The sequence below is a fragment of the Tachysurus vachellii genome, chromosome 21, assembly GCF_030014155.1.
Source record: "Tachysurus vachellii isolate PV-2020 chromosome 21, HZAU_Pvac_v1, whole genome shotgun sequence".
Lineage (NCBI taxonomy): Eukaryota > Metazoa > Chordata > Actinopteri > Siluriformes > Bagridae > Tachysurus > Tachysurus vachellii.
The window spans coordinates 11,083,602-11,155,690 of NC_083480.1; the positions used below are offsets into that span (position 1 = coordinate 11,083,602).

At 38.6% G+C, this 72,089-nt stretch overlaps 1 protein-coding gene across 2 annotated transcripts; it reads left to right on the top strand.

Moving 5' to 3' along the window:
• The first annotated feature begins 901 nt into the window (after positions 1-901).
• LOC132837543 (cytoplasmic dynein 1 intermediate chain 1) lies at positions 902-51,806 on the top strand. Of its 2 annotated transcripts, XM_060857263.1 has the most exons (17): positions 902-1,111; positions 4,226-4,339; positions 4,487-4,601; positions 5,983-6,070; positions 10,371-10,430; positions 11,424-11,539; positions 24,032-24,124; positions 26,080-26,242; positions 26,603-26,702; positions 28,649-28,774; positions 39,351-39,497; positions 39,997-40,110; positions 41,287-41,420; positions 42,132-42,276; positions 46,876-47,016; positions 48,431-48,556; positions 50,847-51,806. In XM_060857263.1, exons 2-17 carry the CDS (start codon positions 4,232-4,234, stop codon positions 50,955-50,957), a joined length of 1,887 nt encoding a protein of 628 aa, XP_060713246.1. In that variant the 5' UTR covers positions 902-1,111; positions 4,226-4,231; the 3' UTR covers positions 50,958-51,806. The 2 variants fall into 2 exon arrangements, with proteins under 2 accessions (XP_060713246.1, XP_060713247.1); XM_060857264.1 differs by lacking the exon at positions 10,371-10,430.
• Positions 51,807-72,089: the final 20,283 nt, after the last annotated feature.

The window sequence follows — 72,089 nt, forward strand, 5'->3', positions numbered from 1 at the left end:
ATGTAAACCAGTGTGTCTCATATGTAAACCAGTGTGTCTCATATGTAAACCAGTGTGTCTCATATGTAAACCAGTGTGTCTCATATGTTCAGAAACAGTGGCACTTATTAAAAGTGGCAATGTGAAACGCCATTATGAGACAAAACATAAAGGTTTTGAACAAACATATCCACTCAAATCTGAAGACAGTGTCCCTGAGACAGCTTTCCCAGGTCTGAGGAAAGTAGCCCTATACATCCTGACCATGTTTGGCTCTACATACAACTGGGAGGCAGCTTTCTCTACAATGAACATAATCAAAACTAAATATTCCAGGGTCACTAATGAGCACCTCCACATGTGTATGAGAACGGCCCTGACTCCATTCAAACCCAGGTGTAAAATCCTGGCAAGCCAAGCTAGAGCTCAGTTATCTCACTGAGATATAAAGGGGAAAGTTAAGCACTTTATTTAAACACACACAATTTTCACATTTTATTTATTTTTTCTTATTTTGAAATGTAGCCCTACTTTTATTAATTTAATGAGAAAACATTATACATATCTACAATCATACATATGTTCAGTTCTATGTTACCTGACAATAAATATTTAGTTTTTGAATTGTACTGAATCTATTTGATTTGACAGTCAGGTATTGATTGCTTGCAGATGTTGATACAACTACTAGGCTACTTAAATATATATCAGACTAACTAGTTTGACATTATGATCTTCCGGACCTTTGCTTCAAGAAATTTTCTCTTACTGGACCTCTTTAAATTTTAGTCGAATACCTCTGACCTAGAGTATAGCAGGTGTTTAAGAGCACGATTTGGCAACACTGCTGTGAAAATCCCCCAGACCTCCACTAGGGGGCGGTGTGAACGCATTTCCCAGCTGATATTATAGGAGAGGTGGTGCTGCTTCTTCCTGCCTCTGAAACACAGAAACGAGATGCTTTATGTGAATAAAAAAGCCTGAATTTAAATGCTAATTATGGTCGAATATAATGTAGCCGTTATGCATTTGTAACAAATTATTATCAGCTCCAGTATGTTTTGTTTTGATTTGATGCAGGATTGAAAGCCAACAGTGATACAGCATCTTCCCAGAGCACAGCATCCATCAGGTGAGATGTGATATTCTGTTCAATTCTGTTCCTCAGCGTTATTATACATCTCAAACAAGCACCAATTAAGTATTAATTAAAACCGTATTTAAATGATAGGCGAGCTTTTTATTTATATTCTGGATTATATTCCTGCATCTACATGTCCTTGTGTTTGACTATGGGATATGACGTCATATCTACTGTTAGCAGTTAGCATCTAGGCTAAAATCACATTATGCTGTTACTCAGTGTCATAAAATAATATTGATATTACATCTGTTTATGACTATTCTGCCTTAACACCCATTTACAAGGCTAATTGTAAGATGTAATATAGCTTTTACTGGAGAAGAAAACATGGGATCATTTTCCTCCCAATCAGATTGTTAGACTATTAATTAATATTAGTTCATGTTACTAAAATGTCAGCATTCAGACTTGTGTTTATAGTATTTTTTTAGACTGGATTTTAACTGTGTTTTTAAAGAGTTTTAAAAAAAAACTCTTATGTTGCTACATTCAGCAATGATATGATACATAAAATGTAATTAGTTTTTAGTCAGTATCTTGTAAACATTCTCACTGCTTCTTTAATTTAGTGCTTGAAACTAATGTGACTTCATTTTATTTGGCTCACAGACCAGATTTGCTGTGTCATGATTTAAGTATTACCAATCAACTGAAATGATCATATGGATAGATAGATAGAACTTCAGTGCATAGTAAAGGGACACAGCAATGAAATGCAGTTTGGCATGTTCCAGAAGTGTAAAGAGTAGTAATTGTGCAAATAGAAAAGTGCAGATAAATATGTAGCATGTACAGCATGTAATATATATATATATATGTATATATATATATATATATATATATATATATATATATATATATATATATATATAAACATATGTACAGCATGTAATATATATAGGTATATATGTAGCATATATATATATATATATATATATATATATATATATATATATATATATATATATATATATATATATATATAGGTATATATATAGGTATATATATAGGTATATATGTAGCATATATATATATATATATATATATATATATATATATATATATATAGGTATATATATAGGTATATATGTAGCATATGTACAGCATGTAAGTGTAACAGCATGTAACAGAAGTGTAAAGAGTAGCAATTGTGCAAATAGACAAGTGCAGATAAATATGTAGCATGTACAGCATGTAATATATATATATATATATATATATATATATATATATATATATATATATATATATATATATATATATATATATAGGTATATATATAGGTATATATGTAAACATATGTACAGCATGTAAAATATATGTATATATATATATAAATGTAAACATACGTACAGCATGAAATATATTTATATATTTGATATATGTACAGCATGTAATACATATACTGTAGATATATATGTAAACAATAAAAATACAATAAGTAATATGTACATTGTATGTATAATTGTACAGAAGTTATATACAGTATAAAAATCATAATAATTATTAAGGATAAATAATTATGTTGCTAAATTCATCAATGATATGATACATAAAATATAATGAGTTTTTTCCAAGTCAGTATCTTGTACACATTCCCCCTGCTTCTATTAATTTAGTGCTTGAAACTAATGTGACTTAATTTTATTTGGCTCACAGACCAGATTTGCTGTGACATGTTTCATATCTAAAGTATTTGCTGTGTCATGATTTAAGTATCAGGAACACTAGACATGATAATGATACAGTAAATAAAGGAAACTTACTGAAAGATTAGCACTTCAGAAAGAAGGATAAATTATTACTCAAGCTCGCTTTTTTTTACCGATTCCTCTTTTTCTCTGTCTTTTTGAATGTCATCAACAGAAATAGGTAAGAACCACCGAATGTGAGTTTAAATGTGTGTCCTGTAGTTCCTACAGTAGTTAGTGCTGTCATTTGTAATTGTCCATTTTTTAAATGACTCCTTTTTTACTTTTCTTTTTTAGATTTACTTAATGAACATTTCCAAGAAAACAAGTTATTTATTATTCAACAGTTCACAAAGAAAGTATATTAAATTATTTGATTAATTTAAGCACAGGCAGATTAACTTGAAAACAGAACTATATCGAAAAATTCTAGGAAGACGATGAGTTTATAGAAACGTATACAGACGGCAAAAGGTTGCTGTCAGTTTGACAAGATGTACAAACACCATTCATTTTAAAGCTACTCAGTTATTAAGTTAGTATCCTGGTCAGGGTTGGAGACGAGATGGGAAACAACCGGGTTGTTAAACCAGTTAATCTCAGGGTAAGATAAAAGACTCACTGACTGAGCTAGTGTGAACTGTAAATCATAAATATCTAGTGTGTTACAAGTACCTAACTAGAGTGATTGAAATTTTTTGCCTGATTAGATTACATAAAATCACAAAGTCTAACATTGTTCATAAAATTGAAGGGGGTACAAAGTTCTATCCCAACATCTGAACCTTTTTGGGGTTCGAAGCATTATCAAATTTCCTGCTCTGTTTCAAGCTGTTTGTTCCTTCCTGTACAGTGGCATGACTGAAAGAGTAAACCCAATAGTTTAGAACATGGGTTTCTACAGTTACTTCCTATGATTCATTGTAAAGTTAGATACCAGCCACCATATCACACAGAATATGACAGTGATGTGATATATGATATGTGTACTAACATAATCTGCTGAAGAGATTAAGAATTGTTTTACAGCAAGAATGAAGGAAATATAAGAAGTGGGTTATTGTGTCTGTGCCTAAACACTAAATGCCCTAAACATGGATGTGTCCCTGTTTCAATGAAATGGATAAATCACAGACAAACCCTACTTAGTCCATGTCTAGATTTAACCTCTTTTTAGGCTGTTGGAAGTCTTGAGTTTGTGTATTATGTTCAAATATCAACAAAAGTTGAAATGGAGCAAAGCTATATCAGTACTAGATCAGTTTTGTTCTTTAGCCAATATTTATATCTCTTTAGCTAGCTGAATGTTTTTGAGATTGCATACCCCTTACAAACAGGTCTTATTTGACAGTTTATTCACATGAGAAGCATCATCAGCTCATCTCTTCTGTATTTTCTGTTAACGTTTCAGACCAAAATGGCTGACAAGAGTGACCTAAAGGCTGAGCTGGAGCGCAAGAAGCAGCGTCTGGCTCAAATCAGGGAGGAGAAAAAAAGAAAAGAGGAAGAGAAAAAGAAAAAAGAGGTAAGGACCCAGGATATTTGTTTAAATAATATAAGTTACTGAATAATATACTTGAATATTTGAATAATAAACTGGATTTAAAGGGATAATGTAGGATGTGACAGAGATTTTTATGGCGTGTGTGAATCTGTATGTGTTCCTTCACAGTCAGAAACACAGCAGAAGATTGAAGCTGCTCCTGAGGACTCAGATTTGGACCGTAAACGCAGAGAGACTGAGGCACTGCTCCAGAGTATTGGAATCTCCCCTGAGCCACCGTTAGGTAGGTTAATCACCCCGATTCAATCACTCAGTATCTCACTTCACAGAAAAGTCAAAGTTTTACACACACAACCATCCATCCACCGATCCATACAATCATCCCAGGGACGTCAAGTCTCATCCGCAAAGGACCAGTGTGGCTGTTTCAGTAGACTCAGGTGGCCCTTTATCTATCCCGCTTTAGTGACCACTTTATTTGGTCAGGATTGCCCTTCTGAAGAAGTTTAATGATTTTATTTTAAAGGAACGTGTAGATATTGTGAGCTGGAACAGAAACTTATTTTCTGAGAACTGTTTTAGAATTGTATTAATGTTTTAAGCTATTTATCTGAAGCGTGATCATAGGTAATTCTAAAAAAGTATTTTACATATAAGTGGCTTACTTCTTTAATTTACTTTACTTTAGGATTCAGGTTCAGTGTCCAGATGTTTTCTGTATCGACTTGTTCTGATTTAATTCCATTTGTACTTCTCTCAGTCTCTGGGAATGTCCTTAGCAAATATTGTCTGGGTTTTTGTGGGTTTGGGGCTTTGAGATGTTCGTGATGTCTTTTCTTTTTGCATTACATACAAGCCTATACACTGGCACAGTACAAATATAGCCATGCAGTTGAAGTAAAAGCTTAGCCTTGGAAAGGGTTTTATGGTTTTCAGCCTTGAGCTGGATTCACTTTCATTTGGACTTGAACTTGACTTTGCCTTTGCCTTTGACCTGACCTCTTTAAGCTTTTGTCTTGACTTGATCTCATTCATCCAGGACTTGTCTTATGCTTGAATATAGTTGTGTTGACTTACAGCCATAGTTCACATGCATATTTGTAATTGTAATATCAATGGGACAGAAATTATACTCCACTTGTGGAATCACTTGTATGAAAGTTTTCACTATCTGAGAGGTTCCAGACAAGACTTTTGATAAAGCTAAAAATAAATAAATATTTTGCTCAATTTAATTAATGCAGATCCATTTTATGTTGTGACTCATCGCATTTTCTTCAATTTGTTTGAACATATTCTTAGATATATTATCTTAGTTATATTCTAAGAATTACTATTCTGGCAGTACACATAAATATAACCACAGCTCATTTTGTCCACATTGTACAGCTTGAATGTACAGTATATTGATTTATTTGGGAAATTATGTGATTAGAATTTGCTTTAGATGTTAATTTGTGCATAGATTAGTTAATGCAGCTCTGGAGCCACCTAGTGGAGAGATGTGCTAATAACCAGAGACTGGCATTGTTGCCTTGCTATGCCAACATCTCTATATGTATTCATTGTATGTTATTTATATCTCTGGTTGTGACATTATCAACAAACGATGATGTCTTATGATATATATGCTGTTAAATGTTAATTAACCTTATGTGTTTTAGTCCCGGCACAAATGTCTCCATCAAAATCGATGAGCACTCCGAGTGAGACAGGAAGTCAGGACTCTGTGGAAGGGACAACTGTGGGAAGGTACGTCTCTCCCTTACGTCTTTATCAACTTAAATATCCATATCACTAATTAACTCTTTTATCTTAAACCTCTTCATCTGCACAACCATCATTATTTGCTTCTTTACTAATGTTATGTTCTTATCTTTTTCATATTACAACACCACAGTACAGAATAGTGTTTATTTTACTCAGCACTGATTTGTGGGATTGAGATTCAGGTATCAGCCTGTATATCAAACAGAGACACGTAAAACCAGTCAGCTATCATGTTGAATTGTCATCACTACCAGTTCAATCAGAGCACCTTAACCTAAATGAAGGAAGCTTACTGAAAGATTAGCACTTCAGAAAGAAGGATAAATTATTATTCAAGCTCGCACCTTTTTTAACCGATTCCTCTGTTTCTCTGTCTTTTTGAATGGCATCAACAGATATAGGTAAGAACCAGTGTATGTGAGTTTAAATGTGTGTCCTGTAGTTCCTAGTTTTGTTGCTGTCATTTGTAATTGTCCATTTTTGAAATGACGTTTTTGGTAGTCACAAAAATGTACTCTTTCTTTAAATACTCTTTCTATTTTTTTAGATTTACTTTAATGAACATTTGCAAGATTTATTATTCAGCAGTTCACAAAGAAAGTATATTAATTTCTTTGAATATTTAATGCATAGGCAGATTAACTTGAAAACAGAACTATTTCTGAAAATTTCAGGAAGGTGATTATAGAGTTTATAGAAACGTATGCAGACGGCTAAATGTTAGACAGGATGCAGAGACATTACCTTTAAATCTACTTATGATAATTGTACATATTTTGATATAGTTAGATATAGAGTCTCTACTGTACGACCCTCTAAACACACATCTATTTTTTTTTTCTCAGAGCAAAGCCTGGAGTTACAGGCTCAATTTAGTATAATCATACACCTATATGTATATATAAATTACTACCATTAAAATCTGAATTTTTATGATTTATTTTGAAAGTGTTCTGCACAGGGCAACAGTCTCGGACCTTGACTTTAGAAATTCCTTTTGTGTAATTAGATCGGAGCTTTTTTGTGCAGATGTTGTAAGCCGTATTTATTTTTATCACTTTTGCATTATTGAGTCAGTATGAAAACATTATTTTTCCAACAGAAAACACAATGTTACAGAAAAACATTTGTATATCAATGAAGAAAGACAGATATTTTTTCAAACATCACTTTTCAGGTAGATACAAAAAATAAATCATTTGGATTTGCTAGTGAATTCGTATGTATGTTAAATGTTCATTCGTTCATTTGAATGTATGTGTTCATGACGTACTGCTACTCGACCTGTATAAAGTGGATTAGAGCAGTCAGTTCATCAACAGACATGTTTTTGGAGGTAAGAGTAACTGGAAGAATTTAGAGGAACCCCACATTCAGTACACACAAACAGTAGCCTGAGTTGAGGATCAAGCTGGCAAGCCTGAAGCTTTTAGATGGCTTCATATTCTGCATATGGTTACTTAAAAATGGAATTGAAAACTTTACATAGCAATCTGAATCACTTTAATTTCATTCCACTTGGTATACAATGTCAAAATAAAGAAAACACATTACATTCAAATGTAAACCGGATAAATCGAATAGGATTAAATATCGTTCCGTATAATCACACACGAGGCAGAAAGTCACTTGTTTCATTCATGATATCTGGAGTTTCCTTTGGTTAAGTGAATGAGTGTTGATAAACGAGCAGAGAGGATCCGTAAGAATTCGTAAGAAAAAGAAGAAGAGTCATTAGAAAATCTTCTCTATAACAGTGTGATGTTGAAGGACATTTTAGAGTTTGGTTTGGTTTTCTCAGTTCACTGAAGTGTCTCCTGTAGTTGTATGGTAAAGTGAGGACTCGAGGGTGAACTGCTTGAACTGTATTCAGCAGACAGGCCTGTAATTAAGCCTGCGTGACACATGATGGCTGTGCTCAGCTCTGTCACTGCTCTCTGTAGGGATCCGGGTTGTGCTCAGCATCGCTACGCTGCTCTGGTGGATGGGGAGCTTAAACCCATCTTTAGAGTATTTTGTACTTCTCTAGAGACCGAAACATTGCAATCCGTGGCATTATATGCAATGAAGTGATATGTGGAGTTGAAGCACTAGGCTTTTGTTTAAAACCAAATCAAGACAAGATCATAAACAGGCTGGGGTCAATCGATCGGGTGATCAGAACAATGCAGGGCAATCAAACTGACAAACATGGACCAAAGATAGAGGCAAAACTGGTAAAGTTATTTCTACAATGTTCTGAAATACACAGGAGTGAAGCAAAACCTCACTAATGAGCTGGTTGTATGGAGAGATTTTGTACAGTTAGAATAAAACAGGTGAAAGCCAGTAATCAGGTGACAGAGAATCAAACAACACAGAGACTCGCACATATAAGAATTTCTCATTCTCATTCTCTCTTAGGTCAGGTGACGTTAAAATACGTGTTAATATATAAAACACCAGTCCAGAGATGAGAATAAAGTGATTTAGTGTAAGGATGTGTTTTTGTCATCAAAATTGCTCACCGTATCAGAGAGAAAATACAGAGCAGCAGTTTGTTTCCCCAAGGTGACATATGCCTGCTGTAGACTGCCTCAAGCCTTGACTTCAGCGATTCCTCTTGCATGGATAGACTGGAGCCATTTAAAATAACGTGAATGACAATCCAGTGTCATCCCATAGTGCGTATGTTTGACACCTCCTTTTGACTGGGTGTGTTGGAGTGAAGGAATAATCAGTGTGCTCATGACTTGTGCTGAAGGTTACTTCAAAGTTTCGAAGGTCAGCACTCCCCTTTCACAACTTGTCCCTGTACAGGCTTTGATTAATACTGCTCTCAAGGACACACAAGAAGATGCTACTTAATCACAGAAAGAGTAACCGAAATGGATACAAGATGCATTATTTTGCCTTTGGTCATAACAGAAATGCATTTTGTCAGTTGAGTTTTATTTGTGTAGTGCTTTAACAAATAGACAAAGCAGCTTTACAGAAATCTTGGTTTAGATTTAGAAGTCTAATGAGCAAGCCAGAGGCGACAGTGGTAAGGAAAAACTGAGACAAGAAACCTTAAGAGGAAACAGACTGAAAAGGGAACCAATCATCCTCTGGCAGCCAGCACGCTAGACGTGTGGCAGGATCTGGTGCAGAATAGCAAATGCTAAATCTAGGTATCCTTCAGAATCCAGACTGGTGTTTTCTGCCTTCTAAAATTGTACCTTTAACTAAAATTCTCCTCTGTGTTAGTGAAAGCTGCTTGTAGCTACAACATCAGCTACTGTAGTATCCAGCATCCTAGATAGCATGGTATCTTTCTGACTAGTGGAAAAAATAGAATAAATTGAAGTGTTTGCTGATGATGTGAAATCTTTAAAAGACTTACTAAACATACAAAAGACGAGAAAGAGTTCAGTTGTTTAAAACCTGTTGCATTTCTAGCTGTGCAAAAGCTTATATATATATATATATATATATATATGTACGTGTGTGTGTACAGTATATATATGTATATATATATATATATACATATATATATGTGTATGTGTGTGTATATATATATATATATATATATAAATATATACACGTATGTGTATATATGTGTTTATATATATATATATATATATATATATATATATATATATATATATATATATATATATATATATATATATATATAATCTATCAACTATCATTTTGTTTTTTCCCCGTTTTACTTCATTGTTTTAAATACTTAATCACATTGTCATACCACACCAGTGTACTGTCCAGATGCCTGTATAACAACAGTCTGTTTATCTTTTCTTTCACGTTGCAATCCTTTTCCATGTAATATCTCTGCTGTCTCTCATTCATGTGTGTAAACTGTACCGTACAGAAACACCTCTCTACACACTAATGGGGATTTTTTTTTATGTAATTCCCCTTTTCTGTGATTTGACTGATTCTGTTTTGGAGTACCTTTTCTGTCAGAAATCTCAAAACTTAAATCCATAGTCAGTTTTATCCTGACCGTTTACAATGGTGTGCTCAGGTTAGACCTAGTGAGGCTGTGGTGCGGTAAAATACTAACCTGAAATTACAAATATTTAAAATTTTAAAATGATATTTAAAATAATACATTCTTGTGGATTTACTTTAGATTACTCTTCACAGGAGAATAGCTCCATATTCCACAGTTTTCTGGACTTGCATGTGGTGTGACAGTGTGCTTAGTGTGACAGTGTGTATTAGTAGTGAGGCTAATCATGCATGTTCTCTCCTTCTTTGGTCCCTGTGTGGCGCCCCCTGCTGCTCGCTCCAGGACCCTGCAGTGGGACACTGACCCCTCTGTTCTCCAGCTGCAGGCTGATTCTGAGCTCGGGTATTTCCTTCCTCCTCTTTCTTTTTGCTGTTCCTGTTCCTTAATTATTTTTTCCCTTTGACTCTCTTTGTGTCTCTTTCAACGCTCAATACAGTGACTCTCAATCTTTTCCTGTCTGGCCTTTTATTTACCTTCCTTTGTCCTTCCCTTACTCGGCCCTCCCACTCTCAATCTCCTTCTTTTTAAGTTTGTTGGGTTTAAATGCTCTCAGCTGGTTATTCTCCAGCTGTTTGCCAGGGGCTGTGTATGACATTGATTGATTCACCCTCACCAGTACAGGTGCACACAGCTTTTTCTTTGTGTTTATAAATTACCCGTGTTAAATCTCCAAGCTGAAATGCTACCGATGTTTTATTAATATAGACATTTAAGTTATGTCTTTATATTTAGCAGGGATGCATCAATATCATTTAATGAGTACATCAGCATGGCATGCGTAGTGGCTATGAAAAGCACATGCTCTTAATTCTGTTATTTTTACTTGCCCGGTGTTGTGTTTAGACATCGATCTCACCAGCATTGTTTACTGACACGTGCCGTTAGCAATTAAATGTTCAAGTCGAGCAATGCGTAGTCTCTGTTCCATGCGCTCATTTTTATTGTGCATGCTTGCTAAAACTGCGCCTCATCCCTTTTATAACTGATGCAGTTTAGTAAGAGCTTCTTATTGCAGTTCACTCTGTGAAATCTGCTTTGATTTCTATTTTTAAACATGAAATATGTCCAGATTACTGTAATTTCACGTCGTCTATTCATTAGGCTACAACGTACACCATACTGTATAATAAGAAATAATATCACATCACAACAAGTATCAGCTGTTGGTGTCATGTTTTTTTTTTTTTAAATGAATGAAATGATCACAGTCAGATGGACATAGACACCAATATCAGTGGTGATGCATCCCTAATATTTAGTTTTCAGTAAACATAAGATATATATTTAACAGCAAATGTATTTTATGTGTGTGGGTGTGTTTTTGTGTATTCCCAGGCGCAGGCTGCACAGATTGGGGGCGTCCAAGATAATCCAGGTGGATTTTTTACCCAAAGAGGTGGTTTCCTACTCAAAAGAGACACAGACTCCTGTAGCAGCACATCAGTCAGAAGGTACTCACTGAAATTTTGCAAATCTGCTGGTTGCAACATGCACCACTATTACAGTATTATTGTTCATAGCAGTCCACCAGCCTGTGAATTATTAGCGGTTTTATTTTGACATCAACTGCTATTATGGTCAGAAAAATTCACTATGGACTGTTTCACCCTGCCACTTGTTTTTAAGCTACTGTATATCAGTAACCATTTGATTCCTTTTGGTACACATGAAACATATTTTTATGTTAAAACAATCTTGTGTGGCCCTTTAAAAAAAAAAAAGAAAAGGAATAACGAAAGAAAAAGAAAAGTGTCTGCCCAGGGAAGTGCTTTGATTTTCATAACTGTCAGATGCGCTGTCATTTCGGCTGTCTGGTTTCATCGGGGAGCTCGAACCTGGGCGGATTAAGATTCATTTGACCAGCAGTGGCCTCCATTTCCTGAGAGGAAAGCCAGTGGAATGGCTCTTTGAAAAGAGATGCCTGCCCATCAGTGGCTCTGCCTGGAATACCGAACAGTAAGGGCATTGAGACAGCCGTTAAGTGGATGCAGACTGGGGTAATTTAAGATGTCTTCTATCATCAGAACATCACCTGAAATTGTGCCTGCCTCTCAGGGGAGGGTCGCTGGTTTACTTCCACATCTTGCAGAGATCATCTTGTGTACTGTATATCAGTTAAGGTGCTCAGGAATTTCAAGGCTGTTGTATTATAAGTATATAAGCACTCAATATAGTGTGTAGCGTATATATGAACTGTCTTATCAAATCCCTTTTTTTTTTTTTTTTTTTTTGCTTAATTCTAAATTATGGACTTTGAATCTTATTAGTTTCGAAGTGGTTCCTACTTTCTTCATTTAAACACATAATACAGAAGCTAGGATTTGGAAATTCATTTCAAGTACTCTACACTAATATACTCCTACTTTGTTCTTAACATACTCTTCAGTTATACATCTGAAGCCAACCATATTTCAAGCATTATATTTCAATTATATTTTCAAATTTACGATCCTGTTATAACGAGGCACACATACGACTCAACTAATTTGATTGCATCCCCCAGACTCGGGAGCCAGGCTGGGTATAAAACACAGATGGTTTAAAAAAAAAAAAAAAGGGCTTAAACATCTCCATATGGATGGTACCCCTTAACAAGCTTTGGGTGATTTTTTTTTTTTCCTTTTTTTGCATTCCATTGTTGGTAGATATAATGCAAAGGCATGTAGGTTTACACACCCTCACACTTTGCTGTCCCATTCCTACTATGCTGTAATGTGTTAATCAGTAAGCAAAGCACGCTAAACAGAAGTTTTGCCAAAACTAGTGCTGTCTTTCCCTCCTTCCCGTTTAGACTAATCTCTTTCCTTTTCTCCCATCATGCATCCATTTTGCACTGGTTTCCCCACCATCTTCTCATGGCTTCTTGATCCTTGTGTTGGCAACAGCTGCTTGCCATGTGATTGGAGACTTCCTGTCATTATAATTGATGTGTTTTTATTCTTTCCACTTCCTTAAAGCCTGATCAGAATTAAAATTGCTGGTGGAATTTCCTGTCAAGGCGAGCCATTTATTCAGCAAGTGCAACTACTGACAAGCCTTTGATTGGCCACTGCCATTACCGACGCTCACGATCAGCGCAGTTTGTTTGTTTTTACCTCCTCCAAAGCTGTATCTGCTTTGGTCTGGATGCAGTATCGGCTGCTGAGTCGAGTCTGCCACCTGGCGAGAGCTACATGACTGTCAGCAGGTGACCCTGCCACTGAAAAAAGGAGAGGAAAGAGAGAATGGAGAGAGAGAGAGTGAGAGAAAGAGAGTGAGAGAGAGGTTGATGTATTAATTCACCACCTGCTTGCACTCTGTTTGTTCAGGCCATTCGGAACGGTTCTTTCACTCGTTTTTGATAATAAGCAGATCCTGAGTGTGTCCGTCTGCAGCAGCTCCTCGTTTTCCGGCAAATTCCACTGAAAGCCAGGTGCTAAAATACCCTGGGTTGTTGAAGGCTCTCACATTTATTAATTACAACAATACCTACAGTGACAGTTGTGCAAAGCAGAGTTCATGTTCAGCTTACCAAGCTAATCTGTACATATTTGTAGATTTCCCAAGGGCCGTGTTGGGGATTAGCCAAGATATATGCTGTTGAAATGATGATTTCTACATAGCTTTTGGTTCTCAGCAAACTGTTACTGTAACTCATGGGAGATGCTTCATATTCTCGGAGATCTAAAGTTGCATTTTTACTCTGAATAGATTCTGTGGTTAAGTTGTAAAGGTCCGATGTCCAGAATTCACACACAGTTTTGTTAGTTACAGACCACATCACAGCTCAACATACCATAGCTCCAACGTGCCAAATTGTTAGCACGTGTAAGCGTTACTTGATTGGTTAGGAATTTGGTAGGGTTGTTTTGATGGACACTTGTTGTTATTTCTCGTTGAGGTTGTTAATTTTCATCAAATAATGTACCGGTATTGACAGAGTTTAGCGGTGGATAATAGTTTGCTTGGACGGGGATTGAGAAGTTCAGGCCATGTCTAGGTGTATCAGTACAGTTTATTACTGATGGTGTCCTAATTGTTCAGTAGTCTGCACCAGACTGACAGTTGTTCATTTATCAGATTTTAAATGACTCACACCCTGTTTTAATACCCTGTCCATGTCAATAAGGATGCATCTAACTACGAAAATTTCAGCTGGGTGCAAAAAAATTGGATTGCATCATTATCGATATACCTGCATTATATTAAGAAAACGTACATGTTGGAGTCACGTTATGCTATCTGATAAATCACTCTTTATATTCACTCTCAAATTATGCATATGTAACATAATGGTTTCCCTTTTAGACCAGGTTCAAACCATTGTAGAAAACTGAACAAAAAACAAATGTTTCTAGAAAATGACACTGACCTTAAACTGCACTTTATAATGAGAATGTTGTCAATTTCAGTACTTTTTCCTCTAATAAAATACACATGCATACTGTAACCTACACAGGTAAATTCACCTGTACAAAAACCAACCAAATGTCTATTAAAGTCCAACGTTAAGCCAAATCAAGATACACAAGATACAACATGTTAAAACATTAACTAGACCTCTACACTTCTAAACAAATACAATGCCATAAAACTGCTTCGTAGAGCGTACTATTGATCTAATGCAATAATGTTTTATTTCTCCTCCATGGTTACTGTAATGAATACGAGTAGTGTGAGCTGTGACTAGACCCTGTTGGTTGGTTGCGCACAGATAAGTCTCTGTAGTTTGCATTGTCTGCAGTCACTGGCTATATAAACATGGCTTCAGCACTTACTGGAATATGATTATTATGTAGATCAGGATTATCACTGCTGAAGATGTTAGCATAGCTAATCCAGTAGCATCTAAAAATCCGTTTTGTCCTCTGCTGAATTTGTGTAATGTTGCAAACTGTCTCACGTTAAAGAAAATCAGTCTGTAAATGAAGTGAGTCTCACAGCGAATTAGCAACACGAATAAGGGTTGCATTTCTTTTGGAACGGCTAATAAATTATTATTTTTTTTTTAAGAAAAAGCTGCGGTTTTCTTTAAGAATTTCCACATGGGGTTTCTCAAGTCATGTTATTCAGAGTTAAATGACCATATCGCCAAAGCAAGGTCCAGTCTAGTGGACCTTAGCATTGTGGGCAACCAGAATGCTGACAAGGCATTACCAGACTCTCTGTCTGATTTCCATCAGATATCAGCGATAGGTATCAGTTATTCTGCTGTAAAAATGTCTCAGAAAAGAAACTCTTTCAGCTGAGCAAGGATGTGTCGAGGCTCACTAAATCTGGCAGCGGGTCACGGCGGAAAGTGGGCCGCTCCAGCTAGCTCTGGGTTTCCGAAATGAGTCCGAGAAAACCCCTCAATGAGCCGTGCTGGAAACATGGCCGAGGAGCTGCTGTTCTGCGTGCAGGGGAATGACTGTTGTGATATCGGAGCTGTAATTGCTGTTAGTGAACCGCAAACGACTCTTGGTCATAGTCTTACAGTTTTTGCATTTCCCCACCCTGGAATTCAGCACAAATAAGGCTAAGGGTTCACACGGTCACGGAAGCCATTTCTTTCTTTTTTAATCTGTGTGTGTGTGTGTGTGTGTGTGTGTGTGTGTGTGTGTTGTAAGGCATATTTCTGGATCATTAGTTGTAAGGCCTCCATTGGGACTATGTATAATTCACAGACAATTTTTTTTTAGCTTTTTTCCCTCGTACTTCTGTTTTAACTGGTGGTGGGCCTTAATGTTTCTTAATGACCAGCAAACTGAGTTTGAACTAGTTAGTCTGTAAAGCATTATGGAACGTTGACCGAGGGCACGTCATGCCTCATAATGAAGTAGTTAAGAAATAAAATAGCAAACTATCAAATGCAACTGGCCACATGTTCTATTTTTTATTCATTTTTTTTGTTAGAAAAGCAAAAATTATATAAATGGTTAATGATGAGATTGAAGCTGTTTTTTAACCTCCATAAGCATGTAATATCTGGAGATCAAAGTCAGTAGTCATTACCTCCAGAAAAAGCATCCACAAATTCAAGACCACTTTTATCACTTTTTGTTTCAGCTCCAACTTTGCTGACTCCAGGTGTTACAGGATGATCATGCGCTTGCTCTTCTGTGTGGCTGTCATGTAGGTTCTCTGTGGCCAGCAGCAGCATATTGACCCTGGCTCTTGGTTTTCTGGGAGCGCAGCTGAGCCATGCACCCGGGTCACATATGGAAGTGTTTGGTGCTGCCGTGTTGTTTCAGCTCTCTCATGCGAGAGAAAAGCTTTGGGTGTCAGCGTTCACAAAACTAAAGGTTAGCGCCAAAATCCCCCCCCTCTCATGCCCACAGCCTGTCTCTCCTCCCAAAGCTCTGTCTGAGGGTGCAGGACGAGTCACATTGAATTTAGATGCTGCTACATTTACACTCTTTTTGATCCATATTGTCAGAATTAATAGGTGACATCAGAGCCTGCAGTTAGCTCTATACTCCGCAGTGTATCCAGTTCGAGTGTGAATTTCATTCACGGCTCCGGTTTCATTGCAAAAAAGAAGCCCCGAATGGTTTGGATTGAAACCGGATGCCAGTCAAATCCAAGAGAAAAAAAAATTATATCAGGCAAAATGATGTGTTTCACAGTCAGTGAAGCATGCCAAGTGGGACCCAGATGCAATTTTTCTCTCATACCACCAAATATAATAAGATACATGAAACTGTTCTCTGAAAAAGCGGCTGCTGTTCACGAGCAACTGTAATAATTTTTGCCATCTGATGTGTGTTGGAAATGGAACGGAATCTGTTTTCATTCCTGAGAATTGTTGCCCTTTTTCCATGTTCTGAATTGAACTTTCAAGTTTCCACAGTCTTGTGGAGTCTCCCAAGGTTTGATGTCGAGTTTAAGGCAGGCAAAAAGCAGGCCGCTGCTCTTCTTTGATTTAACGTCACTTGTAATGTATTCCTGTAAAGCAATATAAGATCTCCAAGCAGTCTGATTTTAATGCACGAGTCAAATATTTCGAGCATTTCTCTGAAAACTTCTTGTCCTTCAACAGAAGGAAAATTGTTCTGGATAGAGTAACACCAGATCCAGACTGACCTTACACATGGAATGCACAAATCTGTAAAATATACACTTCCCCACACGACCATCAGAGAGCACTCTTAGCACACGAGACTTTCACTTTAGGTTCCTAAGCCAGGATTAAGAACTGTGAGTGAATAATGTACCAAAGAGATTTCTTTGCATTTTATTCATAAATTCTGAAATCTAAATACTTTGTCACCCCTGTCACCCCTGACCTGTATGAAGCGTAAGACCTTAAGAGTTGATAAATGAAAACGAACAGTGTTTATTTTCACACTGGACCAGGCACGGATCATATATGTGATAAATTTCTCTTCATTTTAGTCATAATCAACACACACGTCCTGCCAGACACATTTTGTATGCCATACTGTTTGATATATCATCACTTCATCCATTTACCAAAACCCTTAACGAAACCGTCCTTTCTTATGTGACCTGGTGAAAAGTGAGTTTAGCTCATTGCCCTGGTTGAGTGGCTCATTTTGACAGGCCAGTGTTTGGAAAGTTTGAAGTCATGAGGTTTAATCATGCTCTGCGGCCGGCCTGTGCATGGCGTGGCATGATGGCTCTCTTAAAGATGTGGTTCTGGGAGCACGCCAGCTTCACTGGCACCACGGTTGCAGGCCGCAGAATCGATGCAGCTTAAAGCTTTGGTAGTTCAAAGTAAAAAAGTCTCGCAATAGGAGAAGCTTAGTGTGGAGCTCAGTGTTTGTGTTTACTGTCATGGTGATGTATTTAGCACATTCATTTTTAAAAGAAATTCCTTTCTCATTCTTTATTTGTCTCTGATTTATTTAAAAAAAATCTCCCTGATCCTTAAATAAATGGTTTGGGTTGGTTGAGGTTATTTTTAAAATCCAAGCTATCGCTCTAAACCCAGACAGTTTCAGTAGTATTTGTTTTACATTTGATTTTGTGGTTTTAGTTTCTGAAACAACTGTACTGAGAGGTTTAGATATGGTCATTATAATTAGGATATATGATATACTTATAGGAAATTTAAAATTTTGTCATAATTACCTGCACAGAAAGGTTTTTTTTTTAATTGTATTTTTTTTCTGTATATTTTTAAGCCCCCGTCCGTGATGAGATTTCTTTTGAGTCAGCAATACAAAGAAATATTTTAAGTTTAATATCGGTGGAATTTGCCAGACAACAGTAAACGCAACGCTGTAGTTATTTAATCTGACGGTGGGCGTTTTGAAAAAAATATCACATTACTTGACATTTCTACGATACAAATATGACAATTTTTGATTTGCTACTGAAGGATCAGCGATGCATTTAAACAACCATGAAAATGTCATTATACTTATTATATATTGTGTCCACGATGATTTGAAGCCACTGCTTTTTTTAAAAAAAAAATTGTACTGAACCCTAAATAATTACAGTATTTCTTTTTCTCTGTTTCATCATAGTTTCTCATTATTATTCAACAAAAAATTGTATTGTGACGTAATTTACGCTGCAATTGATATTGTCATTTTGCCCAGTCCTGCTGTGTAGCTTTATGACACTGAGCTGAGATTTCACTTTTAGAAGTGATAGAAGTGCATATTTTATACTAAATGTCATAATGTCATGCCAGTTTACTATGAAGACTACTAGATAATCTTTAGAAATAAAATTCTTTTTTTTTTGTATTCAATCAAATATGTCAAAATATATATTAATGAATAATGTTTATTTATTTATTTATTTTCCAAATCAAGAGTTAAAGAATTCATATTGTTTACCCTTGCAATCGTTCAGAAATATTGAAAGAATGAGACCTTTCATGTGCTGATTGTAATTCATATAATCTTAAACTTGCTTATTCGGATCATTTCTTGTGCCCCCACCCCCAAAATCAGACAAGGCCTGAAAAATCCCTCAATCTGGAGCATTTCCTGCAAGCGTTAGTGGAGGTTCGGAGTTATTATCTGTGTTCAAAGTGACTCGTTTGTTTATCTCTGTTGCTCTGAATATTTCCAGACCCCAGAGCACTGAGTCGGAGGGAGAGGCAGATTTGTGCCAGCAGATAAAGGTTTGATAGCGCTGCTATAAACGGCAGAGCGAGTTTGATCTGAGACGTTTGTCATGGTGACAAATGAAAATGAGGATACAGAATGGCACTGAGAGGCCGAGCCCAAAATCTGCGCTTTCCAGTAAACAGTTTAGTTTTCCACGAAGCTGAACTTCTCCGGTAGTTTTCAAAAGAGCACATATGAACGAGAATGATTTATGATAACGGTCCATGGACGTATAGAGTACTTAAAAAAAATAAATCAGCTTTTTGTCATTGTTTTTTTTTTAATCTTTGTTAATTATTTTGAATCTTTAATTGGTTGAAGATACAACATATGACTGTAAAATATAATCAGTGCATGAAACTACATGGTCCTGTGTTTACTGCAAGCCATAAAACAGTTTAGAACTCAATTTATTTGTTAATTAAATCTCTTAATTAATTGTATTGTGCACTTTTAATCTGTAAAACCGTATAGAGACGTAAACTAAAGTTTAATATGTGCTTTTACATTATGCAGCATTGCAGCATGTCAGCCTCAGCAGTTTGGTAGAAATGATATTTCCCTTCCTCACAATTTATGTATACCTCATGTACGAATGCTGTGAAAGGCGAATAATCATATTTACACCATATCATTAGGTACATTTTGAGGTTATGCCTAAGTGTCTTTTTAAAGTAAACTGATTTATAGCTATTATAGATTATTCAGAAGCCACAGTACACGTAATAGGGAGAGTAGATTTGAATGTAGGAGTTATAGGAATGACAAATGTCTAGAAACAGCACTGATTAGAGTTGATGGGTTTAAGAATTTTATGATTTACATATTTTATGTTTTAAGTTAGAAGGTTGTCTGAAGTAACTACTAGTCCCAGTATGATGGTGTAGATGGTGGCTATGAGTATGTGTATGGAGATGAGAGGGGGCACTGGGCATGTTTAACCCACGAGTACACAGCTGCAGGAGGCCTGAGGGGGAAGAGTGGCTGGGAGTCAATTAAAGGCTTGCCTTCTTTCTCTGAGCTCAGCGTATCTATTCCTTACTCTATAGTTCGTGTTTGATGAGCACCCAGAGAGAGGAAGCATGCTTTCCCCCCACAGCTTGACTTCAGCAAGTCTGACAATCTCACATGGAGTCTTACTTGAAGTGTGAGGAGAAGAGAGGGATCTTTTGTTGTCTAGATGTGGATGAGTCATGGTACAGAAACTGCAGTACAGCCATCAGCATGCTTAGTAGGAAGTGTTGAGGTATTGTTTAGAAACGAGAATAAATATAAACTCTGGACGCTGTCGTTTGTCCATTTATGTTCGACGTTATCGTGCTTGGGCCGTATTGGTGAAACACGGCTCAAATATTGTCCTGAGCATTCAGAGACTGCAAATTTAATATATTATTGTGAAGTGGCTCATAAAGTGGTGCCAGTGCAGGTGATAATGAGCTTTTCTAGGAGTGTTTAGAAGCTTTAATCTGTTTTTGTGACTTTGCTGTGCGGCAATACAGTGTTTATGTCATGCTTGGGGTGGCGTGCCAGTGCCACATTAGAGACTTCTTTCATGTCCACATAGCTGCCGCCTCCTCTTCTGCTCTCTGCTCTCTGCCTCTTTTGTGGTCTGCAGGCTGCTTGACACCCAACTTCTGAGGCACAAATTATGTCTGTGTGTCTGTATTGGCTCACTACGGAGAAGATATGCAGTGTATGGTGGATCGCCAGAACCAGGGTCTTCCCCCTCTTTTGCCATCTCTCACACCCCCACATGGAAATACCCCTTGTGCTCTTTCAATTTCATTTTTCTCTGTATTGAGGAGAAGGCCTAGTGAGGAACACCAGCCACCCCCTTCTTGGCACTGCACATTAGAAGGAAAACTCCCTGCTTGTCAGATGAGGGGGAATTTTTTTGATTGTGTAATGAGCTCCATATCCCAAATGGGAGGCCTGGAGTTGCACAGCTTGGCCCAATAAAAGGCTGGATGAAAAGCCGGGTAGCATCCTCCTGCCGTTTAATGGATGGGATCCCATCCTGCGTGTGTATTTTTTTCACTAGCTGTGCCGCTTTGCACCCTACCTTTCGCCCTTTTTCAAAAGTGCTTCATGTCAACATCCATCTATCAGCAACAGGACAGGCACTGGCCCTTATGCTGGATGCTCTCCAATTCACACAGACTTTAATATTCAAGTCGAATATTTTCACCTCAGGCATGTTTCCCGTTTCACCTTTGCTTTAATGGGAAATTTGAAGGGCAATATCTTTTGATATTTTAGTAACTGTTTAAAAAAAGTTCCTTTACATCATTGCTGAAACTTTTAAAATTGCCAGCGTTATGATCTTTCATTCCTGTGGTGATTATATATGCTCACCTCTCTATAATGACTCTGTATTTACACCTTGGTTGATTATATATAGACAAAGCCAGCGATCAGCCGGGTACTGTCAGACTGATAGCCATCATCATGTCTGGCTGAATGATACATAGGCAAGCTGATCTACTGGTTTAAGATCTTCATCCTCTGAGAACACTGTGACCCAGTGTGGTTTTGAATTGACACTAGCAGCATGAGAAAGCTGAAGGAAGATTGAACAGCTATGAGATGCGGAGGATGTCATTACCCTGCCACGTAGGCCCAGAGTTTCATCAAACTGGCAGGCAGGGAGGATAGAGCTTAATACGCTGCCCCACAGAGCTGGCTGGTATTACACGGCAGGTGGAAGGGAAAGTATCTCGTGACTGAAGATTACATGCCCACTGGATAGACTTAGAGCGACTGTGTTAAAGCTGCCCCTTCTCAGGTCTTGTATCTCAGAGTTTTCATTAATATCTGACACCCTGAGGTAAGTAGTTCAATATTGTTTCAAATGGTGGGGTAGAGATTAACTCCTTTTAAATCAAACTGTTACCGTGTTATGGTTTATTTCACTTTTATAACGTCTCAGCCTTTTCTCATATTATGATCTTTACTCCTATGAATGTCACACAAGCATTCATTTTTGATGTTCTGCAGTTGCTGATTTTTACAACAGGGTCATAAAAATGCATGTCTGTAGCTTAGAGAGCAAACCACAAGGACTTATGGCATGTCTCTATCACGTTGTTTGTGAACCTATGGCCTCTCAGCTGCAATCATGAATCAAGCCTAGCTTATGTTGTCCCAGTCTCTGTGGTCAGTGATTGTTCTTAGCCTGACCACTTCATGTTGTCCAGCCTCTCAGATTTCTCTTGTTTCCCCTGCCCTGTACCACGTTATCCTCCCCCAAATCCTGGTCAAATCAGGTCACGTTCATCCCAGATTTCTTACTGTTCCACAGTGGTACCTCAGATTCTGGTCAAATATCCTCCCTGTTTTCATTTGTACATTATTTCTGTCTGGGCTTGAAGGAATATTCCGAAAGTCCTAGAATGGAGAGAGTGAGTCGTGCTGCTTATGCAAAGAGCATCACCTCTGAGCTCAGAAGAGTACAAGAGAAAAACAGATGGAGAAGGGATCCGGTGGAGGAGTGTGGTGTAGTGTGGTATGGTCTGGATTGCTTGGCTGGCTGCCCGTCTGGGACTGAGGACTTCTCGCTTCCCCGCTGGTCTCTGGCTCAGAGGTCTGGTCACATTCAGCAGCTAAACCGCATTTGTCTCAGGCCCAAATTGCACTCACATCACTGATCCGCATTCACCAGAAGGCTCTTGGGAAGAAACTCAGCACTGATATGGGCTTATTAAACCTCACAGTCAAGATTTCAGTTCACGAAAGCCGCCCTGGGAGAAGCCACAGGAGTTTTATGTTTCAGATTATTCACCACCATGTAGATTGCATCCCTGCTGTTAGGGTATCAGGGAATACTTCAGTCTGATAAAGATGAACACAGCAAAAATATTATTGAGGAAGATAAAACTACACATGTTTAAGCACACCAAGTATATTATAATAGCAGATATTACCCAGTAGTGTTGGAGGACAAATACTTGTAGTCCTGACACTCAGTTGTCAAGCAAGCCCTGAGGCACTGCGTTCTGTCTCAGCGGGTGTGAACACAAACATGCTGGTGTTGAGTGCGTGAGCCGTGCCACGTCTGGTGCGATGGGATCACTTCCTCCTCAGAACTGGGGGCCTACTGTCAGCATGACCCATGCTTGTTAACCTCTGCCACACAGGGTCAACAAGAAAACAATCCCATAGAGCCCTGTGTGTGTGTTAGAATGTGCCTGTGAGGGCACGCTCTTTTTCACAGGTGTCCAGTGGGTGTTAAGCATCTTGGAGCCCATTTGGCATGTGTGGCCGTGGGTCAAAGGGGTGGGGAGGGTTAGGAACACATGCCCAGCATGGTGGGTTGAGCAGAGGGTGGGGCACAGAGGCAGGTGCCTATGGGAGATGAGCACTATGCTGCTTCTTTGACTGGGGTGATTGGGTTAATCGTGGGGTGAGTCGTCATGGCCCCGAGGCACAGTGCAGCTGAGGGGGGTCAGGAGAGAGCACAGAGGAGGCACGCCACTCAACAGTCTTGTTTCCGGGTTGGAGATCTGTACTTCTCCTCCCAGCAGACATCTTGATTTACTCACACACACATGTATGGCACACATGGTTATCAGAACTGATGACTTTTCTTTTATCTCACTATTTATCTTTGGCTCAAATTTGTGAAAATGCAGCTGTGCAAATCCTCATGAAATCCTTTACAAATAAGGCATGATCGGTCCAAAACAAGTTGAGACTGTGATTATAATTAGAGGTCATGATTTGTGTGCTGTTACATTAGTGAAGAGTCTGGCCTGTTCTGTTTGCAAGCTTGTACAGCAGATCTGTAAGCTATTAGTGTGAATGCAGCCAGGGCTTGGGGTTCAAGATGGGTCATTGAAGGGGTGGGGGGGTGAGGTTTTGGCAGATGACAGATTTTTCTTTGTCTCTATACAGAGGATGAAGAGGAGGATGAAGATAATACAGAGCCCAAATCAGGCCTGGAGTCAGACCAGAAGGAGGATGAGGAGAATAAGGATGCAAAAGAAGGTAAAACAGGGTTGTATATGTATGTGTGGAGGGTACAAACTTTTGGTAAAAATGTTCTTTCTTCATGGAAAGTTGAACTAACAATTCCTTTGTCATTCAAGTGATTCAAGTCATGAGAAGGGTTGCTAGGCAACCTGAAATATTTGATATAGAGCAGCTAGGTAACTGGGGTCTGTTTTACTAGCTAACCATTAAATCTGTTTGATTTAAAGGTAAAGGTGGTATTAGAGAGACAAAATTGTTAAATTACCGAGAAAGAATTTTTATATTACTAAAATGACACTGCTAAACATATTTCCATAACATGAACAACGTTCAGAAGACAGAAGTGGTGTGATGAACTTCTGAAGTGGTAAATAGCACAAGTACAGTATATCCCATTTATATGGAATCTTCTTGTAAACAAAGTGAACATGAAGTTAGTTTTTATACTGAACAGCATATATTCAGTAAGCATCCTTTATACACATGAGATTTTTGCATGACTGTTTTTCAGATACACTTTTGTCATCCTATTAAGAAAAAAAAAAAGAATTCATTCATACTTGCTATTAGGATCAGAAACTCTTTAACTCCATTAAACAAGTGTATTTTAAGGAGACATTTGGCATTTATTTATAATCTCTAATGTTTAAGCGCTTTACTCTGTAACCTAACCTGATTTTTTTTGTCTTACTTGGTTTAGAACTTACTTGTTTTCTGGCATCTTCAACATTAAATGTAACTATAAATTGATAATAAGTGTGATGGGCTGGACTTCATTGAACAAAATAATTTAATTCAGATGCAAAACTTTTAATTTTTTGTAACAAAAGAGGTGAACTTGATGTAAAAGCAGAGATTAATAATTGTACTAATTTCTATTTAACAAAGTTTTATCTTGATGGTATCCTTGGACCCTGACCTGTTTCTTCTTGACTGAGGATACGTTTCCCATAGAGACAAGGCACTTTTATAAGCTGCTCTGGATAAAGGTGTTTGCCAAATGTAGTGAATGTACATGTAAGATTAACCTTTAGTGAATTTTAGTCCAATGCCCTGTCACTGACATGCCACTGGTAATAGAGACCAATAGAAACATAAAGTAGGTGAATTAAAAGATATTAATAACATTTTCATATAAATAACACGCTGCTGAGCTGGATGTTCGTTTCATCTACATCACACCAATTTTAGCGGAGTGTCTCACAAGTTAGGAATCTCTCAGTCACCAAACAGGCTCATTGGAGCATTGCGTGGTTATTCGCGTGTGACCCCTGCCGCCATATCAGATACCAATCTCTATGGCCAGGGGTCCCGCTTATCAGCTCACAGCATTGTGGGTCAAGCTCGATTCAAAATTAATGTCACTTGACCCCGGCAAGTGGACTTCAAAGGCTGCATAGAGTGCATTCTTTGTACGTGTGTATTGAGTAAATAAGTGTAGCAGGCTAAGGAGAGGCCTTGTCGGGGCTGTGCTGCGAGAGCGCATGGATGCTTTGACTCCACTGGGACTTTGATCAGGCCTTCGTCTTCCTTATGAGTAGTCAAAAAAAGAGGGCCATGAGAATCAAGTGGACCGAGATCAAAGTGAAGGGCCTCTAATGGTCTGGGAGAAAATGGAGGAACCCAATAACATCAAAAAAAAAATAAGGACGAAATAAGTGACCACATAGTCATTACAGAGAAATGGACTTGGGGATTTTGGGTGTGCGTTGATATATTTATTTCTTTATTCACTTATTTGTGTATACTTATTTACTTTCTTTGTAGTTTTCGATTTAGCACGATATCGTTGTTACTACTGTTATCTGTTATGGTGTCTGCAAATAAGAGTTATTTGCTATCCAGCTTTTGTCTCTTTTGCTAATCTCATTTCTTTTTAGTTTGATATATTTTTTGCTATTTTTCTGTGTGTGTGTATATATATATATATTCAGTAAGTGTGTGTGTGTGTGTGTGTGCCTGTGCTTTAGGCCACCCGCGGGAGCTGACGGAGGAGGAGAAGCAGCAGGTCCTGCACTCTGAGGAGTTTGTGATCTTCTTTGACCGCAGTATTCGTGTGATGGAGCGAGCTCTTGCTGAAGATTCCAACATCTTTTTTGATTACAGTGGCCGAGACCTCGAGGATAAAGAAGGGTAAAGAAAGGCGTGCATGTGCATATGTGTGTTCACAAGCGTGCGTGTGTGTATCCGATGACTCATAAGTTTGGACCCTTGCACTGCTCTTCTGCATTCTTCAAAGTAATGCTCTCATTCATGCACAGCCTCTTGTTCACATTGGATCATTATTTCAAACATGAACTCTTAAGATGTTTCTGCAGATAGCACAGTAAATTGCACAGTGAGCTTCAGGAGTACGTCTGATAGCAGGTCATTATGTGGTATAGAACTGTAGATTTTGAAATTAGTGGATTTTTCTAGTGGCATGTGTAGATCTTTACTATTCCAGTGAATTGGTTATGTGTCTATCATTCTCTCTATCTCTCTCTGTCTCAGGGACCTGCAGGGAGGGTCAATTCTGTCCTTTAATCGTCTGTTCTATGATGAGCACTGGTCTAAGCACCGGGTCATCACCTGTCTGGACTGGTCTCCTCAGGTAGACACCTCAGCCTCTGACCTCTCATACCTGTCAGCACTTCTTCATTTCATCCCACAGGGGAATCTTCCCTCTCACATCTGCACATCTACACACTCCTGCTTTCTTTTTATTTTGTGATTACTCTTCTGTACCTTTTTTCTTACATCTCAATGCCTTTAAGGAATACTCCAGTCTGTCTACCTGACCTCCACTCACTGCATCTGTACTGTCTATCTGATTACTAAAGACAACGTGTTTGAAGTGTTTCTCTGTGCAGACAAAAACCTATTACAAGTCTAAGAGCAGTTACTTCATTTTGTTAAACACTGAACAATGAGGTCTCCAACTAGCAGGCTTTCAGCTGAGGACCTAGCGAAGTATTTTAGTGGACCGGAACACGAAAAAATACTGTAGCTGAGCATTCAGTGTATAAAACAAACCAGGCAAACTGCAAAACATGAACCAGCATGGCTTCTGTTGTGGTTTATTCAATAACATGCATTTATGTAAATTATTGAGCTGAAGGCTGCTCTTCAGACCAGAGACTAGCTCTGTGGCTGGAGATACTAGCTCAGAAAGAGTAGCTGTTTCACAGATTTTCATCGATTTTTCATTTCTTTTACTTGTCTGATAAACAAAGTGAACACATCTCTCTCAACTGATGAGACTAATGTTTAAGATGAATGATCAGAACAATGTGTTTATTCCCCGCTTAAAGGAACAAAATCCATGAGTCAGAAGTGGTAACACGAAGCACAGTTGTGGAAAAAAAAACATTAATCACGCACATCAGATTTACTTTGTGTCTTGAACTCATGTAGCCAAGAACTAATCACGAAACCTGACTACTGTTTGTAAATGTGTAAGAAAGAAATTTTATAAAAACTAGACCTTAACAAATTTTAGTTGACTTGCACTGGTTTGTGACATAAACAGTTTCTTTATACATTTATCCATCTTTTCCACACTGGAGCGGGTCATTAAAAAGCTATTACAGTTGCTTATGCACTTCTGTGTGTACTTTAAGCTGACCATGCTAGTCACCATGAAAAAGTAGTTCCTTAACTAAAATTGTAAAGAGTTATAAATTGTAAAGAGCCTAATTGCTTAAACCCCTGGCTTATTCTATTCAGAAGAATAGCAGATTGTTTATGAGTAAGAGTAATTACACTGAAACTAATAAGGTATGAGATTAGAAGAGCAAAGAGTTTGATAAATAGACGTCTGAATGTGACGACAGGTTTCAGGTATTTAAGGGATATGGGAACTGTACAAATATCCTTAAGTGAAGACGTTATAATGGTAAAAAAAAACAAAACAAAACATTCAATTTGCTTAAATGTTTGTTGATGTCTCAGCAAGTTCCCTTGTAAAGTTCCCTGGATTAAACAGGTTGTCTGTTCTTTTCTCAATATATGAAAATGTGTCAACATGATTGTCTGTGGTAATTGCACATTTGTGTGACAGTCTGGGAAAAAAACGTTCTGTGGTGAAATTCTGGCAAACAGTCAGATGAAAAATTGGGTTTTGTTCAAAATTGTTTTTTCTATCTGTGACATTTTGACACCCCAGCTTTAAGAAAGCATAAATATATTTCACCAAAACCCAAATGGAAATGTTTTTATTTACTTTTTAATCATGCCTAAGCTTTCATCCTGCAAAGGTCATGTCGGTGAGGAGAATGCTCGAACTATGCTCATGGTTCAGACACAAAAGATAAACATATTTCTGAACAGGAAAGTGTATAGGTATAAATGTAAGGCATATACTGTACAGTATGTATCTATATATGGTAGATACATTATATACAGTAAAACATTCCACCATGTGAAGGGTTTAACAATTTGTCAAGGCATGTATAATATATATGAATATAATATTTCTCTCTCTCTCTCTCTCTCTCTCTCTCTCTCTCTCTCTCTCACTCTCTCTCTCACTCTCTCTCTCCCTCTCTCCACCTCCAGTACCCAGAGCTGCTTGTGGCTTCTTATAACAACAACGAGGATGCTCCTCATGAGCCAGATGGTGTGGCTTTAGTGTGGAATATGAAATTCAAAAAGACCACGCCTGAGTACATCTACCACTGCCAGGTGAACACAACTCCCACATTACAAGTGTATGCAATTCTGTTAAACTCTGGAATACTAAATAAGAATAGCCAGAAATGTACCAAGAAAGAAAGAAAGACACAGCATGTCCACCTTTGGTGTATAAAACTGCCTCCAAATATTTAAACAGTTTTAATTAAAAAAAAAAATCACAAGGGGGCAAAAGTTTTGCACTCGACTGTACAATGGCTGTTTAATGCCTATGGAATGCGGCTCTTTAAATTACAGCATGAATGAGGGAAATACAAAGGAAAGTGATGTTTAATGGCTCGCATTGCTTGGAGAGGAGCCGATGAGCAGAACGCGACGTGCCGGAAAATGTCCAATTCATTCGGAACAAAAAAAAGCACTAAAATCTGTGTGTGAAAAGCACGGGGTAGGTTTTGACGCTAATTATAAAAAAAACCAGATGAAGTGCGAGAGACGACCGAATAAGCAAGTCTACAAGGCGGCAGCCTGGTGCGAGGCTCTCCACACTCCTACAAGAGCCAGATATTATAGGGATATTTCTGTATAAAAAGATGTGGCCTACCACTTCCTAATCCTGCCAGCCACATATGTTTGCCCACCCACATGGACTGCCTTCACATGTGCCGCACCGTTTCCTACGCCCTGTGTGTCTAACACACACATCACACACGTGTAAACACACAGAGTACTACACACTCCTGTAAGCACCCGCGGAACGTTTTTAGCCATCATAAATATGCCTCGTTTCATTTTCAGGCTGGGATTTTAATACGTTGCAGCAGTAGTTTTCACATGTTATCACATCACTGCATTATTTCATGAGCAGGATTTTTGCTGTAATTAATTGCAACCCGTTTTGAAAAATGCGTATGGTTTTCTAAATGGCTTTACTGTTACATTATCTGAGTTGGCATTTTATGGTTGAGAAGCAGACTTTTTTTAATCAAAACCAGTGTTCTTTTTGAATTACGGTTTCTGCCTGTACTGATCACACCAGAGGAAGTTTCAGTGTGGTGAGCATGGCTCAGTGAGCGTTTGAGTGATGATGCTCATAAAGGTTTGATCTGTACATCTCCGTGGTCACTAACTGGTGTGTCTGCACCTCTCTTTCATTCTGACCGCTCACTATGATGGCAGAAATGACGGGAGCAGGCGAGGAAAGAATGGGGGAGAAAGGAAACTAAACGCAGTTTCACCTCTGTTACTGTGGCCTGGGCTTTCGCCAGAAGTCTTCTGTGTGGAGACAGAAATAAAGAAGCGTGGGGGAGAGAAGAGAAAGGGGGGTTGAGGTTGCAGAACGAGAGATGATTTCAATTTCCAGTCGCTCGGCACGAGGCAGCAGCGTTCTGCTGTTTGGCTGCGGATGAAACGGCTCTGGGTGATCTGCACAAACATCGCTTTCCTCCGTGGCCTAGACTCTTCACCAGAGGCGTTTGGTGCTCGTTAGGAAGGAATCAGATGGAGCTTAATGTGTGAGCATGTTCTGCTGTTAAACCCACCAAAACCACACTATTCCTCCCCTGCTCCCTGAGAAGCAGCCTGAAAAAGCCTCATCCTCAACCTCTCTTCAATCCATTTCACCTCCGCCTGTCATGGCTTCCTTGCTTTTGACGAGCCTCAATGCAAGTAGCCAAAAACCTTGAGTAAAAATACTACTGTTTAAAAAAATGCAGATATGTATTTTTGTGATCATGGCACAACCACAAAAAATAAAGCATAACATTATGGCATTATGTGTTCTTGATATTTTTTGTGACCATCTCTGCAGGTGGTAGTGAAGCCTGACAAACAGAGGCACAGTTATAAAAATAGGCAGCATTTGTATAAATATTCTCAAGTCCATTGTCAGCTAGTGAGTGCAGTGTGAATTTCATTATGAGATACAATTTAATTGCATGCCAAACATAATATCAGGCTAATATCAGATCTAAGTGATACATGAGATAATGGGAAAGAATGATTAGAGACGGTGAATGAGGCTCGAACATCTTTATCATTCAAACAGGTTGCAGTTGTAGATGTTTCTATATAAAGTGATTTTTTTATTTTTATTTGCACTAATGGGGTCACAACAGTACAGTAACATTAACTCTACCATTAATACCGTTATACGGTACTAATAGATTTCCAGTATCACACCAGCACAGCATAGTCGAGTGCAAAGTCTGCATGGTTTTTCTGTGGTCAATACAAATTTAATTCCATGATGGTAAAATTAAATAGGCTGTATACTACAATACATGAGACAAAATCAACTGAAGACTGTAGTCTGAAAATAGTTTGTTTGCGGTCACTGGTTTCATTTTGGACCATGTAAATAGCAACTGAGCACAAATGGGGAAAGAAATTCTTATGTCTGACTAAATTAGCAATGTAATAAGTTCATGTTACAAATTTAAACTTGTTTAATGACTCATGTGAAAGTGTAGCTAGTCATCCAGAAAACTCAGTAAGAGAACAATTGTGCCGAAAAGACTACGTTACCTACACAGGGTCAGATTTGCATTTGAGAGCAAGCAGTAGTGATGATGATGATGATGATGATGATGATGATGATGGTTGCATGACTCATGTGTATTGAATGGGTTTATAATATAATTTTCACCCGAAGTGAAAATGACTTTTAATGACCGTTAAGGTCCTTTCTCAACATTGGCAGCTTGGTTGTACTGGGATTTATAGTCTTTACTCTAATAATTAGTCCAGGGCCACCACGACAACAGTCTATATATAGAAAATATAAATGAATGATGCTGGAGAACCTATGTAGTTCACCACATGTACAAAAGAACACCATTTGAGATTCAGCACCTTTCTGTCTTTAAATTTAATTGGTAAATAAAAACTAATATCTCTTATGTCCCTTCTGTTACAAGTACAATTTATGGTTAATTTTGATTAAACTGTTTCTCACTTTTTCAACATCTTATTCTTCCTCTCAATGCTTCTGACTTGTCTTTGATGTGAAGTCTCTCACTCTGGTGTCTGTGTGCTGTTCTCTTTTAGAAGCCAGAGTTCAGTTCACTTTGGCACATTTCTGCACTGGTTTTGGACTGGTCATGGATTATTTCTGAATGACTTTTGCTGGGTTCAGGACTGGCTGTGCTGTGCAGCACTGTGGTCTGGTGTGGTGGGTCTCTCTCCACTCTCCACGGCTCTCTTGGGCCCTTCGCTATGGCGGCTCTCCAGTAACATCACATGGCCTTCTCAAGTGGGCTGCCACTAGCCACATCAAGAGCGCACCCTGAAAAGCACTGGTGCTGCTGCAGATACTGTTAGCTGTGCTCCCCCACCGCACTGTTTTTATTGCTATCTTTCATGTCTTTTGCCCAGGATGACTCAGGGTGAAGCCCTGCTGGATGCCAGAGGTTTTGGGGAAGGGTTCCTGGTTAAGGGGGAGATGTATTTGTAGGAGTTAGGAGAGTGGCCTGCTCTAAATAATGGCAGAGGATAGAGCTGCTTTTGGCTCACAACGAGCTTTATAGAAATGCCTCAAAACCACACACAGCTCACAGAGAGGAAGGGCAGAGACCTCCACTCTGACGTCTGTTTATTGCACACCCATATAGCTGTATATAGGCTATATATTTCTGGTGGCTAATACTGCTGCTGTTTGGGATTATGAGAATTAGACATGCTCTGGTGGCAAAATGTGACCTTTTGTCTGCAGAGAGAATTGCAGAACTCTAAAAGTTTTACACTTTATCTATAATGAGCCCATGTGTATTAAAATATTCTGAAATTTAAATGGACCTGTTCTTAGTTGTTGGTGGCACTTGATTTTTTTAAAAGGTCTGTGGCCTGGAGAAAGCTTTTTTGTCACATTGTCTTTATTAGAGTTATACGATTACTCTACTGTCAATCATAGGTACACTAGCCAATCAGATTCCAGGTTTGTTTATGTTGGTTACTACTAAGTGCTGCTAACAATAAACTCTTCATTATGAGCTTAATGTTAAAGATAGTATGCGCTTAAACAGGACCTTACACACGTGTGAGCACAGCTGTCGAGAATAAAGAGCAGCAAGTATACAAAAATTAGTGCAAAGTGCCTTGAGACTCACAAGCAAAGCATAGACCGATGTTAAGGATGGCAAAGGAAGCAAAATTGTCTCAATGCTCATTGCTCGCTGAACTGAACTGCTCTCATGTGGGACAGCTTTTGTAAAACACTCAGCACTACCTCTGTATGTGCACAGCTCACAGCACCTGGGATTCATTTTTTGAGCATAAGTTACTTGCTTTGCTGTAGTTTCTCCTCTTGATATATTCTCAAGGCAATTATTCCTGAAATACCTCCAGATCTGTCGTTGTTTTGTGATTATTAGCCTTGCTCCAAAATATAGAATCACCTGGAATCGGATGTTGATCTCAAAGCATTGTTAATGAGTATGAGAGGGTGAGCATAAGTAAATGAAGTAAAGCCTACTTTCATATTTGGTTAATAAGGTATTAAATTCTATTTGAAGTATCACTGAGAAACTGTTCGAGGAGTAAATGTAACATTATAATACCTGTAGACCGTAGACATGGTAATGTCAGTAAAAAAACCTGTCCGTAATTACTGAAACTGTTCAACGGAAGGGCAAAGTTCTGTTTTGCATATGTTCATTTGTGCAACACATGGGTAAAATTGATTCCCATCATTTTATTGGACTGATATTGGATTGCAACTGTGAGCGCTTGTTTTCTTTTTTTTTTATACATCCGGATGTTTTACTTTAATGTTTTACTGTCCTGCGAGAGTAAAATAATGAACTAGCAAAAGAATGCAGAGCGAAAAACTTGAGTGAGGGAGGATGAGGCAGGGAAAGAAAATGACTGCTCACGTTCACTGGCTTTCTTTTCTTTCTTCTCTGAAAGGCAGATATGGTATTACACGGCCTCCGCCAGCGACCGCAGAGTGACAAAATCTGTGCGGTGTCATTAGAAAAGAAAAAGAGCGAGAGAGCGAGGGATGCTGGTCGAAGATGGAGAACTGCATCTGGAGCTGATAAGCTCTGCTGGGAACCATATGATTGTGGTAGTGAAGGAGGAGGCGGTAGATTTGTGCTGGTGAATGTGCTGTCTGTTGCGCACTCGTCCCCTCCCAGTCTCCCTCCCTTTAACAAAGAGCGAGCACAAAGGCAGGAGTGTTTCCTTCTGTGATCCCTCTCTTCATGCCATCTTTCATCATCGGGTAGCTGTGTGTATTATTCTATAGCGAACACTTCCCATTAATATAAAACCTCATCTGACAGAAATATGTAGACCTGGTGAAGTGTGGCTTGAAGATTAAAACAGTTGGCTGCTGCTAGAAGATGAAGGCAGCTATTTTTCTCTTGCTGCCATTTAAATTCAGCAGCACAGCAGAAACGTGCTGTGAGATTGTGTTTTTATTGAACCTGTCAGTTTGAATATCATTACTTGATCTTGACTTCACTGAACAGAGCCTCTAGCTGAGGGTGCAATGTGAAATGGACCATTTGACTCGACTCTTTGAATTTCAATGACCAAATAGGTTTAAAAAAATGCCACAGCTGAGATATCAGCACAAACTAAGGTACATTTATGCCAGGTGATGTAAAAGTTTTCTGCTTAAGTAGTCTCGCTTTAGACTTTTTAATGGCTGTTAAAAGTCTACAGTACATTTCCTATGATGACACAAGTAACAGACTATAATCCAGGGCCTAATTTCCTATTTTGCAGGATCAGGAAGTGCTTATACCAGGGCAAATTGGGCTAATCCCAGTAGCGCAATCGTTACATGTGCAAAGCACTGAACCTCGTGTTTATTGAGATTTCAAGTAAATCTATGGAGTTAGACAGATGGTTCCGCTAGTTAAGATGAGGGGCCAGATAGGGTTTAATGCTTGGCTCTCCATATGGTGTAAATATTCAGGCTTTTCATCCTTCAGCATCTCTGCCATGTTTACTTTATGATTTTAAAGAGTTCATATGAGAAGTCACACTTATCTGTGGAGTGAACAAACTCTCTAGATTTATGTGGTGGCAGTAATGAGGAAAGCACATACAATCTGTTTATAACTTCCACAATGTCGTCTGATTATTTATGATAAAAAAAATTAACCAAAGCAGCTGAGTCTGAGCATATGTTAATATCTCCCACAGCCACCCTGGATATAAAGGATATGAGTGTGCTGTGTAAAACAAAATTGGGTGTAAATCATTTAAATGCAATTAATCAACAATTAAAAGAAAGCCAAATTACTTTAATGTGATAATGTGATTATATTTAAATATTTAAAAGCTAATGATTTTAAGTAAAATTTGATTTAAATGTAATATATTTGTGTTTATTAATTGGATTCAGACCTGTAGTTGAACAGCAACTTCCAGTATTTCTACCTGGAGGCCAGACAACAGTCAGTTCTTCAGTAGTGACATTCAGTAACACGTTGTATTTTAATTATTATTAATATATGTGGGTTATTTATTTTTGGTCATGAATTGAATAAACAGGCAATGCAGGTGTATTTCCTTAACATTTAGCCAAAGATTAATTTGTATGCGTTACTCTACTTTATTAACATTCGTTCTGTTGAATTAATGCTGAAGCTCATGGTTTGTTAATGCTAAAACTAATACAGAAAATAATGCTATGAAAGGGAACACTAATATGTGCATAATGATTGTTTGTCCATACAAGTTGGGATGGATTTAATGGGATGTTGTAAATATAGTTAATTTAAAGACACACAGAAACGCACAGACATGCAGCTGAGTGGATTGGTAACTGAGGAAAAGGAAAAAAGTATTTGTTGAGATTTGAAATGAGTATGACGGGGGGCACGGTGGCTTAGTGGTTAGCACGTTCGCCTCACACCTCCAGGGTTGGGGTTCGATTCCCGCCTCCACCTTGTGTGTGTGGAGTTTGCATGTTCTCCCCGTGCCTCTGGGGTTTCCTCCGGGTACTCCGGTTTCCTCCCCCTGTCCAAAGACATGCATGGTAGGTTGATTGGCATCTCTGGAAAAATTGTCCGTAGTGTGTGATTGCGTGAGTGAATGAGAGTGTGTGTGTGTGCCCTGCGATGGGTTGGCACTCCGTCCAGGGTGTATCCTGCCTTGATGCCCGATGACGCCTGAGATAGGCACAGGCTCCCCGTGACCCGAGGTAGTTCGGATAAGCGGTAGAAAATGAGTGAGTGATGAGTGAGTGAAGTGAGTATTTAAAATTCTAAATTTAATTCCAAAGAGTATAAAGTGTGTTTAAAGTTTCGGTCATGAAATTAAATTGAGTGAGAGTACAAGAATTACTATTTTTTATATAATTATTATTATATTTAATATTATTCGAATTACTTATTATATTCGGTTACAGTATAAAAAACACTCAAATTATATTTAAATATAGTTAATACACACAATTATTTCAATTTATTATTTTGTTTACCTCTGATGTCTAGTATTTAGCTGGTATTTAGATTAAAAATTTCTTTACAGTTCAGTCAGATCAAGTCAAGATCAGGCCTACAGAGACCTGGAGGATTAAACTGTGATTATTCGGGATCTAGCTCAGGATTCTGATATTAGCTTTGAGGCCTCAGAGCAGAAAGCACATTGCTAAAGAAGAGGCTTGTGGTAGGGCTGGAGGTCGCAGTTGGCCGTGCCTGACTTCACCGAGAGGAGGTTTTAGGTTACAATACTTCATTAAGTCTTTGATTAATGGCTTCATAGCAGAGTTATTACCCTCTTGTTGTGGTGACCTGGGCTTGTGTTCATTAGTCCAGTAATGAAGCGCAGTCTGAGGGAGCGTGTCCCTGACACATGACTACAGCAGATAGGCTAGAGAGTTTATGAAAGTTTAGAGGCAGAGATTCAGAGAGAGAAAGATGGACTGTCAAAGTATAAGTCAGACTGTAAGTAGTGGGGTTCAGAGGTCAGGCCTCAGGCTGTTATTGAAATGGTGTTTAGGTGCTGCAGTGCCCTGCTGTCACTCAGCATTAACACATTACTGATCACTAATCGCAGAGCATAAACAAGCATTTCAACATGTCCACTAATCAGAGCACTCATAGTGGCATAGAGAAGAATTACAGATTTATTAAGTGAAATGTTGCCCTGTAGTTTATTGAAATTTGGCATGGTGCGGTTTGGCCTTCTTAATGATTCAAGACATTTTTTCCGTCCCTGTCCTACATGTCCCATAATCTTGTGCATCTGTAACACTTCCACACTTGGCATGGAGAAAATTAGCATTTGGAAAACATTGTCAGAATCCAGAGCTGGGATTTTCAACCACTGTGCCATGAAAGATCATGTGTCATGGGAAATGATTACATTTCAATTATTCATTTACTGCAAATAAATAATGACTAATTACCGTCCCATGTCAGTGGATGGCAGAAGGTAGCGCAAAAAAAGACCCAGTCAATTAATCGAATTAGTGATGTGTGTCAGAGGTGGAGGTGAAAGACATATATATTTTAAAAGGAAAAATGCAGAATCCAAACTGGGACCTAGACAAAATTCTAACCCAGATGGAGTGCCTAGTATGGATGCTGTCCAAAAGAAAGCAAAAATGGTGAGCTCGAGGCAATACAGTTCCTGAACACATATCAGCTTTGTGTTCATCTAAACGTGCTCGGGTTTCACACAGAGTGAGTATAAACAAATTAAGAGCTTAAATTGCCATTATATATATCGCATTAGTATAGTGGGTCATTTTTTAACATTTAACGTTGCCAGAATGACACAGGATTTTAAAAATGTGTTGTGGCTCAAAAAGGTTGAAAAAAACAAATGTTTTTTTTACACAAATGTATTGCAAGTTTTCAATTAAGATTATATTTCTGACAATTCAAACAATATATTGCACTTCAAAAATAAATAATGCAAGGTGCTTTTTCAGTTTGTCCCTCTAGTAGACAGAACTCTTAAGATATTGAAACTTAAAAAAGTGTGTCTTCCTTTTAAAAAAGGTTCCAAGTAGAAGTCCCTCTGGGAGCCAGAAGCTGTAGTTATCCAAAAAAAAAATCTTCAACCCTTATGTGTTCTTTTGGTTTGCTTCTTTTTTGGTTTGAGATTTTGGGGAGGAACCTACAGCATAGTTTCACTATCAAAGAGGTTTTAAGGAGCACAGTTTCTAAGAATGTCCAGTTTAAAAATAAAACTTTCAGAATTCTTTGGTTTATCCCTGGGGGAACCCTTAATATTTGTGTGGAACACTACAATGCTAGATTCAGAAACGATTTCAATAGAACCTCATTAGGAATCTTGAACCTTTGAGGAATCCTTTTTATTTAATCTACGTACATGCTCTTGGAGAAAAAAAGTTGATTGGGTCTGTTTTTGTGGGGAAGCTCATAGAGGCTCTATTTTGAATCTCTACGTGAAAGCATTTGGTTTGGAAAAGGTTCCAAGTACACTCACTTTAGCCATGCTTCTTGCTTGCCTTGCTAGCCTGTAGCCTATGGCGCTGTAATATAATATAATAAAACATTTTTTCCTATAACTATACAGACATCTATTAGGGAAACCTTTTTTTTCAAGCGTAGAATTTTACCTATAGTGTTCAGTGGTTTGTTCCTTTAGACAAACCCTTAATGATGCTAGATAGAACCCCGCACTAGTGAGTTTACCTTTGGAAAAGGCTCTCATTGCTTACAGATTGCTACTGAATCTGCAAGTCACTGACTTGATAGATTGCAGAAGCACCAGCAACTAATATTGATTATGCTAATATATGTAATGTGCTCATATGCGTAAATTCACTATATATATATATTTTTTACATAGAGATTGAACATCAACACTTGTGTCTTATTATACTCAAGCTTTAAACAGTTTTCTCTGGGTGTCCTGTGTGCATATTTTGATGGCCAATTCTTCAGCTTTATTTTTATCCCTCCAGCTTGGTTTATTTTAAGTCCATTTTAAAATGCCGCCTTACGTCTGAGGCTGCTCTCATGTCTTTGTAAGCCATATTTTTTTAAATGGGAGAAAAGGAACGAAGAGAAAGAAAAAGCATGTTTTCTTTTTACTCTGGTTTGTTTTCCAGTCACTTTAAAATGAACTCTGGTTGCATGACTTGGCGGCCGCAGCTGGTGCGGTGAAACAGGGAGACAGCAGACGACTGCAGAGCGCTAAGAAAACAAACTGGTCGCACTTCAGTCTCAGTGCAGACCCACTTTCACTGAAGTGGGGAGGAAATAATTGTCCTGTGGAGCTAATTGACAAAAAATATAGAGCAAAGCGATGCAGGGTTGATCAGAACTGTAGTTTAGCCTGGTGAGTCTTATTGAGGTAATTCATATAAATGTCTGAAAGCATAAGCTAACTTTTCATTTGTTGGGCATTCATGAGGAACGGAAAGCCCAATAAAAGTGAAGAGAGTGGGGAAGTTCAAGACCAAGGCTGTCACAACAAAAGCCACGTTTCTCGCTCCACTGCCCGCTGCTTATGGTGCTGTAATCTAAAGCTTCTGTGCCTACAATTGCCTCTATTGTTACGTTCTTCACCCAAAACCCACCCCTGCACGTGATCTTTAGATGAACTCATCAGCATCGTGCCCCCTCTCTTTCTATCTTTCTTTCTCATTCACTCTCTATCTTGTCTTAATTATCCTGTCCTTTCTTCTTCTTTCAAGTCTCCTGTGGTGTCCGTGGGCTTTGCTCGTTTCCATCCTAATCTGCTGGTGGGTGGCACGTACTCAGGGCAAATTGTCCTCTGGGACAACCGCAGCCATAGGAGAACCCCAGTCCAGAGAACGCCACTCTCTGCAGCTGCACATACTGTAAGAACACACCTTGTATTTACCTCACATTTTTAGACTAATATTTCTGAAATTAAGTGCTACCACACTATGAAACTTAATTCATAGGGAGGATTTTAACTTGATATCAGATTTTTTAGAGTCAGAGGTAGAGCCCACAGAGGTGCATAGGCCCCATTGTGCTGCTGTGCCACACGCATGGCCTCTGAGTGCAATGCATGCTGAAGGTTTAAACTCCTGAGTCCTCAATAATGAAAGCTTGTGTCCCAACCTCATACTCAACAAACTGTTGGTTCTCTCAAAGAGCCCATTGTGGGTGAAAAACAAAAAATAATTTGACAGCAATGTGTCATGCCAAGATTAAGTAAAGTACTGAGTGCTGCACTTGTGTGATAGCTCAAGTCCAGAGCATTCCCATATAGAAGGATGCATTATAGGACAATTCCTTAATCTGTCATAATATATATTAATATATTTCCATGTGCCTTGACCCTTCATATGCTTTTGAATGATTATGAAGCATCCAGTGTACTGCGTGAATGTGGTGGGAACCCAGAATGCCAACAACTTGATCACGGTGTCCACAGATGGCCGGATGTGCTCCTGGAGCCTGGATATGCTCTCCCAGCCACAGGTAAGTTCCACCAACTCAGACCTCTCTGAAGCTGCATTTGGATCAATGAGAGCATATGTGTGCTTTTTACAGTCTTCCCTTTCAATGTGAGAACTGACCTTTAAGCTTTATCACCTGTACCAATCCTGTGCAATCGGTGCCCATATTACAGAAAAGACTTAAGACAAAATAGATAGATTTTTCACAAATTTCTTAATAGAGATGGAGAGTACTAATATCTTAATAATAATATTTTACCTCATCTGTTCTCATCAGCATCTAGCAGTAAATACTTCATCAAAAAGCTTCATAAAACGGAAAGAACCTAGCTGCAATTAAAACCTGGTTAACAAAAATCACATCTTGCTTTTATCATCTTTAACACATTACAAAAAAGGTGTGTGAAAGAGCTTCATTATTCCTTCTTAACCTCAACAAAATCGGTCATATTGGGCCAGCTAACTGCTGCGTCACAACCCCCACAGGCTGGAGATGCTGATAACTGTTTTGACATTAAATTGCAACACACATAATATTGTAGCTGAACACTTCATTTCTTTCTCATAATAGAATAAGAAAACAGGTTCTTGATATTAGAAATAAACCAGCTAACATGAATAAATTATGAAATCATGAATAAATTCTTACTTAGGAATAAATAATAACAAGAATGAAACATTAGCATCAGTATAAATAAGCAGTATTATAGTTAAAAAGTGCCACTGTTTCAGGCCAAATCCCAAATGGGATGCAGCACATAGTTCTGTTGTAGAAGCTACACAGAGACGTAATATTAGCAGCAGTAAAGCCATAATTATACTGCATGGTTGTTGGAAATTGTTTGCTATGTGTTTGCGATATCATGTTTGTTAGATTGATAAAATAGACACATAAAAATAATAAAAAAAAATAATATATGCCATTATGTGGATTCAGTCAGATCTCATTTGGCAAATAAATTGTAGAAACTGCATATTACTACATACTTACTATAAATAGAGATGTTTAGACTATCAGTGTGTTTTTTGCCTTTGAATATGAAGATTTATGAAAAGCTTTTCCTTTTCTAATTTTCTACACATTCTGAGGTCTCTTCTATATCCAGTTCTAACTCAGCATTCAGTCTATTTTCAGTGTTGTTGTGTACGTTACTTTATCATCCAGTTTACTTTCCTGAGGCTTGTTTGTATGTTGCAGGAGAGCATGGAGCTGGTCTACAATAAGTCAAAACCAGTAGCTGTGACTGGAATGGCCTTTCCTGCTGGAGATGTCAATAACTTTGTGGTGGGCAGCGAAGAGGGGACTGTGTACACGGCTTCTAGACATGGCAGGTTAGTGAATCAAACACGCACACGCACATGCTGTACATACAGGGGCAACTTTAGATATTTCAGGAAGAACCATTTAACCAAACCTAATATAACACAATAACATTTATAGTCAGTTTACCTATTTTAAGCTTTAATATCATTGAAAAGCTTGTTCATATTATATACACAGAAAATAACTTAGCTTGTAAAATATGTAAAAAAAGAAAAAAGTAAAATATCTTTAAGATATGCAAATTCAACTATTTTAAAATATTTAAGAATATGTTTTTCCTTTATATTCTGAATTAGTGAATTAGTAATCAAAAAATAAGATGATTAAAGCTATTTTATAGATTCTTGTTTAAAAAAAATAAACATTTTATTTTTCTTGTTTTCTTTATTAGTAAATATGTCAGGAAATAAGTATAATGGTCTTGTATTTGTAATATAATGATCTTATAATAAGCAATATTAGATACATTTTCTTTATTCAAGTTATCTTCACTTGTAAGATGTATTTGTAAGTGTAATCAGTTTATGGATAGAATGTACTGTGTTTCATCACATGATAGAAAAGTTTCCACTCACATCCATTGGACACAAGGGCTTACTGAATAATTTGATACCCTTCTGTAATTAAGTGTTTACTAATCCACATTTCAACACATATATAGACACTATATTGTCACATTACACAGCTCTGTACTGACTGTAATGCTGTGTGGCTTGCAGTAAAGCTGGTATCTGTGAGATGTTCGAGGGCCATCAGGGACCAGTGACTGGCATCAGCTGTCATAGTGCTGTGGGCCCAGTAGACTTCTCCCACCTCTTCGTCACCTCGTCTTTTGACTGGACTGTCAAACTCTGGAGCACGAAGGTAAGAAGAGAGCACGTGCCCTGCTTTTACACTACACTGCCCATGTATGTTGTCCTGGTTAATCACTTCTGCTCATGTCTGTTGTCAAAGCTAATCTATCAAAGACATTTGTATGAAATAGTTCATGATAAGACAAGCAAGTTCTGAAGCTTGGGGCTTTTTATTAGCATGTATATAACTCGTATGAAAAGGAATAGATAAGATGAGGGTGAGTTTGAGTCTCTGTCTACTTCAACTGTACTCATGACAGTACATGACTGTACTCATATATTGCAGTACTATGGCTAGCAAAGATGATCTATTAAACATAAATGTAATACTTGATTATAATACTACTTCATAAATTAAGAATTGTACATGTACATTTGTAAATTTGCTAATTGTACATCGTGATGATGTAAATTAATGTTTAGAATTTAACTTATTTTGTTGTTAAAGAAGCAGTTTGTAAAATGCAGTTGCAATGAAAACAATGACAAACTTTCTCTTTCCCCTAAAATGACAACACTCCTTCAATGGAAACTACATAGGCAGCATGAGTTTCCTTTTAAGGACAAGGGGAAAGGCTCAAAAGGTTTTTTTCTGGCTCAGAGTGGAGCTCATTTCTGGGCTGGAAAAAGGACAAAATCCTGAAATGAAGAAAATCACCAGATTTGATCAGAATCAACAGATTTGTCTAGAAGCATATATTTTATAAAGTCTCTTTAAAAAACATGCTTCTGTATTTTTACAGGTCTTGAATCACTGCAATATTACAACCCACCTTTTAAACAATCAAATGTTACTCATTAAGATATTACACTTTATAAGAAAGGGAAAGAGAGAGGCAGTGGAAAGAGATGGAAGATTGAGAACAGGATTCAGCTCTCTGATTACATCCTGCATACTTTCTTGGTGGGAAGAACACAAGAATTTTAAGAGGAAAAAAAGGAGAACAATAAGGCTGAAAGTGAAGAAAAAGAGAATAATTTGGAGTGGTTAACTAACAAAGAAATCATATAGAGCAGAGCTAGGACTTTAGTCTACCATTCAGATGCATTAATCACTTTATTATATGTTTATAATACTCGTTATTATACACTTTAATTAAATTGAAACGTTGATGTCATTGCAACAAGATTTAGCCATAAAATATACTGTACTTCTGTGCTTTTTGACACGTGAAAACATTCCAGAGATGCTCAGGATGCATAGATGTTATTTTTTCAGAATCCAGGGTGGGTTTCGGGTGGAATTCCCTTTGCCTTTGAGGACAGCCACAGGAATGCTGGCCTGCCTCCCAGGCCTGTATGCCCATGTCTTAGGCCACTTACTGTTTGTTTATCTAAGGCCACCTGAACACAGTGTATCTGTCTGCAGAGTCACATTGGAGTCATTTCCATGTTGATTTGCGACTCATTAAAAAATATATATTAAAATCATTTGGGAACCAAACTGATTGTTTGTATTGAGGAATTGGGTCAGTTCCTGGCAGGTTCCTCCATTATTCAAGAACATTATCCACAAGTAATTGGCTTCATACCCTACTTTCCGCTGTCTGGTTGCTGAATAACCAATGGAGTTCTCTACTTTTGGCATTACTATATTTTATTAGTGCCCTCATAAAGGATAAGAGAGAAAATGAGAGCGCTTCTCACCAGCCCGCCATTCTCTGGCTGGGAAACGTTCACAGTGGCCTGATTTGAACCGATGTCCCACTGTGGCCATGGCACAGCAGCTACTAATGATTATTCTGTCTGTTGAGCATTCCTCAGCCAAAGTTTAGATGGAGACGGCAAGTTTTCTTGGAGGCACGACTTTCTTGGAGTTGAGACGTGCAGTATAGGTATAGTTATATGATCAGTTAAATGTGTAAAGAGTGTAGTATATATGGTTTGATTGGTCAAATTTTTTTCGGGAGAGGGTGGGATTGATCAAACTTTCTACAGAAGGGGTGAGGTTCAAGAATTATATGTGAGATAGTGGGATTGGTCAAAAGTTATGCCGTCTACTTTTTTCTTCTGGAAGAGGTGGGATTGGTTAAAATTTATATTGCAGATTGTGGAATTAGTCAAGTGTTATAGCGAAGAGGTGGGATTGGTCAGACCTTCTGCAGGAGTAGGCAGTATTGGTCAAAATTTCTGCATAATTGATAGCGGCAGGATTGCACACACTTTATGTAAGAGAGGGTGGGACTGGTCAACCTTTCTATGGGCAAGAGCAGTTGGTTAAAATTTTAAGACCTGGAGGTGAAACTGGTCATATTTTCTGTCTACAGCAGTAGGTGGGATTGGAAGGAAATACCTCCAGGAGTGTGAGGTAGTGATAACAGTCTTGAATGACATTCTATGTTAACATATTAACAACATAAACAATTGGATAAGTTCAAAGGTTTGCATCTACCTTTTTCAATGTTATATAAATATTCAGTAATAACTTGTATCCAGTAATGCCCTTTGTCTCCTTTGTCTTTATAATGACCTCTTTTGTATTCCCAATGAGGTGTGCAAACATTTTCACTTAGCTGTGTGTATTATGTAGTTAGGAAAGCTCAAGTCTGGAGATCTGGGCAGGCGTGACTGCATCACTGCTGGCGCCTGCAGGATTTGGCTGCGGTGATGTGGATTAGATCTGGTTGAACGTTCTGGTTTGCTCATATTGCTTGTGGCATACAGCAGACGAGTGCCTTTCTTATCCATTCTTCAGTCATTTTTATTGCTATTAATAAAATTGGTTATAGCATAAAATACAAAAAAAATCGAATATATTTCCAAACTTACTTTTATATAAGTTTTAATCCAGTTTTAAGATATTTGTATTATACTTTTACCAATAGACATTCTTGCAAAGTTCTAACAAGTTTAGACCTCTAATTAGCAAGCCAAATGTGCCAGTGACAGGTTTTTTTTTGGAGGCAAAATCTCTTGGAAAGTTTCCTTGAAGTCCAAGTGACTCCCTGCAACAGTAAGACTTTAGTCTGTAAACTTTATAATGAGTGCGATAGCTATTGACAAATTTCTGTCAGGAGTTTTGCATTTTCTTTGAATGTTCATGTGGATTTGTTATGTTAAAATGCCCTGGGTGTGAATGATTGCGTGAATGTGTGTGCGTGTATACATGGTGCTCTGGCATCCAATCCTTGTATGTTCCTGGGATAAGCTCCAGGCATGAATAAATGTATGAAAACAATCTTTACTATGCTTTTATTAGGGTTAAACAAAATATGATTTGTGGGGAAATGACATTAAAAGATAATCGACAGTTTATCCGTGTATAGTTTTACTATCTTGTTGAAATTAGCTCACACACAGTCAAGGCAGCCATCTTGCATATGTACATAACTAAAACTATAACACTGGCCTGTTTAAGGACTGATTGGACTAGTTTTTTGTTTGAATTAGTAATCTTGCAGACATTATGCACTACCATGTACATTTATGTAATCATTGGGGTAATGGTGCACCTGGAGCTTATCCCTGGAACACTGGGGTACAAAGTGGGCACAAAAGTCTATTACAGGACCCAGAATGAAAAAGAAAAGAAAAAAAAAAAGAAAATCCTGCTTCCGAAGTCTTGTGATTCACTGTTACAGAGAATAGACAGAACACACTATTTCCCAGAAGTACTGAATGTAATAAAGAAAAAAAATTGTTTATTTCACAAAAATTCGTCTTTTTTTTTCATGCAATCTTTTCTTATATTTCTCCTTTCTATAATTCAGTCACTGCTGATTTTGTACTGAGTTGAGATTAATCTCTGAATATTGCATCACTTATGACAACCGTTCCTTGAACTGCTTCATTTTGTTTTTGCACTAGTTCTGGTTTTGGTTGACTATATCTTTGGATCTTGGCCCAACCCCAGCACTACAGTATGTGATACACTTCCCATGGTCAACCAGTCAATCTTGGCTTGATCCACAGCACCACAGAGTCTGAGATTTTGTAGGCGTCCCAGTCACGTTTTCTGCGATCTTCACTTACCCAAAAAACCCTTCCCGAGCTCTTGGTGCATGTGCATCTTTGCAGAAGTATAAATATGTACTTAGATTGCCTGGATGCATTGCACCCCTCCCCTCTGTGAAGGGGTTCATTATTGTGTTGTGGTCTGGGAGCTGAGCGAGACACTGACTGCATTCCTCCTACCCAACTGTCTGCCCTGTACCTGTTCGGCATGCGATGTGGCCATCCTCAGGAATTCTCTTAACCTCTCTCCCTCTCCCACTCTCTCTCTCTCCCTCTCTCTCTCTCTCTCTCTCTCTCTCTTATCTTTTCTCCTCTTTTCATTCTGTTTTCTTTTTGTCTTTTCCCTAGACAGCTGTTACACTAAGGTTACAGTACACCTTTAGAGAGACTTTCATCTCATGTTTTTATGACATTGCGTGAGTGTGCAGAGGTTTTAATTAGCCCGTTCCCAGACAGCCCCAAGGCTGCAGCAGCGCCACTGAGTCTACTCTCATTTTCTTTCTGTCTCTCTCTCTTTCTCTCTCTCTCTCTGTCTCTCTCTTTTTTCCTCCTGAAACCTTCACATTTCTGTCTTTTTTCCCTGTACTGCTTTTCTCTCTGTTTGTCCTTCTTTTCTGCCCTCTCTTTATTCTCTTTCTCCTCCTCCTCCTCCCAGCAAAACAAGCCGCTGTACTCCTTTGAGGACAATGCTGACTATGTGTACGATGTCATGTGGTCTCCAGTGCATCCCGCACTATTCGCTGCAGTGGACGGAATGGGCCGTCTCGATCTGTGGAACCTAAACAATGACACCGAGGTGAGGCCACACACACACATGCACGCACACACACACCCACACATCCACACACACCCAAAAACCTTTTTGCACACACACTCATTTTTGCATCAGCTCTAGGCTGTCCCTGCCCAAGCTCCAGACCACTAACACCCCCTGTATAGACAAACACACACACACACACACACACACACACACACACACACACACACACACACACACACACACACACACTTTATACTAGGCCAGAGACAGATCAAAACATCAACAGCCTCCTCTCTGTGTGGGTGTCTTTCAACAGGCTGCCCTTAAATCAGCCCTGTATTGGCTTATGCCAAGCGCACACATACACACACACACACACACACACTCAGTGTGTGTGGATTTCTTTCTCCCCAGTGATCCAGAGTCACTAATTTCCCATGGGCAGCGGCCCAGCTCAGTGGTTTAATCTGGTCCTCTGGGGTCACTGTGCTTTAAGACGTCCAACAACTGCACTAAATGTCTGATCCATTCAGCCACTGATCCCCATCGCTGCAGTCATATGAGACAGATTCTGCTTAGTGTTTATCCTCGTCTGCAACACGTGGTTGAGCTCATTGATACCTTGTTAATTACACAATTACTTGAGTCAGGTGTGTTGGAGCAGAACATGCTGGCCTGGGCTTGAATTTTAACACATACACATGTGAATGTATATGTAACACCACTTAAAGCTACATTACTGAGAATTTTAATGAATATTTTAATGAAATGACTCATCAATATTGACTTATAAATAAATCTTTGTGTCTCTGAGCCTAGCAGAATTTGTAATTGAGATTATTCTTTATTTGTTCTTGTTCTCAGCAGACTAACATATATTTATCTAAGAATTTGTGACCAGTGGCAAATTGAGGTGTTGCTGTAAGAAAAAAAAATTCTTTAGGGTAATCGTAGTAATGCCACTTTACATCACAGGCTGCATTACATCATGTAACATGTAGAACTATTTTTCATGATGAAATACAGTCTTAACTGAATGTTAATTTGGAGATGTCTGCTATTTCTTCTCAGACCTGACAACCTGACACACCTATACATATGCATAGTGGGTGGAATATATACAGTATCAATTCTAATGTCCCTCATAATCTCATAATTTTACTAATTCCAGTGTAATATTTCAAAGCATTTTACTGCAACAGCAGTTTTAGGTGCAGCCGACTAAATGAGGATGAAAGGATGCTGGTTAAATTTCCTTAGTTTGTAGTCTGTTTTATTTTGGTTTGTAACTAATGCTCATAGCACTGCCAAGTACTAGTGCTCGCTCTGAAATTGTTAGAAAATTAGTTTTGCTTTACCTGTGTGATGCTGTGAATAAAAGTGTCTTTCAAATATAGGCAGTCTCTGAAAATGTCTCTAGATCATGGTGTGTGCTGTGTTGTGTGTACAGGTACCCACAGCTAGCGTGACCATCGAGGGTGCTCCTGCGCTCAACCGGGTGCGTTGGGCTTCAGGAGGGAAGGAGCTGGCTGTAGGAGACTCAGAGGGTCGGCTCTGGATCTACGATGTTGGAGAGGTAGGTGGATGATGTGAATATAAGAACGGTCGAATCGGTTATTAAGGTAACCTGCAGACAGATGAGTGTAAATGCAAACTTGGGGTCTGGATCTGTCATTCTGTCAGGGAGAGATAGTGAAATTTAACCTTTTCATCCACCACAAATTATAATGCTTATATACTGTACTGAATTTGTAATATGCTAAATAAATATAGGCCGTCTTCACAGACTGCAAGTTTTTCTGCAAGAATTGTCAAATGAATAAAATCTACACTTGTGACCATGGTTTGAAGGATAAGATGACCAAATACTCCTCTGCTTTAAATTAATGTATAATGTAATCCTTTAAAAATCAGTAGTCAACATAAGCAATGTCTCAGACTCTGTCTCCTCTGATGTCTTCTGTAATAAATGGACTTTAAAAGTATAAAACCATACATTCATTATGAATTTATTTAATTGATTACATTTGAACTATCAGACATCTAGAGTGAGCAACATCCACTAATCAGCGGTGGTTACAGCGGTTACACATTTATTACTTAAAAACGAATAGTTATTATCTTTTAAGACAGGTTACTTAGTTTAAATATATGAGTAAACCTCAATGGCAACAATGGAAAGAAACTTGGCCTAATAAAATGAACTTGGATGGTGGACCTAATAGGTGCTTGAACCTATTAAGAATAACCAAAATATTACTGTAATTTTATTTTATTATTGTGTATCGTGTAAAAGTGAAAACTCTAAACATTTTTTATTTTTTTGCTTTCCACAGATCAGCTTAAGAAAAATCATTAGTTTTCAACTGTACATCTGAAGCAAAAGGGGCAAAACGCTAGCCATACATTAAACCATCATTGCTGGCTATTTTTTTAAGGCTTTTGCATTAAAGGCCCTGCATGTTTACCAACCTCTTGCGCCGTCCGGTCTTGTTTGGGTTCCACCGCTTTTCTTTACCCACTATTTTAAACCAGCCTCCACATGACCTAACCACCACCACAGAGCAGGGAGCCGCCACGACTCCCCGTGTTTGCTGTGCTCTTTTCAGAGTCCAGGTTTTGCCTTGTGTGTGGGGTTCGACTAATTTTAGCCCTGCGTCGTGTGGTAATTGGAGAGTGTGCTGGTCGGGCGTGTGGTCTCTCAGGCTTGATGATAATGGTGGGTCATCAATAAACTGACTGAAGCTGAAGGGTTTTATGTTGCAACAGAGTGGGGGCTTATTTACCAGAAGCTTTTCATGAAGCCTGAAAAAAGTCTGCAACTTGGCCTATGTTGTGAAGGAAGACAGTAGCGTGGCACTTAAGTACTTTCAGCCTACCGCTTCTGACAACTGCTGAGGCCTTTTTGTATTATCTTTATTCCTGTGCACTTTATATTTACTTTGTATCACCTTGACATGTTTAAAGTTATTCAAACATGAGCATCTAATGTAGATTTTCCAGAGATCTACAGTGTAGATGTGGCATTTATTATTTGACTTTGTGGAACGGTGACACTTGAAAACTATGCTGTTATGCAGTTTCAGATAAAAGCCAGACTCGGATACATTAATAAAATTCAGATGATGGAAAAGACAGGCATTTGTTACTGCTTGAGTTTACTTTAGCTTTTCAAAATGTAGCCTGTGAATTCATGAGCATCGGTCTTGTAAGCCAATAGAAAACAAGCTGTGTGCTCTTTGGCTGGTACAAAAAAGTGCAGGAGTTGCTTATTATGATGTTTTTGGGCTTGTTTTCTTAGTAAAGCTTATCTGACTTGACCATTGACACACAATAATGTTTTTCCTCTCTGCCTGCTAGCATTTTATTGTAAGAAATATTGGTAGCTATAATTATGTCAAATAACGCTGTTTTTCTGTTAAGCACACAAAGGTCGAGCTCTTATGATTTGATGAAGACCTCATGTAGCGCTGTTTAAAAAACGATTAGATATGGTCTTTGGTTTAGATGTAGACATTATCTCCTCCCACCTCTCTATGCCTGCTTAATTACAGCCTACAGATCTCTCACTCTCTCCCTCGGCCTGGGTGGCAGGCAGCCGTCCCTTCTGACTTTCCCAGCAGAATGTGATGGCACAACCTAATCAATCTGCCTCATGATCCCCATATCCATTCATCATAGATATCCAGCATATAAATATTCAATGGCCAAGCAACAGTCCTTACTGCTCTTCCTCTATCACAATGCAAACTTTTCCCATCTCCAGTGTAATAACTGCAGTCATCGTGATGAATCATGTAAGGTCTGTGTTGGTTTTTGGAGGGAGTTTAATGTGGGAGTACTGAAGTTCTCTGTATGGCCCACAGCTGGCATCAGCACACAGCGAGGACTGGACTCGCTTCGCCCGTACGCTGGTGGAGATCCGTGCCAACCGAGCTGACGGTGAGGAGGAAGGCCCTGTGGAATTGCCATCGTAGAAAAGAACAGCCTCAGAGCTTCAGCGCATCGCACTGATACTGTCCCACATCCATGTTCAGCCCAACACCACTCCATCAGCTGCTGTTCACATCGGCTCGGTTCATCAGTTTTATTATAGAAAACATAGATCAGTATCACCTTTGCCATTGTGTAATTATTTATAGGCCTCACTCAGTGTCTGTTTCACACCAGTTCAAGGCCTGGCATGGCCAATTGATGACTGATGTGAAGTGGAATAGTTCCTATGCTGCTACAGTGGTTCTTAGTGAAGGCCAAAGAGGTTCCTTTGCACCCTGTGATATCTGCAATGCTTCTGTTGTGTGTTGTATGTGTGTAATTTTTGTTTTTATCTTCTGCATGAAGTACAGTAATGGAGTGGGTCTTAAGCAATTGTCTGAACTGAAGTAATTTATAATTCCTAAACAGGTAATCTGTAAGAAATATTATGTCAAGTGATAACTGTGATAGTTATTTCACATCCTGTCTCTCTCTCTCTCTCTCTCTCTCTCTCTCTCTCTTTCTTTCTCTCTCTCTCCCTCGCTCTCTCACTCTCTCTCTCTCTCTCTCTCTTTCTCTCTCTCTCTCTCCCTCGCTCTCTCTCGCTCTCTCTCTCTCACTCTTTCTCACACACACACACACACACACTCTCTCACACACATTCTCTCACACACACACACTCTCTCACACACAAACACACACACACAGACAGACAGACAGACACACACACACACACACGCCTTTTGCTGATGGAAAACTCAGAGCCTAAGTCTAAATGTGGGATATGTGCTCAATGATTACAGGCAATGTCATGCCCCAATGTCATAAAATAAAATGTTACATGCTTTCAACAGCAGCACCTCTTTTTTTAACCCCTTTTTAATGGAAATCTTGCAAATCACTGCTATGCCTACAGATACACACAGTATGTGTACATCAACATATAAATCAACAACAAAACTAAAAGCTGTACTGCTAATTACATACTAACAATAGTATTTGCTTTAATGGCAAATATCCCAGATTGTGACGTTATAAAACTGATCTCAAGCTGTGGTTAGATTATGAACTAATTTCCATTATGTCTGCATTACCATTTTGGCTTCATTTCTACAAGAATTGCCACAATGTTCAGGCTTCTGAATGGCAAACCAGAAAAGCTTTTACCCTCGTGTCAGGAGATTGCAATACCAATGATGCCAAAACCATCCATAAAGTTAAACAGTTAATTGATGAGGAAACAAGTCTTTGTGAAACTGAGCTCCTGTTTCAACACCACATGCTGGTGCTCCTGTCAGTATCTCAGTCTGTAGCAATCGTGAATAAGATCCAAGGATAGTTAAACACCTCTGACGGGTGCCAGGTCTCTTCCCTTACCTGATTTGAGCAACTTTTTCCAGCTGAGATTCATGACCTATTGTCATCCCAGCCAGTTCACTCTCAGCACCTTCAGAGTTCAGCAGCATCCTTCAAATTGAGAAGAGCTGTAGAGGTAGTTTAAGCATCTTACAATAGTGCCTATGTGCTTGGTTCTTCTACAGCATACAGGACAGCCCCAAGATTGCCTTTAATCGGCTTGGGATCCACCAGGAGATGGAATCTGTGACTAGAGCTAGAGGTGCTAGAGAAGTCTGGACTGGCTTTCACAACCTGGTGCCACCACAATCCTCATCAAAAGATGGAGATTTATGGAAAATTATTGGAAAGATAGTTATTATCATTTGGTTACAAATTAACCTACAATTTGAGAAGGTGCTGTAGTCCATTAAGAAAGTTGAATTAACAAATCCTAAATCATACTTGGAAACCTGGTGTGTATTGAAGAGTGATATTGCATAACTGTATTAATCCAAAGGGGGTGGAAAAGAGGATGGCAATTTGACATGGGACTAATTTTGTCACCCCCTCAAATGAGCCAATTATATCCTACAATATGTCACTCCATCACACACTCTTAAAGCCATGCAAATCCACTACAACTTTATGGCACAAAATTCTAAAATATATTTTAGGTAATATTATGCTTCATAATGACAAAAATGTTCTTTGTACTTTAATGTCATTACTCAGCCTATAAAGGTATAATAGGTTTCAAAAGAATAGACATGATTTATACTCTCTCTCTCTCTCTCTCTCTCTCTCTCTCTCTCTCTCTCTCTCGTGTCTGTGTCTGTGTGTGTGTGTGTGTGTGTGTGTGTGTGTGTGTGTGTGTGTGTGTGAGAGACTATGACCTAATGTGCAGTACTGCCACCCACAGGTGGACTGATTAGCCTCAAGGGTGGTCTGAGGGGGCTGGCAGTAGCTTGAAATCTTGGTAAATGCAATCCAAAATTACTCTGGATTCCAGCAAATGTGGCTACGGCTAACCTGTAGGCACCGCATAGGGCACCAGCAGGCTGATTTAAGAAATAAGAAGTGGATATGAGCCAGATTCTTGCTGTGGTGTGGGGAGAGGAGGGCTGTAGCTATGTAGAGAAAGAAAAAAGATTTCATGTCCTACTGTGTCTCTTCACAATGAATAAATATTCTAAGGAAACAGCGCAATTGTGAAGTGATTTATTTGCCTTCAATCAGTGAAATGCAATCTATATGAAGCCATAGTTTCATGTCTGTTTTCCTACAGATCCCTATAGAAGTGAATATGTGTAATCAAGAAATGAAAGTAATGACTGTATAGTGTGTAGCACTGTGTGAAACGGTCAGAATATTATATACTGAAATGTAAAGAAATGTTTCAAAACATACATTTTGATCAAATGAACCCATTTTTCAGTATCTTCTGAGGATAGAAACAGTGCAACATAACAATGACAAATATTTGTGCTTGGTTGGGTGTTGCAGGTCTATCTCATTTGTTTTTGCTGTCTTTTTTTTTCCTTACTTTGAGTCTGATATTTTATTTCTGCTGCCTGAATGTTTTCAGGTACTTGCCAAATCACAGACCTCACCTTTAAAACAGTTTATGTAAGTGCTTAGATATTATCCTAGTGTTTCAGTCACATAATTTCTTCAGATACAGTTGCCATATTTGGGACAGGATTTCTGTTTTTTTCTCTACAATGTGACCAGAAATTAAATGTGGGCTAAAATTATTATTATTTTTTTTTAAGTAGTTTTTTTTAGGTTTTTAAGGCTGATCAAATACACTCTGATTCTTATATATGTTCCACAAACTTCTGATTCCACTTAAACTAGTGGAAAACTTAGCACATTTGTGTTTTTCTGATATACAAATATCAGAGTGCCTCAAAGCATTTAACAGCACAGAAGCTTCCGATCTGGGTTTGAAAGAGATCCAGTAGCTTTTCCTCAGGAGGTCAAATATCTGTATTATTGTAGAAACAGTAAGTTGATATTGATACTTATACACGTTAATACTTGCTGAGTTAAACTTACCTGTTTTCCCAAACATAGCTCATATCTATGAGGTATTATGGCAGAGAGGAGCTACTGTGCTGCTGATTGCTTGATATCAGTATAAATAAAAATGAATCAGCGTAATCTTAAGGAGGCACAGACACAATCACAATGATGCAGTCAGTCCTCTCTTCAGTGGTGGAGAGTAGAGTTAGGGTCAGGGTTGACTTTATAATCTATAAAGCCTTAGTGGCAGTTCTGGACTCCTGGGCTGTGGAGTAGCTCCATTATATAATTTAAAGGACAGAACTTTTAACCCAGATTGCAAAAGGCTCTGGTAAATCCATTTTTCTCAAAAAAAAAGTCTCCAAAAAGTGTGTCCTCTTCTAGAAATGTCACCCACAGCCTCTCAGGGATGCTACAAACTGTATAGTCAGAGTCTTTCATGGTGCATGAAAGAAAAAAATGGGCACAGTAGAGAGCTTTTAGTCAAAAATCTTAGTCCAAAAAGGAAACATGCTCTTCTAGGAGGGAGTCATAATGAAGCCATAATGAGGCACCTGTGAAAATGAAAGTCTTTTATGTGAGGCTGGACTTTTCTAAAGAGCTATCAATCAGTTTGAGGTTTTCTGACATTTCAGTTCTCTATACAGCCATACTGCGTGTCCTGCTCCTTTTGGCCTATTTGCTCTTTTTTTATCCTCCATTTCAGATTAAAAGCCTGCGGAGTCTGGAAAGCAGCCTATTAAGAGGCTATCATCAAGTCCAGGGTTCAGGTGAAAGAGAAAGAGAGAAGAGAGGAAGAAAGAATAAAAGACACAGAAAGAAAATGAGTGAGAACTGTCCACTTATTGCTCAGCAAAGTCAATGTAGAACCATCAGAGGTCACCATCGTGACACCGAACTAAGACCAGGTGCTGAACACACTGAGAAGAGAAAAATCAATTACCTTTAATTAAAGGATCAACAAGCGGGCGCTCTGGGGGTCACCTCAATCAGCTAGGTCACACTTAGCTTGGCCTTATTCAGAGTCCTGAAAGATCCTTATAGAAGGGTCAAGGGAACCTTGCAAATGATAAAGCACTATCACACAATTAAGGTAGAACTGAAAAATAAGAGGTCAGCTATAAAGCCACTGATGAATTACAAGGCATTATTTCCGTGGTCTGCATTGGCAGGTGTCCATCAGCTCATTTTTCAGAAGGCGTGAGGTCCCTCCTCCTGAGAATCTTCCAGAACACTCAATGCAGCCATTGTGTGAGGTTTGGCCTACACTGGCTGACACTTGTAACTTGGTTTGATAAAATCAACAGAAGTCTATCCCAGGAGCAATAGGCACAAGGTGGGAATATACAGATATAATGCCATTTTACACCACTCGTGCACGCATTCACATCTAGGGGCAATTTAAGAAGCCAAACTAAACATGTTTTTGTTTTGAAGAAACCGGAGAACCCAGAGAAAACACACACACACACACACACACACACACACACACATATATACACACCCACAGACTTTGAACTTCGTTGTAAAATTCCACACAGAAAAAACACACCTGAGCTCCGGACCTGCAGCACCACCAGTGGTAATATTACCAATGAATAATAATATCACAGTATGAAAAAAAATTATAATAGTTAATTGAACAAAGTGATTTCTGCACTCTAAAATTTGGTGGGTCCTATAATGATGTAATCTATTTATTATTCTGGCATTCTATCATTAAAACAGCTACGGACCCATGTATTCTGTGCATATTGAACCCTCTGTTATGAGAATAAAATCCCTTTCCCTTTGCAAAAAAGTATATTAGTCTGAAATTATCGTTAAGAAAACATTGCTGAAAAATAGATTTTTTATTCTCATCTCAATGGACTCCCTATCCAATCCCTAGCAATAGCAATCCCTATCCAATCTTGTGTAAGAGAGCATACAATACACATTAATAATAGTGACACAAAGTTGCTCTCACCACACTCTTCAATATCTTCAACTCTGCTCTGAATGCTTACAGTCAATAGAGGCACCATGTTCACGCACATTCATCAGGATGTTCTTTAGTCATCCTGCCCTGATTAACCCCACCATGCCTCTCTTCCTAGACTGGCATGGAGAAGATGAGAGACTCTGAATGTGGTGGACATACAGGCAGAAGGTCAGATTTCACTGGTAATTAGACCACCTAGTCAACAGGCTCGCCGTGCTTCTAGTTGATCTTAATGAGGTTGGCTCCAGCTCTGCCTATAGTAGCAATGGGAATTGGGTCACATTTGTAGCTGTATGCTGATGAGGATCCAGAGGTCTGGCACACAAATAATGGCCAGCAAACTGAGCATGTAATTTAATTTCCTGAGCCGACAGTAAATCACTAATTACCCGGGAGCTTAGCTGCTGATAAATGGTGAAATGAGTGATACATGCTGTAAGGCCATACCTAATCATAAAGTGCGTCTTACCCAGCCGACGGCACTGATGGAAAAAAACACTGGTGGAAGGCAGGAATGCTGCGCTTGCTTTGTGAGTACATGGCTTTTCCATTTGCACCAAACTTAGGGCCAAGTCACAGAGCAGTAAATCAGACACATCCACCAGGCAAAAAGGATTAGAATTAAACATTAATTCTCCTTTAGTGCCACTCCAAACCAAACTAGCTTGGCTGTGCTTGTGCCTTTTAAATCATGTTTTCTATAAGATATACCATGAAAGTAAAAGTTCTTTTTTTTTATTTTTACAGGAAAAAAAAAACTCCACATTTATGCATTATAGTTACCATAAGATGAATAAAGTTAGATCTATGTATAATAAGTAGAACTTTTTTTTGTGTAAGATCTGTTTATTGCTCTTGAAATGCTTGTATGCCTTTCTTTCTTACTTACTTCTTATTTCTTATTTCTTATTTAATACTTAAAAGTTATAAGCCCAGAGATACCAGTTCCTATATATTAGCAGTAGAAAATATTCTGACCCTTGGCTGGCACGTGTTGCTTCAAAAATCACACGAAATCACTGAGCACTCTAATTAGGGCCGACCACAAAGGAGTCAGCGGTGGAAAGTGGCTAAGGGAGATCGAGAACACGACAGCTTTAGCAGCAGTGGGTATGTCAGCGTTCGTATTCATCAGGGGAAGTAGACGGAGGAAAAGAGGACGTCTCTCAGGAAGTAGGCTTAACACCCTAAGGGAAGAGGGAGGAGACAAACAGAGACACTTGTAAAGTTTAACTGGCAGAATTACAACCATTTTACTGTTTTCCATGTCACTGAATATTAGACGTAAAGCTATTTGGCAACTGATGTAACGTAATGTCTGCTGATGAATGGCCTTTTTACTCTTGTAGCCACAGGAGCATTGTAGTTCACTGAGATATCTGGTTTATAGTGTGTTAATGTCAGAATTTGAAATTGCATTGCATTTGAAATCATGCATCACTATAGCAGAGTCTGATAAACATTAGACCTAAATGTTTGATGGTCTCAGATCTTCCTCAGCTGCATGTCAGAGAGATGGAAGATTTAAGAGAACATGGAGCATTGAACTGTGGAGCTGTATCACATACAAAGCCATATTGTGAAAAGGCTTCAGGTTTCTCCATGTCCACAGACTGGGCAGGTGTCCAGGAGAGGAGTCTGAGATGCTGAAAAGCCTCACTGCTCAGCCCAGGGCTTTAGATCCAGCTTGAAGTGCTCTTTAGACAGGCTTCATTTAATTCTCAACTTAATCTGCCCCTCCTACACAGGTAGCTACAGATAGCATTATCTCCTTGTGCAAGTGAGTCTGTCTGTCTGTCTGCTTTCTGGGCAGCTTGCTTCCTGAAAAGCACAAAAAAAATTAGTGGGGCTATGACAGGCCTCAGCATGCTGCAGGAAAGTGCAATGCAAACACATACACATTTTTAACAGACACAGCAACATCTGGATTCACTGGACGGCTATTTGCAATAACTAGACAACACCAAACCTGACCGCAGCTTTATTGTGCAGGAACAGGTGGAGTTTGTGAACTGTTTATGCATTTGTCTTTACGCTTGTGTGAGTATATCCTTCATCATGAGCTGTAGAGAGCAGTGATGGTGGAGACTGCAGCAGCATAACGGAGGCGGAGTAATTAGACTGACAATGGCGGCTCTGTGCCTGGGCCGGGCCCCAAGGAGCCGGGCCGTCTGGGACAAGCAGGCTGCAGCGCGTCTCCTGCATTCATTGTGCACAGAGACTGGGAAGAGACGCACAAGGAGAGCCGGATTTGGCATTCTTGCATGCGCACACACACACAGAGCAGCGTTCCCTCACTGCTAATAAAAAGCTTCTTTCCCACGACAGGCTGACAGGTGAGCTCCAGAGTCGGCTACTCAGGCACAGTGACACATGTCCACCTGCACACCCCCCCCACCCCCCGCCCTCCCACCACATCCCCAAAACACACAGTACCTGTACTACACTCGCTGGAGATACCGTCTATGGATCTTTGATTTATATTGTACTTATTGAATTTTGCCTTTTGCCCATAACTCAAGCACTATTTGTTGTATGCTAATCTCAAGTACTTGACAAAAATCTGTCAAAAAAGTTAATAACACCCAAAGATCTACAGAAACAATTTCTGATGTGTTTTCCTACTGTATATAGGAAAAAGTGATATCAGCCTTTAATTGACAAGTTTATTGTTTACAGTATTTATTCTTTGTTTAAGTATAATTTCTTAATTACAGTCAACAGTCTAAAGTTTAGTTTAGGTAAACTATTTTATATTTTGCAATTTTAATCATCTGCTCCGTAAATCTTCATATAAATAAAAGACATCTCCACTCTTCTCATGCTTGACCAAGTTTACTCTAAATATCAACGACCATGAGTATGGAAAAAATTTTGAGTGTGAAGTCTATTGTGAGTAATTACCAAATGCCATCACAACAATTCCACCACGTTGTTTACACCAAAACACATACTCTGTACTCTACGTCTGCTCTCCAAGCCTCAGGAATGCAGTGGCTTTCTAATGGCTTGGTCGGACTCTCAGAGCTTCATACGCAGAGACAATACACAACACAAAAGCTACTGCTGCAGCCTGGACTTTACTCATACTGCAGCCTGCAGGTAGTCGATCGAGCTCTCATGCTGTTTACATGGTGTGTGTGGGCTTATAGACATTACCGAGACCTGCTGATGCGTCAAGAGATCTTCAAGAGGAGCAATCATACGTATAAAAATCATGTAGAGACCAGAAGCAGCTGCATAGACAGCACTGGAGAGCAGAGTGTCTTCTGTTAGAGCCTCCAGGATGAAGTGTTTGATGGAACATCCAGATTTTACACTTAGTACATGTGCATTGCTTTAAACATTAATAGGTTTTTGATCGTGAGTAACTAAAAAAGAGGAGAAATAGGAAGAGGAGAAACCACCGTAAATGTTGAAGGAGACCAAGTCATACCTGATTGATCTGTGCTGAATTTCCATCTCATGACTTAGATCAACTGCCTGTCCAGTCAAGGTTACACACTGTTTAAGATAGAGTTTGTCTAAAAGAGTTCATTAAGGTTCATACTGGATCATAATGATAAAATTTCTATTAACATTTATTACCTAATGGTAATCTTACTAGTTCATCAGTCAGGCATTTTACTTATTTGTTTCAATTAACTAAACTAAGAACTAATTACAAAGTTGTGGAAAGCCAAAGAAGTAAAATTATCTCCAAGCTTTGTAGGCTGAAATGACACAAAAGTCTTAGCCCTACAAAATGCCATTTTCAGCACACCTTATGAAAAATATGTTATATATATGAAAAAAAAAGATCTGTCATCCTCAGAACATCCTAAGAAGGAACTCTTCCAGTAATGTATATGTATATGTATATGTATATGTATGTTCTTTTATATTAGGGAATACCCAGTTAAGAGTTTCCACAAAAATAAGCTGTTCAGAGTCGCAGACATTAGAACGGGACGAAGCATTGAGAAGCTAGACAGTTCATCTGAGGTGTGGTGACTCAGGAACTTCCTCAATCCTTTAAAAGACAGATCATGTACCATAGATCATAGATTAAATAATGGTATGAACAAGTTGTGTAAGATAATGTAAGATGGATCTTGCCACAGAATCATGCCATCCCTGCTGCAGTCAGACAGACAAATATAACACAGATAACAGACACACTGCTAACCCTGAGGGGCCTCTCATAGACACCTCTACCTCAAGTCTCCAGCCTTCTGCTTGTGCGGTACATAAAACAACCAGCACAGGCCGTAACAGGTTCTTTTCAGGTCTTTGAAAACACTTTTTCTTTGACACAGGCATATCTGCTGCGATTACGGCCTCATTTCAACACGTCTCGCCTGAGAGCCTGGCAGCCTGCCGCCTCCGTGCCCTATCTTTCCTGTTGCTCCTAGTTACTGAGGTTGCATGCAGGAAGGCAGCACAGCCACAATTAGATGGAAATCTGTTTCCATGGATTTCTTCTCCTACTTTGAGCCTCTCCTTTGAAAAATAATGCCCTCACTGTTTGTTTGTTGTTGGTTTTCTCTCCCTCATTCTGCAGAGACATGAATGATGAATTGTGCCTCGACAGCTCTGTCTTACGGGAATATCCTAAATGAGTCTCAATCTTGCAAGCAAGCACATTTAGTAAGCATTACCACATTCAAAGGAAAGATTATCATTCATCTTTAAATAGAATTGAGCAGAATGACATATCTTTCCCTTCCAGAGGAAATTAGCTTCCAGAGGGAATGGATTAACCAAGCTGCTTTTTAGATATTTATGTGGAAAACAATCTTTTATAGTTAGTTAGAGAATCTCATAACAACTGGATAATAATTGCAAATTTTAAATAGATTAGTGGCAAAATAGCTCAAAATGCTGTTCGAATGTTGTGAGAGAAATGGCGTTTGGATGCAAAGTGACAGAGACAGAGGCAAGCCAGTAATTCAGCTGAAATTACAAGGCAAGGTGGGGCACCAGGGATGAATGGGATGGAAGTAACTGAGGTACACTTTACTGCCAGAAGCACACACAGTAGTGTTTAAGAACTGTTACTCACACATTATCACAGGGCTTTACTTCTACTTTACTTGTAGTACGTGGCCAGGCACATACATAAACATGCTTCTGTCACCCAGGTAGCTTTGGTAGCTCTGTGGTTAAGGCGTTGACCTACTGATTAGAATGTTGTGAGTTCAAATCCTAAACAAGGCTCTTAACCCTCAATTGCTTAGCTGTATAAATGAGATAAACTTAAGTCGCTCTGTATAAGTGTGTCTGCCAAATGTAGTAATCTTCTATTCGATGAGGGAGCCCATCCATTATACCAGGCAAGACACCAGGAAACTAGCTACACTACATCTATCTATCTATCTATCTATCTATCTATCTATCTATCTATCTATCTATCTATCTATCTATCTATCTATCTATCCATCCATCCATCCATCCATCCATCCATCCATCCATCCATCCATCCATCCATCTCTGTTTGTCTCTTTACATCTTTTTATATTATTCTTAATAGGCCGGCGATACCTTGCATCTCTTCTCAAAGAGAAGTAAAGTAATCATCTTTTATCAGGTAATACAAATCAAACACTAAACTATTTAATAACAAACTAACACAAGCATTACAAGGGTTTATAAAATGGTAGGTGGGTTAAATTACAGTTTTACAGTTTGTGCTGAAAATGAACAATGCATCACTGTACAGAATGTGTGCTATGTTTTCCCCTCTCACTACTGCTCTTTATATTGGCTGTGCAAGTATTTATGTAACCCAGCCATCAAATAAAGCCCAGCAAGCAAGAGATAAGCAACCAGCCAACTTCTCAGTCACTGAAGCATGCTGTTCTTAACAAATAATTATTACTCCATGGCAAATGCCAGGAGTCTGTTTGAGAGGTTACAATGTGAGAGGATATGAGAGAAGAGGACTTAGCAATTTCAAAGCCCCACAAAAATGTATTAGCCACCACCACTGTGCTTTCGCTCTCATCTCTGAAACTCAACTGAGTGTTCACCGTTCTCCAACCATCAGTTTAGTCTTCCCCCAAAAACCAAATAAATCCATTTGATTTGCCATGACTGCAGTGTCAATAAACAGGGCTGAGAGTGCGTAGCATGTGGAGAGGCGTGAGAAAAGGAGGGCGGCCTGCCAGCGCTCACGCCAGGGGTTCGGCCCGGATGAAAGAAGCTGTCAGAAAAATCACATGAGGGAAAACATATCCACGCAGGCCGGCACAAGCCACCATTCTGTACGTGCTTTAGATGGAAATTTCGGTCAGGATGTGCAGTCTAAATATCACCAAACGATCCTGTGGGTCTGCTAAACCTGTGACAGTTTAATCAGGACTCACAATTATGCAAGTGTCTGCTGGCAGGTAATGGAAAACTTACCTATGCACACAGAATTACGTATGTGTATCTCAGAATATTGTGCTTTGTTAATGAAAGCAGCTCTTTGAAAGAGCAGGGATGATGGCCCGAGGTCAGTGCAGACCTGGAAGGGGGAAGGGGGGATGTGAGACACTCTGACAGCTCAGTGATCAAACATACAAGCCTCTCAGGTAGCAGGTCTGTCTGTTGGTCTCTCTGTCCCCCCCTCACTCTCCCTCTTTTTCTCTCTGCCTCTCTCTCTCTCTCTCTTACTCCACCCGCTCCTAGGTCAGGTCGAACGCAAACACACAGAAAAACAAGCACATCCACACAAAGTGCACTGCCCCAGGGCACAAATGGCCCAGCTACTCCAAGCTCAAAGAAACCTGCACTCTGATGTCCAAATGGATGTCTTACATAAAAACAATCCCCAAAATCAAAACAAAACCAAAAAAAAAACCAGAGCATGCCGGACGGCAGTGTTGAGACTCTCCGAGGTCTGCTGATGACTCAGTGGCTCAAAGATAATGTGAAAGGTCGCTGACCTTCTGAACGGGTTTTAGAAGGTGTAACATGATAAGTAGTTGCACTAATTCTGTTGTCTGTGATCTAGATGTGAGGAAACACTATGAACATGGTTTAGGACATGCTTTAAGCACTGGACTCAAGTGCCATTTCAAGCACATAACAAAAGGGTTCAAAGGTCCATCAAGTTCTTTAAGGACTAAAGAATAAAAGGAATAAAGCACAAGAGTTGAATCATCAACCTGTTGATTAGTTTTCTATGACTGCATGACTGCATAAATGTAGTGCTTTATTCCATTTATAAAACTGTGACATTTCAACAATTTTTGAACACTGTTCACTTTGTCTGTTCATCTTTAGGATTTGATTTTGCAGTTTATTGACAAGGCTGAACACTTTAATCACATGGGGAACACTGTACATCCAACACTGCAATGAATACATCCTGGATAGGATTTTAGTTTGTTGCAGGCTTACACACACACACACACACACACACACACACACACACACACACACACACATACGCATGCATGCACACACATTCTCAGCTTGGTTCCAGACCACATACTGACTTATTATTGCAAGGTGGAATGAACCCAAAGAAAGAAAATCAGCAACTCCTGTGTTTTTTCCTGTAAATGATATTGCTAAATCAATATACTTTGAAAAAGCACCAAAGAATCAGTAGAAAATATTTTGTAGTATTTTACTATTCAGTTCTCTGTTCAACCAAAATTCATGAGCACATTGTTTTTATTAGATCATTAAAGCTAGCAGATCACGCAGTGTTTGTATTTACTCTTATTGCATTTTACTTAAGATCTGGAAGTTAAGATAGTCCACGACTTCTATGTTTTCATCACAAGCTGAATACTAGACATAGAAGTGTTCACAAAGGTGTGCTGTATTCCTTCACATTTCAGTGCTCAGGTAGCCTGTAGGTAAACATGATCTTGTGTGTATGACGTCGTAGTGTAGAGGAGGATAAACGTCTGTGTGTTTGGGGAGTAGAGTGGTTTGATGGTAAACAGGCCCAGGCTGATGTGGTGAAGGCTGAGCCCTTACCGTAAGCTTTATGGCTTTCTCGGGGGACCACGCCCAGAAGCTGTGGTAGCAGACCTATAATTAGGAAGCAAGTTGATTAAAAAAGACAGGAGCTCAAGCAAGCACAACTTGTGGCCAAAAGAAGTAACAGTGTAAAGCAGTTGTTCCTGTGATAACAAACGTTACCGATGTGGATCCAGACTTTGCAATGACAGCAATGTGAAGTGATGAGAGAAAAATCATTGTCCCCAAGTTTAAAAAACAGGCTCAGCCAAAGTATACACAGACTTCAATTATAATGTTCAGAGTCTTTGAATCTGAATACAAACAGAATGATCAAAATATACCAGAAAGATAAAACCTGAAGCCACACAGAACTCAAACGTAACGGTGTTCATTGTGTGGGTGAGTGAGGGTCCTACCGGCCACACAGCAACATGAGACCAAACGTATCATTAAGCAAGACCAGGCGTAATTATATTTTCTTTTCTTTTTGTTTTTAATGTAATCACCTATTTCAGCTTTGCTAAATGTCTTTGGCTCTCTCGTGATTCCTGTTTATGTGAGGGTTCAAAAGAACGTGAAGTCACATCCTCCTGGTTCCTCGCTCTTCAGTAAACACTGTGCTGAAGATTAAAAAGCAGTTTGTATAAAAAAAATAAAAAAGGGTTTGCCATAGAGTAGCTTTACTGTAGCTCTAGGATGTACTTCAGACCTCATATACAGCATACACAGCATCTCCAACCTTAATTTCAATTGAGATAATTAATTATTAATTATCCGTCAGTATCTAGTTTAAATTGTTCCTCTGATTTAAACTCTAAAAGTGGAGAATAAACTAGGCATAGTTCATTAAAAGCTGTGAAGTTGCAGAAACTAACAATGTATTAAACACTAGCATGTTTAAACCAATTTGAATAATTTTCCAAAGGTTCTATCATCAATCAAACTCTAAAATCATGTCTGTTTTTCATCACCAAATAACATTAAAAAGTTTGTTGGCAATATAAAGTGGCTTACAGTTATGTGGATGTTAATAATAAATGCTGCCATTTTAGAATCCAGTTTACAATTAATCGTCTTTTTGGGTCAGAATATCCCTTTTCATATTTTATATACACAAAATTCCCAAAAAATTCCCATAAACATTTCTGTGTTCAGCTTCTGTGATGAACATATATATTTATGTATACGCAATATAAGTGTGTATAGCTAATTCTTTTTAAAAGTGAAATAAAAAAAAGTTAAAAAAAATACAAAATACAGTATCAGTTAATTAATATTATTAAGTATTACATCATTAAGTAGTACATTCATTAATTTGTGAATATATAAGTACTTACATTATATATATATATAATGTTTTAGGGTTTCATTCTTTGCACCAGAGCAGGAATGGAATGTAATAATGTTGTAAAATGTACTTTGGTGTGAATTTCTAACTGAGATGAACGGTTGCTGGTTCTATACCTGTTTTTTGTGGATAAACAGATGTAAATAGGTGAGAGAACATGAACACACAAAAAGGCAGAAGTTTAAAGGCAGAGATCAAGCAGCCCCGGAAGTGACTTGATGCACAAGTGAGTGATAAAAAATGAACAAAGTAAAGAACTGTCAGGATATTTTGAGCTCATCAGTCAAGCTCTATGTGACAGGTTCAGCTGGACACAAAGGGGACACAGGCCTGACAGGCTTAATTAAAGAGAGACCCGGCCGGGTGCTACCTCCTTATTAACCTGTCTCCTCTGAGAGAGCCAGTCTGGAGCCAAACACTTAGACAAACCCAACCCCACCTCTCTCTCTCTTTCTCTCTCTCTAACACACACACACACACACCCCTGTGATCACTCTCAGGTACAATACATTCCACACAGAACGTTCCCATGCATACTCTTCTCTCCTTTTTAGGCAGGTTAAACCTCCAACTCAGAAGGAAATAGGGCAGTCTTTGTTTTGTGTTTTTTTCCCCTCATTTTGCAGTGTGCTCTGGAAAAGGCCATGAAACCGAAGGGTTAAAGGGGTGGAGAACATGAATGAGTCACCTCTAGTCTCTGAGCTCAGTGTAAAGTGAGACATCCTCACCCGACTGCTGCTGCATAATATATATCCAAACTATAAGGCAAAATCAATAGAACTGTAGCTTGGTGTATGTAAATTATACAAAGATCCTGGAAACAGTTATAATGGAAAGGATGACTATACGCATTATGGGAGAATAATTACATTGCAATCAGGGGAGGTGATAATGAAGGAACAATTATGAAACCTCACAAATTAGAATTCTTTGTCTGAAGTGCTGTGATTGCATGAGTGAATGAGAGTGTGTGTGTGCCCTGCGATGGGTTGGCACTCCGTCCAGGGTGTATCCTGCCTTGATGCCCGATGACGCCTGAGATAGGCACAGGCTCCCCGTGACCCGAGGTAGTTCGGATAAGCGGTAGAAAATGAGTGAGTGAGAGTGAGTGTCTGAAGTGCTAATGTTACTCTCAGCTGTATGTTTCTTTTAGAAAGAATGCATTTCTGTACACTTAAAATCTCTCTTATGCATGTTACGTCCGTTATAATACATGCTCTCCACTTTAAAATCAATCACAATTTAGTAACACAAAACAAAAGTATACGATGACAATAACATATGGCATTTTCTATCTGGACATTATTTAACAATCTATTTATAAGTAATTGACTTTCTATGTCTGTTATGGCATTTTCGTAAATTGGTTAGTTTGTTACATTCCAAATTTAGAAACTATACACTTCGTATCACTTCTCAAAGCTAAATATTTACCTGCTACACTCGAATACAGTCAAAATAAGCTGCTATGCATTTGAATATCATTCAAATGTGTGTTATTCAGCATCTAATCATAAGTAATTACTGAAAGTAATTATCTGATTTTGAATCTTAATGGAGGTGTTAAAGGGTTAAGGAAAATTTTCTGGAGGCAGAAGGCAGAAGACTTGCAAACACATTCTATCAATTTCATGACGGTTTTCCCTGGAAAACATCAGTCAATATGGTAAACTGTACTATATTTACTTTGCTTCATTTGTGGGTGAATGCTAGAGCAGAGTTTTGCACTGACAATGTGTACTGATACAAGCAGGAGGCTCAATATTAAAATTTTTTTCTCTCTTTTGCCTAAGTTTAGATATTAAGAATGAGAACTGCATTTTATTTGGAAAATATAACGGGAATGTGCAAATAAAAATAATAACTGCATGACTGGCATTAAAAAATTCACACATCTGAGGTTTACAGTAGGTGCGGTCTGAGCCAGAATTCACAGTCCTGCTGTCAGTGTGGCATTTCTACCTCTATTACCCTCACCACTACCACCACCACCACCACCACCACCCCCCAAAAAGTGTTTTCTAGTATTTGCAGTAGGATTTATTTTATAATAGTTGGAAACTTCATTTTGAAAGAGGAGGAAGAAGAAAAACCCCTTCAGATTTACTGCACTAAATGGATACAGATACAAATAATGTTATTGCATTAAACCCCTAATGCACAGTTCTCACTACCCCACTATGACTGCAGCCTCGCCATTAACACTCTAAGAGAAGTGAGAGTACTATTACCTACTGTAATGAATACTATGCAATTCTACATTTCCTACCACATCTACCTCGAATGTTTCTCTGCCCCCTGTGTCTGGTACATGACTACCTGTCCAGAGCAAGTACACAACAAGAGCCCCCAGCCTCATGCAGGCGGTGAGGAGGAGTGGAGTGAAGGGGTGAGGGGTGTGGAGTGGAAGATCTGCAGTGCAACCCACAGACCTAGACCACAGCCCAAAGCCACTCATTGTGGTGGGACTGGCGTCACTGCCCTGGACGGCCCGCCATGGAGGAATAACTCAGCCCTTAGTGTGCTTGAAAGCTCATATTCTGACAAAAAATAAGAGCACATCCAGCACCCCCACCTCCACCCCTCTGTTCTCCCCACAGAGTCCTCAATCCTCCATGTCTGTTTTCATTTCCCCCAGCTGCCCACGGAGAGTGATAACTTTCCTCCACTGCTGGGCTTGCATTTCATTTACAACTTTTTATATGTGCATTCGGCACATTGATGACAGCTTCAGATATTCTCTTCTTTCATTGCTTTGGCCCAAGAAAAAGCTACAGTACCATAACAGTTGCTGAAAAATAAAAAAGAAAAGGCCCCTGACTGCACTGTTTTCAGTGGCACTGAGTTAAAATACAGTCAGTCACAATCATTTCAGCATTTTACGGCAAAAACATCAAGCTTGAGTGTGGAGTCAGAATATTCGTTCCCTGCAAGTCAACAGTTTTTTTCTGTCAGGAAAAAAGGAGTGAAATGACTCATGAATGAATTACTGATTAGCATTTCAAGGGCAACAATTAAGTCTTTGCTTTAGACAATTATAACAAGATATTTAAATATTAAAAACACTCTAATGTATGCAAACAAGAGGGGCTGATGTGGTCAAAATATCATGTTATGATACTTTTTTCATACACTTTCTGTACTTTGGGGTATGATGTCACAGGTAAGTGCAAAAAAAGGGTTAACAACATTGTTAAAGTCTTTTACAGTTTATTTAAAACAATGGTGTCTGTGCAAATGCTTTAATTAAGCACCTGCAGTGCCATTTACTGCTCCTTGAAAAGCAGTTTTTGTGCACAAATGAATACTCCCCAAGGACAGGCACTACATTTAAAGTCCGTTTCTGCTATTTGAAGATTAAATAAAACCATGATTTTTTTCAGTCAGTTTTGGAATTAACATATACACCGGTAAAGGTGATGTGAATAACAAGATTATCTCATTACAGTAGCACTTGGCCCTTTTGGCACTTGGTGACATATATTAGGCAGCAAGTGAACAGTCAGTTCTTGGAAAAATGTCTATAGATCTGAGCAACTTGGACAATGGCCAAATTGTGATAAATAGACATTTGGTTCAGAGCATCTCCAAAACTGGTCCATGGGGCAATAGATGAAGCCCTGGTATACAATATGCAGACAGCCAGGTGTGTGTTGTTTATCTGGGTAAATGATGGCACAAGGATGCAGGTTTCTGCTGGGAAACCTATGTCCTGGCATTTATATGGCTATGGTTACTTTGCCTAATGGCAGCTGCCTGTTTAAGCAGAATTATAACCCCTACCACACTGCAAAAACTGTTCAGGAATGGTTTGGCAGTATTTATTATTTTTAATATTTTACTGTATGAACTGCTTCTAATAGACATTAAACTTGACGTCGAATTCTGCATAGATGTGGTTAGTGTCAATTTAAAGGATTTTGAGATTCTTGACTTGAGAAGATTCTTCTCTTTGGGACTACTGGAGCAACATAATCTTTCAAAACCTCATATAAGTATTGTTTCCACCACCTACGTTGTTTATGATTTTCCTAATTATTTATATATCAGATTGCATATACATACCTCAGAAAAGTGCATCATAGCACCATAGCATAATTTATCACAGAACAAAAGAATACTGTCATTATTTCCCAGCAAACCAGGTCTTTTTCTTTTCAAGTCCTTGGACTTTAGCCATATATGACATGGCTCTTGCTCTAGAGGTGAATGTCATTGAGATTTAGACAGATTCAAAGAGATTGGACTCTTCAAAGTTGTGACATACCATCTTTAAAACAGAAGTTTTATTTCCAAACATCCTACTGCCCCTTACCTGTATCTGTGTTTGTACTTTCAAAGCAGAACTTCAGTGTAAAACAATTATCTGCAGCATCTCCAATTATAGCAGAAATGACTTAATACCATATTACACTGCAAAAAAATAAAATAAAATAACATTGGCTAGAAAACAATTGGCATCCACTGAAAACTAGGGATAATGAAGTCAATATCATTTTAATATTTATTTTAATATTTAAAATCGTATAATGGACATGTGAACTGTACACATGGTTCATTTTATTTCCACTATTATTGCATGTGGTTTCTCAGATATGAATTTCTCACTGGAATAAATCTTTTTCAGATGTGATCACATTCTTTGCATGATATCAGCAAGAAAAAAAACAATTCTTCATATGGTGAAGCTATATGTATGGAGACATTTTTTTAACGTCTATGGAAGGAGTCTCTTCTGTCAGTGCTCTGTGATAGATGGCTTTCTTCTGTGGGAGAATCTGCAGGTTTGTTGATAAAAATGACTATCTACAGTTTCTTTGGAAGGCAAGGCACCTGACCTGAACTTCCATATTCTTAGGTCAGGTCAGGTGACCTGTTTTTTTGGAAAATGATAGGTACAAATAAATCTGGTGGGAATTACATTTTTTGAGACAGAACTAAAGTGTGCTCAAGCTTGGTCTTAAGCCATACATGCATATTGATGGTGAGTCACCAGTGTGCTGACTCAGACAAGTGAATCAGATGGGTCAGCCAATTGGAACAGACTCCTACCTCATGGGGATCACCTGTCAAAAACACAGCACTGATAAACGTCTTTGAAAGCAAGATGAAGTTAGACCTGATAGACCCCTGACCACTTCTTATATAATTACATCATTTTCCCTTAAGCTTTTAACCATTCCACTGACCATAACTTCCTGATCTGTCCTTGTTCATTCATTACGCTGCATTCTTTAACCGAGAAGCTGGATTTTGTTTTGAATGAGTGAAAAGGAAGTGGTATTGAATACCAGTGCGGTGTGAAGGTTAAGTGCTGGATGGTAATGAGCAGGACGAGGCAGGCTGCTTTACAGTGCGATTCCCATTGCACTGGTATAGAGTGACTGCTCTTAAAAGGGCAGCATGTGTTCTTACACAGAGCCTATTCAATAAAGCCTAGCTCAGTTTACCCCTGTCTTTAAACACGCTGTGGAGTGTGAAGAGGGCCACACTCACAGATTGCATTGGCCACCTGACTCTTGACATGTCACACTCTGCTAATGGGTGTCGCTGTGATGTTCCACTTTGATGACCTTTGTCGTGCTTTATGGTTATATTGACCATTAACAACTAACAATTATTAGCCTGAGGCAACACTTTTAGTTTGAACTTCTACTTAACTCATTCAGTGATTGTAAAGTATGGCAAATTCATTAGAATACGTTAGACATAAGAATTTTTTATGTTTTCATTTACTTGAATCTTTATAAGTGAAGGTTGGGTGCAAAAGGTGTCATACGTTTACTTTGAAATGATGAAATCAAGGAGACATTAAATGTGTGTTAGTCTTTAAAGATATTCCTTTATTCTTTAACAAGTAACAAAATTAGTCAAAACGTGAAGCCAAATATTACTATAATAGTGAATTAGCCAAAATATAATATCACACAGACTTTTCTTTTGTTTTCCTCTAAGATTTCTTGGGTTTATATTGTTTTAAACTTTTGTGAATCCTTCTGTCATTTCTTGCTTTCTTTCACTTTTTGGTATACTTTAAGAAATGTATACCTTTTTAAGTGTATCTTTTTATATTAAACTATCTACCCTATTCAGAATACCTGAACTCACAAACACCCATAATTGGCTAGTGTTGCTCTGATTGACAAGGCAGACATTATGCCACCTTCCCACCCAAAGAGCACAAATAATTTTGCTCTTCCATGGTTTGGTTTGTTTGATTTAGGTTGGTTTTCGGTATGGTTTAGGATCCACTTTACATCCCGACTTATATTCAGCTAAATATTACATACTAAATGTCAAATGTGTTCAGATTATTGTTTAACATAATATTTATGACATTCATACAACTCTGTAGAAACTACATTAACCAATACAATAATTTCCATTACGTTTCCACAGTGCTGTTTTTTTTATGTCTCTCTGTAGTCTTAAGTTTTTACAGTCTGATTCATACCTTACTGAATGTTGAAGGACCATGTGCTCATGAGCCTTGGT

Excerpts from the sequence above, each read along its gene's own strand:
- LOC132837543 (XM_060857263.1), top strand. The coding sequence starts at position 4,232 with ATGGCTGACAAGAGTGACCTAAAGGCTGAGCTGGAGCGCAAGAAGCAG. Across the intron at positions 40,111-41,286 it reads ATATGCTCTCCCAGCCACAG|GAGAGCATGGAGCTGGTCTA; the intron begins GTAAGTTCCACC and ends TGTATGTTGCAG. Across the intron at positions 41,421-42,131 it reads ACGGCTTCTAGACATGGCAG|TAAAGCTGGTATCTGTGAGA; the intron begins GTTAGTGAATCA and ends TGTGGCTTGCAG.